This window comes from Bombus pyrosoma, linkage group LG2 (genome assembly GCF_014825855.1).
Source record: "Bombus pyrosoma isolate SC7728 linkage group LG2, ASM1482585v1, whole genome shotgun sequence".
In the NCBI taxonomy this organism is placed as follows: Eukaryota; Metazoa; Arthropoda; class Insecta; order Hymenoptera; family Apidae; genus Bombus; species Bombus pyrosoma.
In genome coordinates, this window is record NC_057771.1 from 14,649,795 (window position 1) to 14,721,883 (window position 72,089).

The 72,089-nt window shown below is 43.9% G+C and overlaps 1 protein-coding gene across 1 annotated transcript; it reads right to left on the reverse strand.

The window, feature by feature from the left end:
- Positions 1-30,966: 30,966 nt before the first annotated feature.
- On the reverse strand, positions 30,967-32,713 carry LOC122573934 (SAGA-associated factor 29). The gene is made up of 2 exons (XM_043740953.1): positions 32,558-32,713; positions 30,967-32,078 (listed from the first exon to the last, which is right to left on the reverse strand). Exon 2 carries the CDS (start codon positions 31,989-31,991, stop codon positions 31,116-31,118), a length of 876 nt encoding a protein of 291 aa, XP_043596888.1. The 5' UTR covers positions 31,992-32,078; positions 32,558-32,713; the 3' UTR covers positions 30,967-31,115.
- Positions 32,714-72,089: the final 39,376 nt, after the last annotated feature.

Here is a 72,089-nt window from a genome sequence, read left to right on the forward strand (position 1 = left end):
CTCGGTACGCTTTCGCAACCCCCTTGCTCGCAATCTCGAGGGTTGTACCCTCGAACGAGCACAGCTCGGGTCCCGTCTGGCCGCGACAGAGTAACAGCTCCAATTAATCCTTCGAACTGGAGTTACGAGCCAACGAAATGAGTCGTTATATAATACGGAGGTTTTAGCCGTGGCGCACTTCGTGCGTAGAAGCGGCTTTCGCGGCGTGTTTGCGCTCAGCGAAGCCACGCATTAGGCCTCACGGCCGGCATTGTTCGCGCTTCTGCGCTCCCGCCGATCGTAAAATCTCGACGAGGCCTCGCCAGAGCTTGGGATATCTCTCGGGGGTGATTTAATGGAATTTGCCGAAAACGATTGCCGGGACGTAAGAAGACTGACGCGAGGGCGAGCCGGTTAAACGGTCTCCCTCGTAAAATTTACCACCGCGCTGGGCATAAAGTGTATCGCGAGCGGTCGCAATTATTTGTCCAATAATTTATTTTCAGACAAAAAGGGGGTCGAGCGGTGCGGAGGCGAGCGCGACGTTTACACTGCCAGCAAAGTAATGCACGGTCGATGTAACGGTGATTTAGTGGTAAACGAGCAGGGTATAAAGAGAAGAAGTCGTCGTCGAGAAGAGAGAAGAGAAGGGGAGAGGGAGAGGACACACGACGAGAACGGAGTTTTGGCCGGTGCTCAAAGCGCGTATCACGTTCACTCGGGAAAGCAGCCTTTCTCTTGGAAAGGCTGCCCGGTCTGGCTGGCAAAAGTGCAACGAGCGTGTAATGCACCTCCTGCGGTTTCTACGGGATTAAGTATCCAGATGATTCGGTTTGCTTCGCTTTCGTCCGGCTGACGCGCCTCATCTTCGCCGCTCGTCGAGCAGAATTTAGGCGCACGAGCACGAAGTTGTTCGCAGTCACCGGCTACGTTCCACTGGCTTCGTTTGTTCCTCTGACCATGCCTCCGTTACTTGACGCTGTGTCCAAAAGTTCCTAATCGAATATAGCACGGTCCTCCGAGATATGATAATTAACGCTTCGATGTGAAATTAATTCAGCTTGAAATAAACGGGGTTAGTTTTAAGAGCAAGCCAAAATGTTTTGGCTGCGAACTATCCAACCAAATCCTTTTTCAAAGGAAACCCCATTTTCAGGAATCTCTAACTCCGTTCTATTTGAAAATTCGCGAATATTTCGATTCTAATTGCCCTCCGTATTCGGAACGCCAGCATGAATACGAAATGCAGAGAAAGGATCCCTTAAGCCAAGTACGATTCAGAACAACCGAAACACGTGGCTATATCGCGTTCAAAATCGCATGTACTATCGAGGGAAGAAAACCGGTAACGGGTATCAGGATTCGCGGACCAGGAACCTTGTAGACAAGCTGGTATTTCGACTCTCCTAGGTATGGACCACTCTATTGCATACTTTGAATTCAAACGTCTCGCCCATACATTCATGGATGCCGTATGCAAAACACCGATTCGACCGGCTAGGTCGGCTGCAAGGCGATAGAGGCAGGAAGTTTAAAGTAGGTACAGAGAGAGTCTCTGGTGCGGGATTTCGGGGGTTGGAGCGCGGCAGGGGGATGCATTTAGCGCTTAATTCAGGCCACGATGGTTGGTTTCCCGATGTGATTCAGTGGAACTGCGCCGCCCCTAGCCGACGCCTAATGAAGACACATGCTTCGAGCGGTGCAAGCCAAATGATACCTGCCCGTGCATACGTTCCGCATGTCGTTGCGTTCGGTTCCGTTCCATTGTACACGCTAATGGCGTTCCGCGTACAGCTCAGTTGCCTGAAAATTCAAGGGGTTTCAACGAACGAGTCGTTTTGGTGTACTAAGTGCACCATAAGAAATGACAAAAAAATTGCACGAATTTTTCATTCTGGGGTAGAATATAATATCGCGTACGTTCCTTTCGTACATTTACCTGCGAGCGTGAATATCTCCGAGAAAAATTTATTATATCATTAAATCTGTTTATAATACAAGGTCGTAGCGGAGAACGCTAATTTCCGGGAAGGAATACCTGAGTTCGAAGTTTTTTACGAACCTGTCTCTTTACGAAGCTACTTCTCTATTCTTAAGGTCGCATTAAGGATTAATCAGTAGCAATTGCGGATTTAAAGCAACGAAAGGTCTGTTTAGCTCTATTATACTTCTTAAGAGCGAATCTTTCGGTCGTGGTTCCAAGCAACCCCCGTGGAAGGATACGAACGACACGCAGTCAGACACACAATCGGAGGGTGGTTTAATTTACAGCGCGAGGGATCTGAGATTCTACGGGGAATTGCCACCAGGGAATTTCGCACTCTCAGAATATACGAATTGAGAGTATTGGGTATTAGATAAACGTTTCGGGACAGACCACATCGAGATTCCAAGGGGTTCATTTAGTTCGGACACGCTCGAGTCTACGAAACGGTAAATCCTGATTGCCAAATGAGAGACGAAGATACGAGAAACCTATAAATACCAGGGGTGATGTCTGACAAATTTTCTGTGTCTCTAGATCCCCAAAGCTTATCGGCCGTATTTACATCATTTGACCAGAGACCGTTTATCTGACTTTGTCAGACTTAATCTACTTTAACAGCTTTAATTTCTTCGAAGTTCCAGTTAAATTGGCTCGTCAGGAATTTTCAAAATATTATTTTCTATCTCTCGTAGGAAAAAATATCTCGAACATAGCGTCCAAGTACATATCCCCAAGTACATTCTCTTCCTCAATTTCGCAAGAACATCTTCTTCCCTAACTTCTGTATCGACAAATGATCCCAGAATGTTAACCCTTTCTTGTTAATATGTTGTATATACTTAAACCTATCTAAATGTACTTGTTTTTGGTAAAATCTTGTCTTCAATTCTAGTGCATTACATCATCTGTCTAAAAATACTAGAACGAATCTCAACTAATTTTCAATCAGTCAGGTTGCAATTGATCGATTGATATCGCGTACCATGAAAGAGATTAACGCTCATGGTGGAGGTAAATTAAAGATGCGGAGTAGTAGTATGTTTAGTTTATTTATTTATTTATTTGTACTCCTTAGTATATACGAAGAGAATCACTAGCAAGTTAAGATGCAGAATAATGTTATGTTTAGTTAATTTAATTGCACCGTTGAGTTACACGAAGAGTATGACGCTCTGATGAAGACTGTTTTAAGACTGCCTCAAGAAGCTTCGCCTGATACTTATATACTAACTTTCCGTCCCCGGGGTTTCCTTCTAAACTAAAAATGGTTTTTGTAGGACGAGAATCTATTACTTCAAATCTTGTAATTGTGTACTCTCGTGGGCGCATATCCTCTGATATTGTTCGGGGACTTAGGGTGTTTATTAGCCTCTTAATGAGGTCCGCATTGTAAGATTTACAACTTGGCAGGGAGGAAATTCGGACTTTCCCAAAGATGGCAGATGTGTTGTCCGAGTCATAAACGGACTGCCACTTCAAATCCCAAACAGTATTTCTTATCAATAAATAATAAAAGGATGTATCTTGAAACAAATTCAATGCTAAAACAGTTAAATTCATAATGAACTCTTCGATTCAATAATTGCCATTATATCACAATACCATGATCTATACTTTGAAATGCTTACTACGTTCATATCTATATGTATGTCCTGCAGTCTGTCATTGACCTCGCGCCTCGAAAGGTCACGCGAGATCAACGACAAGGAAGGAACGTAAACGTGACACGGGGGACTGTCCAGCGAACTGGACGAAGTCGCGACGCAAAGAGTTAATCGGATGCAACGGTCAGTTTCAATTTGGCGCAAGTGGCACCCGTGGGAGGCAGTCGCGGAACAGGTCTGCGACTTCATCGAGCGTCCCTTTCGCGATACAAACAACAACCAAGGTTCGACGATATATCGAGAGTGGTAGTTGGAATGATAGCACCCGCGAGACTTCAGGCTTCTCAGGAAATCACAATATTCAGCGGTCGGTGGGCACATCGTCGAACGCGGCACCGGAGGCAGCGTAGTCGGAGCCCGCATCCGGTAATATCTCACGATACGGAAGCGCGATAAGGTATCACGAGAAGCGTGCTGCTCGATGCACGATTCTCTCTTCCCGCAACGTTACGTGGCCTCCTTCGTCCTTCCGGATTTCCCGTATTTCTTTGTCGCCGGCTTTATAAAAATTTATAGGCCCGGCCAGATTCGCCTGGATTAAGCGATCGATTCGAGATCCAGGTCATCGAGTGACGTACAGTTCCAGTAAATTATAATACACCAGAAGAACCATGGCTTATCTTCGAAGTTGAGAATACGTGCATAAGAAGATTTCGATGGAAACTTTTTACTTTGTTTTCGATACCGAGGTAGATCATTCTTATCGAGCGAGTAGGGAATTATCATTTTGCGGGAAAGGAAATTGAACTTACGATCTTCCTGTTTTCAAAAAGAGATTCATTCTTCTGTAAGAATTTCCTATTTAGGTAATCCAATGATGCATGGTCTATAAATTATATTACACTGTTCAATTTTCTTGTATGCACGTCGGAAATTCAAGAGGATTTATATATGTACATTTGACGAAGTATATCCAGAAAAATGCCGTGCTTCTAAAGCTTGTCGAACACCGGTAAGCCGCACGAAGGATAGCATCGATCGTATTCCATAATGCGACACCCCGCTGCGCGTTATTTCGTCCATGACGTGCAGCCTTTCGCGCACCTTGACCTCTCATCCATCAAAGCACGTCTCCGTGCATCTACTTTTAACTTCATACATCACAATTACGCTGGCTTCCTTTCGGGTCGGCCATTTGCATGTCGAGTCGCCGCCCGTTCCACGGAATCGGCCCAGCGGAGAAATTATTGCCCTCCGTTGGAAACGCGGAAACGTAATTGAGAATCGGTCGAGATTCATCCTACGCTCCTAATGCACACCGCTCCGAATGCCAGTTATATGACGAGCTCGGTCAGTTGGATTTATTTATTGCCAAGAATAATTAAAATAATCTCTGCTAGCCAGGCGCCATTGATAAGGAACATTAATCGCGGTAGTGCGTTCTCGCGTGGTATGCCGAGCGGAGGTTCGCAAACGGCTGATGCACGGATTGCCCAGGTAGCCCCGTCCATTCGAATAAATCATCCTTGTCCGAAATCTGCGCAGGAGAAAGTGGAGGAGTCCATCTTGAAATACAGCTCCCTTGGGCGGCTCTGTCGGAGCTCGGAGAGCTTCTTCGTACTGCACGTACATTTTTATTCGAGCGTGGCTAACTGCGACGGTGCACACAGGAAAGAAACTACGAAAAAGAAAAGACGACTCGTCGTCGACTGGTAAATGAGAAAGAAACAAAGAGGAACGGGAAACGAGGTTACGTCCAGCGTAAAGAGAGAGGCAGTGGCTGCCACCGTTCTTTCTTCGTTTCTTTCTGAAGCATCTCGCGCGTGACGGAAGCTTCAAACGAAATTTACTTAACCCGTCTGCCTCGCGTCTGCTACAAAGAGCACGAGGACACGATTTAATCGAATCGGGACACGGTGCTCGAGCAGAGCCAGCAACGCCGGACAACTCGTCAGCTCGAGTGCTCTGGTGCTCCCTTTTGCCTATCACTTGGGAGAACGCGAGCGTACTTCTATTCGGGAAAAAGGGCCTCCACTCCGTTTCGCGAGGGCTCCCCTTCTCTCTTTCTCCCGCTACGATAACGACGTAATCAATCTTATTCTCGGAGAGATATATTCCGGCTGATACATTAAGCGCTCAAACTTCAAGTAGCAGAAGAAAAATTCACGACGTGCATTCAGATTCTTCCTCGTCCCGATCGTTAAGGTTGCCCGATTCAAACCGGTTTAATAGGATTTCTGGCGAACGCTGAAAAGAACATTTTAATACGGCTACTCTCTTCTTCTTTTTCGTTTATTTTCTTTTTCGCCTTCCACCGCGGAGGAGTACATCGCTCGTACGGCAAACATCTTCCTTTTAAAAAGGGAACCGTACGCGTGGCATCTATCGAGCTTTGTATGTTCGAGAATGGAAATCTTGGCACGTAATGTCGCCTTGTCTGGATATATATCGATATTCGATACTGTGTTTCTTACGAAAACGTTAAAAAACATTACAAGCCGTTTTTTCTGGGTATCGAAGGCCAAGGATGAATACGCTTAACGAGAACATGAAACGAACGTTTCGTATTCAGAAGCCACGATCATCGTGGAGCACAGAGTCAAGAGGATTTCGACGTGAAGTGACACAACGGAAGTGCGAATCGAAAGCTAGGGATGAATACATTTAAGGACGTTATCGTGACGGTTATACCTTCCAGGGAAATTCCTCCTAGCTTGCCAAGAAGCCAGATATATACGCATCCTATGTACATACCGTATACATATGAGGAATACGTCGAAGGACGGTGTATTATCGCTTTTCAGTGTTGATATATCGTGCATCGCGTGTCGAACGAACATAGAGCGCAACCTTTAGCATTGTACTATGATTACGAAGAATTTTCTATTAATTAAAAGTCGCGAAAAGATATTTGACCCTTACTTAGATATACACGGAGAAAATAATAAATTCTAAAGGGCGAGGAGGAAAATAATTAACCGCGGGGAAAATAGGTATTTTCTTAATTGTTCTCGATTACAAATATCGGATAGATCTACGTAAATTCTAGGTTCACTAAGTTCACGCGTACCGATCAATGTACCGATCATAGCGTAGATGGAAATTATGACGGAATACGTGTCTGCTTGAAACAGGTCAAAGGGACCTTTAATTGCACCTTATCCGATTCTCGATTCCTACCCAACCCTATTATTACGTAATACAGCCTTATTAGATAAGCTTTAGATCCATTACCAGCTAATATGTACAAGGACCTGCAGAGATCCCCTCCATCCGTTAGATTGAGGAGCCAGGAATGTCGATAATTGCGGTATGAACTGCCGATTACCGGCACTCGATGATGCCGCATGTCATGAATTTCACTTTGAAGTCCATTTGATCCGCCCTGTCTGTCAGTCTTTCGAGGCCGAATGTCCGTCGACGTCTCTTCCCGTGGTCAACACCTAGGAATCTAAACACTCGATCTCCCGATGAAAATTCGTCTCGCACAAAAGAAAAGACCCTGTCACCCCGTGCATTGAATTAAATCGCTTTTAAACAGATCTGTCCATCACAGCATGATTGGCCGTTCGTTCGTTCGTTCGTTCGTGCATTACTGGAGCCTGGCTCTAGCTAACTCTATTGAAACCCCTTTAAAAGGAACCAAAGATTTCCGACAATCTGCAGGCGCGCCTCTCTTTCTCTTTCTCTTCCCCTTCGTTCCTTTCCTCGTTTTCTGCTTCCGTTCTCTCGTCTTCCGGAATTTTTTTTCTTTCGTTCCTTTACCCTGCCTCACTACGGTTTTGCATTTGTAATTCTCTCTTTTATACCTACCTATTAGCTTTTTAATCGCTTCGCAGTCGAACTTTATTCGGTGTCTTCTTCCTCGTTCTCTCTTTCTCCCCACCCCTCCTCATTTTTTACTCGGATTCCGTCTGTTTTTTCATTACCGCCCATCCCTTACGTCACTTCTCGTCTTTTTTAAATTCTACCCTCTACTGGTTAAAATTCTCCACTGACTTTTCCTCATTCACGTCCTTCGTTCCCTCTTTTCTCCTTCATTCTTCGCTAGAAAAAGAAAAGAATTCCTTTCTTCTTCACGCTCTCATTCTTCCTTCCATTTGCATTCTGGCTCTTTAATCGTTCCACTGTCCAACTGGCTTCCTTCTCGATCAATCGGTACACCCTTTGCTCGTTCTTCGCTACGAAATTCATTCCACTGCTCGCTTCGTTCCTTTTCAACTCCCGCTCCCCTATTGGACTCTATTTTTATGCCCTCCGCCTCTCTCCTTCTTCCTTTATTCGCTTAGCCAATATTTATCGCTGTTTATTCTATTTTGCCCTTACGTATTAGCCCTTCGATCCTTTCGTTACCCATTTTGTACTTCCATCGTTCCTCGATCGTTCTTTACTTTAAATTCTATCCACCTCCCTCCACTCCCCCTCTCTTCTGACCACCGCTTCTTTTGAACTCAACCCCATCTCGTCGAGTTCCTCTCTTGTCCTTCCCTTTTTCACATTCTCCCCCCGCCCCCTCCTTGCTGTATCTGCTTCTGCTGCTGTCTCTGCGCCTCTTTGTCCGCCTCTCCCACGTTCGTACCTATTCGGCCGGCTTTACTTACTTAGTTACTTACTTGTTCGCTTCTATCGAGACTCGGTTTGCCGTACGTGCCGCCCGGTCGGTGACTGGCCTCCAAGAGTGGCGGCTTGTCTCCACCAAAGGAACACAAAACCGACCGACGACGGTCTGCCGCGCGACTAGTCGGTCCGGCTAATTGGAATTGCATTAATTCCTTTCTTCGCCGGTTGCTTGCGCGTTAGCCTAATAAGATTGTGCCTCTCAGTATGCGCGACAGGTATCCTTCGTGAAAATCTCTGTCGCTTCCGCGTCCCTGGCATTCCGCGGGTCTTTCTTTTTCGCCTCGATTGGTGAGAGTCGATCCAGTCTCCTCCAGTTACTTGAAGATCTTGCGATCTCAAATTAAAGGCCAGCGATCAATTTGCGTTTATCGAAGCTCGAGAAATAATCAGGTAGCTTTTGCCGGTGAGTAGAGCGCGGTAGAGAAGAAACAAGGGTGAAACGGGTTCACGGAAATTGACGTCGTTAATAAAGTTACGCAGAAAATTGGCTTCACGCGATTTCGTGCTTAACCGACTGCTGAGCATGCTAATATTTGTTGCTCCCTCGATTGATTAACGCTATCGATAAAGCATCCTCTTTGGCCTAGATCGTATCTATCGTTTCTCTGTTACGATTTTAATTAATTATCCAACGCAACGAAGATTAATAGCAAAGGATCAATATGTTAGATTTATTGAAAAATTATTTCGACGTTGAGGCAAGGATCAGAAAGTTCATCACACTGGCTTCCAACGAACGAAACTTCCGACGACTCTCGACGCTTGTGTATACACCGCGTCCCATTTCAAAGGGGCCGTATTCTCGGCCGCTTTATCCCGCAGAAACGTATTACGATTCCGAATGCTTTCGAAGAGGCTTTTGTCATCTCTTCAGGAACTTGCTCTTTCATTAAGATTTCTCGGAGCGTGTTTGCGATTCTCTTTCTTCCGATGAATTCTCTTCTCTCCCTTGAATACGTGCCATTTAACCGCCGCCTAAGAACGACGTACAATGTACATGGTGCCGCTCGTCCTTGTATTTTTCCCTGTTACATCGCTCCGTTTCTCATATGACCTGGTTTTAATGTTTCAATAAATTCTTCGAAATCTAAAGATAGGAATTTTCTTGGAGAATGGGCGTTTGCTTGAAAAGACAAACGTTGACGTTTTAAGGAACATATGCGAAATCTTTTTATTAATCGTTGTGACCTGATTGCACGTCGAATAATGTAGTTACAGAAATGTTACCTACTTTCCTCGTTCTGGAATCAGAGAAACGTAGTGGGCTTTGACGTTTTATTTAAACGAGACTTTGCAACAATGCGTCGTCTTTTACTCGAACAATATCTTAAAGCCAATGAATATTTTTAATTCCGTTTAAATTCCAATAATCCGTGCAGATAATGAAAGTGGAATTTATGCTTTGCTAGGTCACATTTTTTTGTATTATTTTTATCTCATATCAGGTAACATAATAAATGTTGTTAAATAATTATCAAATATACAACGCAATGATAAATTTGAATAGAATAGCTTGTAATAGAAAAATTGTTCGTTGCATATACCGTTTCATTCCATCGCTACCTGTCCCACACTCAGCCAATTCAAATGGGCTTTGAGGCTTCCCTGTGTCTCGCTGTTCTATTTTCCTCTCCATTTTCTCTAAACGAAGAAACATTGCACCTAGACCACGCACTTTAAAAATACAAGACCTCGATCACGGCAATTTAGCTTCTCGCCTCCACGACTATCCGTGCACGTTTAAAAAATTTACAGGACGCTCGATTCGCTGATCTATCTACAAAACCGAATCTTCAAAACTAATCGGAAACCATTTTTAACACCTTCAAGAGGCTTATAATTATATGTATGGTACTTTAATTTAACACAGATATAGCCCAAAGTAATACTTAAGAAGATTTATTCCCCGGCTGCTACTATCGGGCCGGTTGATCGGAGATTGTCATCCAAGTGCACCAGTTGCACGTACTGTAACATGATTTCCTTGCTCCTCGCACGGCATCCTCCTCGAATCGGCTGAAAATCGGTACCATTATCGCGATAAGATCGACCGCCTCAACGGACGATTTATTCGTCCCGCAATTGATTCACGCTCTGTACACCGTGAGGCGTAACCAAGTCCATTTTCATTGCAATTTAATCACTCGGTCAAACATAATAAATCCGCTCGGCCGGGTTAATAAATTCCCCGTCTAAAATCTCGCGCCTATAACCAATTATGCCGGCGATTAATTATTTATCGCGCTCTCCGGAACCGGAGATTCCCCGTAGGCTTTGCAAATATCGGCCGCGCACCAGATGCCCTGAACGCGAGACAGCCTCGCGGTATTTAATGCCTGGATCCATATTTAATTACGCGATATATTTGTACGAATTATTGCTACGGAATTAAAATTCCCACATCATTAGTGCGAGTACATTAATCGATGCTCGGACATTTGTTCGCGGCGTTTGCATTTCCTGCACGTGCTCGCTCGTGTCGACACTTTGATTCTATCATCGCTATTCGCGGAAGAAAAACGATTTGGAAAGAAAGTGGACTGCACCGTTCGTCTATCGCAATTTATTATAGAAGAATGTGGTAGATTCCACGCGATAATTCTTCAATGGCTACTTGTTATATGTCGCTTCACTGATGTGAGCTTCAATTCAATTTGACCGCGCGATACAAACCTTGAATTGGAAGATCATATTAATAGACAACAAACTACAATATACAGTTTATGATGCAAGGTATAAATGTGTGTGCAGGTTTATAAGCAATTGATGTGAATGTTGGATTAACCAACATACACACAGATCGTAACTACGCTATTAATGTTATTCTTTTAATATTACGTTTTTGATTAATATTATTTTAAATGCTGCTGCATCTATTGGTTTTGTACACAGACTCACGAAAGAATTTGAACACTTGTCGTAGAAAATTTTTCGTCTATATTATATGCACTTCGTATAAGAAACAATATATTCACATATATTCATAAACGGTATGTACAAGTGTTCGAATACTTTCGTAAGCCAGTGTATATTTCTCCAACTACGAAGATCGAACATGCTTCTACCTAGCAAATGATTCTTCGCTATTTTGGTACGGAAAATGAACATTAGCTGGAAGAAGATCTTTCCTTACTATTGTGTCATTAAGCACGCATTCGCATTAATTGTATAGATAATACGTACTAGCCACTAGGTTGAGAGACAGCTCAGCTAATGAATCGTCTCTCTCTTCTTCTCTCTCATCAACGACGGCTATTGTTGACTTCACGCGTCAGCCACCGTGACGGCACCTACGCGAATCGTACCATGCATGTCGTCAGCTTGTGTCCTCGCATTTCCCCTAGAATCGTCGCAAACTCTTGTTGGAAATTCCTTTTATTAACGTGGCCACATCGGCACCGACCTGACCGAGTCGAAACACTCTTCTGCTTGACTAGGGCGAGGAGAATATGTTGAATGGAATTGCGTAGATTACGAGGAATCAACTGATTGGAGAATTACATGTAAAGTGAATTACATGCTTGCAGACATTTCTGGTGCACATGAACCTTCTTCACTGTCTCGATGTCTAGAATCGTTCCTGTAAACAGTGTCCATATATTATTTAACAGCCTATACAACAGATTAGTATAACGTTTGATCATTAAAACGAAATTCAATATCTGTCGTATACGATAACACTGACATATGAGCTGTTCAGAAGTCACATTGATCAACGTCATTGATAGATTCATATTTGACAACCGTACCAAACAACCAAGGTTCGTCTAATTATCGTCCAACTATACATCCATTTCCTCGGCAATGACAACAATATCCTACAACAACGAATCAGTACGATGTAGTAGCTATCTTCTTGGACAAAGCCGAGTTTCTTGGTGCTGCTCTTTCACGACTGCTTCACCGTGCCCGCTAACACTCTAGATACGTTTGCATGGCCAACAATGGTATGTCAATTTACTCAAGCGAGAGGTCATTCACCTTGCAGCGGAAAGCCGTCTGTTTCCCCTAAAATCCGACTAAAATTACAAGCCATTGAATCGCGTTGGTCCCCGACTCGCGTAGCATCCTCGCCTTGCAATATCTCACTCCTTCGGTGACCTTTCCTCTTTTTCTCTCCACGTTTTGCTCTTCGTCTCTCCTTTCCGCCACGCCGGCAAACAGCAACGACGCTACGTGACGTGGCTACGTTTTAGAAAGGGAAAAAGATCGGTGTTGCAGCGTCGCGGCTGGAGATGCGTGAATATAATGATAGAGCGAGGGAGGGAGGGCTAGAGCCGTGCGGATGGCGCTCGAGGGTCGTGGAGGAAGGACGAGGGTGGAGAACACGGTAGACGAGGGGAAAAGAGTTGGACAGGCGGAGAGGCGGACGCGAGCGAGGGTAATGTACTGTTCTCACCTCCGACAGGCCCTGCGGGCTTCCTCGGCTATCCTTCGCTGGCATAGCGAACCGAGCTAGCGTGCACGCCCGTGTACTCTGCACCACCCCGTGCATGCATGCACTTGCACACATGCCCTAATCGACGGCGTACGTGGATGCACGGACGCATGCAACGCGTAGAATCGCGGTACGTGCGATTGAAACGCTTACCTTGGTATCTGTTCATCGGTGTTCCTACCATATCCAGGCGATAGAGCGAGAGAGCCACTTGCCGCCGCTTCTATGAAACACCCTTTCTCCTTCACGTTCGCGCAACTGGATTTTCTAATACCTAGAAAACTCGTGGTTCAAGTCTGATCTAAAAAAAATAAACAATGAAAATTCGTGAATATTCGTGTTATTTCGCCTGTTTGACAGACGTCTAATTTTTCCTCTTTCGAGTCACATAGGTTTTGGAATTACAACAATTTTGTAATTATCGATGCATATTGATTTGATCAATCGATCTGTATGACGACATATTTTCACTTATATTGAAGAATACAAGAAATTAGGTCGAAAAACGATTTTAGTACCCCGGTTAACGTACAGAGACACAGATACCGTGTCGTTAGTATGTTATATATATGGCTCACAAATTGGAAGGTTATTTTCGACCCAGATTGCTGGCGTTTTTATTCCACGTACTGCTCTGTTTCCAAAATATCCGAAGGAACGGTAGTTGCAGTCGATTGGATCATACATGCAATCTAGAACGAGTCAGGCGAGACACTCTGCTGCTTGCTAACTATTCGAAAACGTTGAGATATCGGGGAAAATTCTCTCGATTCCTCGTCAAGATACGGTTTATGTGTGGAGAGTTCGCTCTTGAAGAATACATTAGTGCACTTCGGCGAATACAATTTGATGGCACGAGAGTTTCGAGTCATTCCACTTAGACTTTATCTACATCGAAGTAGAACAAGTCAGGTAATAACTACACACAGGCAAATTCATGGTCTCTTCCACTTTTATTAGATTATAAAAATACTAATGTCGGATACTAAAACGTAATATTAAAATAATATTAAAATTGGTAGGTAACTACGTAACTTTCTAGACCCAATTTATTAACCCGCTGAAAGCGTAATCATCAGATTTAGTGCAGAGAAAAATTATGGATTATAAAATCAATCGGCATATTTTCAGGTTGCAAAATTCGCAGTATGATTCTCATACAAGACTTATAATACTGTATTACAATATTGTACGTAATACTATGTACAATAGATGTATGATAACGATACATATAATTTAATTAATAAATTTAAATCCTTCAACAAATGTCTGCTTCGTATATGTTATATTGTGTCGCAATTTTTCGCGAATACAAAATTCCGACTGATTACTCGTTTCTTTGGTATTTTAAATTAATCGTCACGTTGATGTCGTAATGCTTCTGAATGAGAGTAAATGTACGTATACATGTACATGAGTATTCGTGAATTATAGCAATCAAAATCATACATTCACCAGACAAAGTTGATGCGAAGGCGGAAGACGGAAAGAAAGAGACGAACAGATGCCAGTTCATCCGCAGCGGCAAACAAGGGGGATGAAGAAGAGAGAAAAGGGCTGCTGACAGACAGTGACGGGTACCACTTTATCCGCGACACGATTCTGCGCTTACCACAGCCCACCCATTCACCATCGGCGTCACCGATGCCACCCACGACCGATCTGATCTGATCTGAACCTACTCGATCCGATCCTTTACTCGCGCGCTCCGTATATCTGCCGCCTTCTTCTTCGATCTTCGTCCTCTCTTCTTTTCCCCCGTTACACAACACGAGTCTCTGTTTACGCAGCGCTCGTGTTGCTTATTTTTACTGAGAAGACAGACACGTTCACGTTCCAGCGAAAGAGAGGCACAACTACGATTTGGGAATAGAACACCGATCCGACCTCATTGTAGACCGATCGTACTTAAAAGATACACAACACCTATGGAAGTTTCCTGTAAATTCGGGGTTAATAGGAATCGATGGTACATCTATCGATGGGAGAAGTGTTTTACCACGAACGAGATAAAGCGATATAACACGCGATGCACTTTTGCGTTACTTCGATTCGTAGAAGAGCAACATAGCCTGCAACTAATCGAATTAAAGCTAATGCAAATGTGACGGAAGAACGTCACAATAGTTCCTTTGTATCTGAACAGTTAAATTACCGAAATAAATCATTTTCATCACTACCATTCGGACAGAAATAACAAAGCAAGTAATAAAAAAGCAGAAATTCAGAAACATGTGAATTTTAATTAAGAATTCACATTTTACGATATATATATATACAATAAAATAATTCGCATATTGTCTAAATTTTACTTAAAACCAACATCTCTAAACATTCGATGATGTATGATCCTGAATGAGAATATTGAAAAATTGAAATATTTATTTCATACCATATTTACGATTAATTCTCCACTCAATAGATTTATATCTCTCATTTATGAATTTTACGATATACATTTTTGATCAATTATTTTCAGCAATATTTCGAAAGAGTTTTGCCATCATTATTTATCATTATTATTTTTTTATTATCATTTCTAGCAGAAATAAGCACTGCAAATTCACGAAGGGTTCAATTTCGATTTTGCATATTTGTGTACGTTTCTCACCGGTGGAAATGCGTTGCATGAATTTTTGCCAGCAACTTTCGAGTCAATTTCCGCGCAAGAAGTAATCCGATGCATGGTAACATGTATCACGCGTGCCGCTCTATATCCTTCCACGAGGATTATGGATTTCTGAATCTCTCGGAGCGAACACACGTGCAATGTGTATACTATATGGTCCCTTGCATCCGTAAATGGTATGTGCATCACTGCTCCTTCTTGACGCATCGACGTGAATGGATAATAAGTGAGATACGAGCGAATCTATTCTCCGTGAATTTTAACGAAAAAAACCCATAAAATGTCGTCGATCTCTGTAACTCTAAATATTTCCACCTTATGATTTTTAATGCTTGTTTGATCAATGATTTACACAGATTATTGGATAATATAGAAATTTGTATTCTTGTCAGAGATCGAGTCAAGATTCATAAATGCCGCGTTTCCCTTGTATTCTGAATAAGCTCGAGCTTCTAGATTCGATGGATACTTCAGCCAAGATTGATGGTTCCAATTTGATTCATGCTCTTGATGAGTTGAAAAACTTTTTCTCGGCGTTCTTTCGCAATTGCGATTAACGTTGAGGCACTATCAGCAAAATGAAACGTCAAAGCTAATTCGAATCATGACGAGGTATTCGAGTGAAATCTACCGAGAGAAAAATGGTTTCGAGCTTACAGTCCAATATCTTGGCCCAGCCCGTTCGCCTGATTAAACTTCCCTGATTTTTACCTCTACTGCTTTTCATGTAGGCCGCGGCTTTCCATTTTATGATCCAACTTGAGAATTTGATTCACTGCATAATGTCCAGGACAGAGTATATTTTACTTATGTAAATGCGAACTATTCCATGAATCTTTGTCACCGATGGCAATTCACAGTGGAACTTTATAAATGTAATGATACTTTATAAAGAATCGTTTTATAATTTTTACTTAAAAATATTTCGTTTTACCTTCGCAGAAATAAATCAAGCGCAGCGTACCGCGATTTTACAGGAAAATACCGAAATGTTCACGGGTCACAGATTGATACCGTTCAAAAATAAAACCAATATAACATAGGCAACACAGCGTTCGCGATAATGAACGCCGTAGCTATTCATATCTTGCATTTATTCAGGAACTTCGTACCGAATACCAAGCTCCGTACGAAGCATCTGGTGAACCGCGATCTTATCTCTCATAAAATATTATCGAGGCACCATCTGCCAGTTACGCAAAATCTGTTGGGGAAACGTTGCATTTATCCATTTCGCGATGTTGCAGCCACGCGGAAGTAACGCATTCGTAGATTAAAGAAAGTAATCGCTTAGGAGTATGTATCTTCGAGCCGTTCCACCGTGACTCCACCCATTCCTCCCCTTTCAACAGCGGAAAATGACGGAGTTTGCTTTTTCTGGGGCAGAGTGAAAAATTTACGGATTAATATTCGTCCGATGCAAACGGTTCCACGGCCGAGAAAAGGAATAACGTGCGAATAACTGAGAGGCCGAGATCACGAAAACGATGAACTTGGTAACTTTTGAAATCCTACGACCATGCGAAAAGGAAAAGAAACAAAGATGCGATCGTCGTTATCCAATTTGCGATTGATTTTACTCCGCTCGAGATATCAAATTTCCGAAACACGTGTCTCCTAGGGCTCCTGTTTAGAAAACACCAACGTTAAAAGAAGAATCGAAAGAGAAAACGTGAGAAAAAAGAATAATTGATTAGTGAGTCTAAAAGGAGTATCACCATTTGTACGAGTGTTAAGGAGAAAAAAATGAAAAAGCTCAGAGAAGGATAAAAATTTCCACTTGGCAAGTGACGAGTCCCTAAATACTATCCTCGTAATAAATAAGAAACAATTTCATAGCCATTAATTCTAGGTATTTAATAACCCATCTCCTGAAGAAGAAAATCGATTCCAGATAGTGGAACACACCCCAGTGACTCGGTTCGGCGAACGAGCCCGAATCCTTTCTGGCCAGTCATTTTGGCTCGCGGCCACTCTTTTCCCCAGCGTCTTGCTTACTGCTGCTCGATGAACCTCCTAACGACCGGTCTGTGTCGACTAATTTCAGGGCTTTCTAATTAATACAAATAACCTTGGCGACCGGCAGCTCGTAGTCCACGCGGATCCAAGCTTTCTCCTCGCGAATTAACCCGTCGTCCCACTCTGCTTCATAGGCTCGTTCTCGAGGCTCGAGCCGGCGATGCACACTGCAAAAAGGACGGGGCCACCTCGAAGACCTCCAAATTACCGGCATTTATATCCCGCGCCGCTAATGTCGACTACGGAATAAACGTTTCGGAGAAGTCGCGGCTCTTAATTACCGGCGGCCCACCGTGAAACTTTGTCTTGCTAAAATAGTTATGAATATTTATAGTTTAATTGTGAAAGAGAAGCCGTGAGCGTGCTCGCGGCCCGCTGCAACCCCGGCTGTGCCTTTGCAACCCTTTAGCCGGTTTTGTTTCCTTTCGTTTGTGTTCCTCCTCCTCCATTACGATCTCCCTCGTCCTCCGCCTCTATTTCGTTGTATACTCTTCCACGAACGCGTAACTCGACCCGGAATTCGTGAAAATATATTTTGAGGGAGAGAAACCTTCCGACTGTTTTACTAGTCTTTCCTTGAAATTTCGTCTACACGTGCATATGTATATTACTTTCTCGCGTATCTATGTGGCAACAAACCTTCCGACGATCAAACCACCCGTCTACCCGCGCTTTCATCCTTCGCATCCGCATTATTAGTTTCAGGAACCTTCCGCGGGAAGGAGATCCGACAAAGAAGTTAATTAACTTCCACGTTTCTTCGTCGCTCAAATAACGAACCGAGAAACGCGCGAAGCGTAAACGGTGTGGACGATTTATAATTCATTCCGGCTCAAAGTAACGGGGGAATGATCCAGTGGTAGCGTTTCGAAGCAAGGAATGAGAAGAGAAGGAAGCAAGGGGATGATGATGCGGCTGTCGAAAAACGTTCAACGTCCGCGACCCTTTTCACGTCGTTTGAAACCCAAAGCGGAAAGCGGCATCGGGAAAAGCGTTTGCTCGTGCCTCTTCCTCTTCCTCTATGCTCGGCTCCTTTCGTGTAAACAATAATCCTGCCGTGTAAACAGTTTGATAACGAGAAGGGTGCAAGCCAGGTCCCTTTCTCGCGTTCGCTACCCCCACGAGAGTGAAGCTTGAGAGTTCGTCCGGTGGAAAGGATCCGGCGTACACGCGCTCAGACGTACGCACGCGCGTTTCCGCGCTGCGTTTATTTAAAAACATTGTTTATATAAAGCGATGCAAATGCCACGTTCTCGTATTTGACGTGTAAACAACCGTCGTGCCGCGTCTCCGTTGCGGCTAATGACGCTCGTCTATCGCTCTTTTCGGAGCCTGCCACTTCGACAACGATCCGCGAGCATGCATGCGATGTCCCCGCATGTTCTACACGGCCGGAAAAACCGCTGGGAACCGCGTTTCGATGTTGGAAACTCGGATAGCGCCGCCTGTAACCACACTTATCGGATTCACCACACTTCATCTCGATGGGATATTGGAATTTACGTCTCGCAGCGATACGAAAGAGATGGAATTCATTGCACTTTCCACATGTGGTAACGTAAAAAGAGAAAAGAAAAAAAAATATAGCAATTTCACGATACAAGAAAAAATTCGTAGAGAGGCAGCCATGATAGTAGCGAAAAAGATATGACGTTATATTAGAAGATCATAGAAGAAAAACATGATACGTCATATCTCGTTTCTCGTATGAGTACAATTTGAAAAGACACTTTTATTTTTTCCGCTGTAACTTTCATTTATTAGAATAGAAATATGTTAGGTTTAACTCGAACCTATAAATACGATTATGGTAATGAAAGCGTACTTGAATAATGGATATAAATCTATAATGAGACTGTTGTTACAGGCGAATGATACGTAATTAATGATTTTAGAAATCTTTCGACCATAATTTCTTTGAAGGCAAGATAGAATTTAATATAATCGCAATGATTGGGTTCTGTGTTGTTCTCGATGAATCCAATTATCAAAATTCAATATTATTCCTTTTGATCCTGCGCCGAGCGTTTTAATAAAGTTATTACGGCATCTTGAGATTGTTATGGAAACGATAATTAATTAAAATTCAATTTAGATGAGGTTAAAACGCGCGGAAAAATCAATATTTAAATTCACAAGTATCAGAATTGTTCGCGTGACTCAGGAATGCTGGCCGATGTTAATATAATTGGAATGATTTAGGAAAGCCAACGTAGAATAATATAAACTGCATGGAATAGATCACAATTTCAAGAACAAACATCGATGACGGGGATAATTAATCGAACGTCAACAAGGAAATAGATATGAATCGTCTAATGCCACGATTAATTTCTGGTTAACATCGTAGATACAGTACAGTCTTCAAAATTGGCTGGCTCATTTAATTAGGTAATCCTCTGATCACTCGGAGCAGTATATTTCAATGATACAATCTGTACACGACGTTCCCTGCATTTATTTCCTCATCGTCCCCTGATTTCATCGCAGTGCGCCCCTCTCAACAGCCAAGTTACAGGATGTTGAAATCCACCACCATGACGATGCTCCCCTATTCGTTACACCTACCCTCGCGTAGCTTCCACCCTCGCAAAGGTGTTGAAATTATCGATCCACGGTGACTTTCATTTAAATGACAATTACCAGCGAGCGAATAGTTCCGCCATTTCGTTCAATAAATCTAAAAGAAATCGCCACTTTTGGCCCAATAGAATAGGAAATGAAAGTTACTTCGTAGTTGCAAAGTAGGAATTAACTCGTCGAAACAGCGAGAGAGTCTGATTGTGGTACAAAGCAGATGAACGGCTGCAGAAAATCATCGCATTGAAACACTTTGAAAATCCGGAATGCGGAAAGAAAAATAGCGACGAGTGGAAGAAGAGAGCAACAGGAAGCTGGTGTAACAAAGAGTAAACAAGCGGGTCAAGCTTTTAATCTGAAAATTCGAAGCGCGAGTTATTTCAATTTGTAGCTTCAACGAGTCGGACGAGCACGGGAAAATACTTTCTTAAATAACATCACCGCGCGTTTCCTCGGTATCGTGCACATTCGCGATTCTAGCGTAGAAAAAGACGAGAAAACACTGGCTTATGCAGCATTAAGCTTAGATCTCTCGGTTTTCATTCGAAAGATTCCATGGATTCCAAGATTTACATTGCTCGGATGCACTTAATCTTATTCGCGTGTCGCCTCGTTGGCTGGACATCAAGAATCGCCCGGGGTCGCATTTAGCAAATAAACATTTCAAGCTTAATTGCACCTTGAATTCACTATTAAAAGAGACACAAACGTTTTATTTCCACTTCCTATGATCTTATTGTATTTTATACGGTTTTCTTGAAAACACAATATTTATTAATGTTCTGTTTAAAGATCGAGCTCTGATAATGTGTAACAAATATCTGTAGTGTGTACGAGAAGTTAATTTATTAATTTCCATTTGCAAGTTAATAAACTGCTCATAGAGCAATGTAAATTCTTCTTGTTAACATAGTATTCCAGTATGCAAATTAGGATTTGAAATTAATAAAAACGATCCACTTTATTAAAACATAATCTCACAGCTAATCTGGCTAATTTTAGATGTTTTCCTAACGTGATTACGCGTTTTTCACGAAGGTTCTATTTAATTTCTACATCTTCTCTTCCTACAAGTATCGAACAAGAAATGTGTGAAACTAAAATCGCTTCTACAGACCATCTGACTATTGTGCAAGTTTCTAGGCAGTTTCTTCCAGTTCTAACAATTTACTTTTATGGACAGCGTCCAAGCTGGAACAGAAGAGACAATAGGAAAATAGGAACGAGCTTTCCTTTGACAATATCTTCCCAAGACTACTGTGACGAATGTAACATTGCAAAAAATTCCCACATTCGCGGAGAGCCCCTGCTATAAGGTGGAATTCATAAAGAGAATCCTAGCAACGTGACGATCCTACATTTTAAGCGTAGAGAGATTTCAGTGGCAAAAAATAGTAGAGTGAAGACACCAAGGAAATGTTTCCGCGATAGAAGACACTGCAAGGACACCATAAAGAATATCAAAAGCAGGAGAAATAAACGAAATCACCACAAAATGAAATGCGCGGCAGAATACACAAGATAACTCCAACACGGAACAAGAAGTAAAATTTTAGGTAAATAAGAGATTTTTCAATTGTAAAGTCGTTTGAAAAATATCCTACTTCGGAAACTCGAGCTTTCCTCCGTAATAACACGAGAATGGACTTACTTGTTCCACAACGACAGATTCATCGACATCTTTGGACTGGATCTGTGACATTAAGACAGTCAACATCTCGGACTGATTCAACGACTACAGAACAGTCACCACATCTCTAGACTGATTCTCCAACTTTCGAACAGTCAACATATCTGCACTGATTCTCCAACTTTGGAACAGTCAACATATCCTTACCAGGTTCACCCGTCGATCATTCATCTACTTCATTCATCTCTACGCACCAGCGTAACTAGCTTTTATATAAAGTTGTTGGAAATATATAATATCTTTGAACTGTTAATCAAGTGCTACTCATTAAAACCACCTCTATTATCCTAATCGAAATAGGGGATCGATCTGTTCGTAGTGTCGATTATTCTAAACGTAACGGGAATTTACGACTCCCGTTAACGCGCTTCCTCGCGTCACATCTTCCCGCGTCTGATCGACGAAACAATAAGAAATTGCTGATGTGGAAATCTAGCACGATATACTTATACTATACCTGAATGTTCCTTGTGGACTACGTCGTCCAAGAAATCCGTCTTATTTTCGTTTACGTTTACAACCGATGAACGTCGTATTCCGAGGCAATCGAGAATCTACCACATCGAGCTTAAGATTATCTCGATCGCCGTTGCGACACGAGCAGTCTCGGTATACGGTAGAGCGTCCGGAATTTCCTGGATAATTTGGCCAGGGCGAACCGCCAGCCTGTGATTTGCGAGCTCCCGATGGATAAAGACGATCCGCCATGGATAAGACGTCCAAGCCAGACAGTTGCAAAGAGCGAGGCGATGGCGAGGCAGTACGAGAGACAAAGAGGGGTTGGTAAGAGAGAAACGGATATCAAGAAAGGGGTAGGAAGAGGGCAGAGGTAAGGAAGAGGGTAGGCAAGACTCGACAATTTGCCATCGAGTTTGCGAGCGACTTCCTGGCAGCCTGAAGCTTCGTCTCCTAGACGAAGCGGAACAGAAACTACCTGGGTTAATCTATGTGAGAACCTAAGCAGCTGCCTTTGGTAGAAGGAAGCCTGTCCTTCCCTTATTTCCTTCAAGTTGACGGCGAGGAGAAACAACGGGCTTACGAAGCCAGGTTTCTTAGCCCTGCCGCCGGCCTCTCGATTACAGTTTACGCGGAATGTCAGGTGTTTGTGTATTATTACTGCAAGCAATTTACCTGGAAATCGATACCTCTGTCTCGCGGATCCCGCGAAGACAAGCGTACCATAGATAAGAGGCACGTGGAGTTTGCTTATTTACGCACCTCTGGCTAATGCATGCGGCGACAGCAACCAGTAATAGCTTCGTATTAATTGAATAATCAACGTTAATTATGCAGTTGTTGATTCTCAAACAGAACAACCGAACGATGTATCAGGAAATATTTTTCTTTCCCACAACGATAAAGAGAAATGAGTTGGCACGATATTAAGACTTATTTCCGAAGTAACAGAGTTGGAAAATTGGGATATGCATCTTATTTTGAAGAAAGAATCAGCGTGTTCAAGAGACATGGTTGTTCTCCCCTGCATTTTTTTCATTATCAAGCCAGTACTTTTAAAAAATTCATAAGCTCCCAATGCAGCAAAGTCAGACTTTTCTACAGAGTGATAGAACTTCCTAGCAAGGTGTATATATATTATGCACAGACGCTCGCAACAAATTATGGCTCAGAAAATGACTTCTTCGTGTACTCCTGCAAACGAACCACACAGAATAATGGTTGCGGTGGTTATTATCTTCGTTAAATATGTCTGACATGTCTGATACCACGTCCAACTTGCACAAACGTATCAAAACACATTCTAAACCAACACAGTCTAACAAAAAGTATTTAAAAAAAAAACATTCCCATATCTATAAAATATTACAACAAGTACTGTATCCAAAATGTCTCATACGTTTATGCATTTTATTCTCATTCTGTGTACTTCTGTGCCTTTAAGTTACTCAAAATTCTTAAATATCCGTAGTTTATAATAGTAAGCAACCTCATAATTAACACGTCGTACGTCTTATTATAAATAATAAAAATATACCAGTCCAATAAAATTGACCAAAAACTTTTCTTTCTGTTCTAGGTAAGTGTCCTCGCGGCTCCCTTTCATCGATAAAATTTCGGGTGTCCAGCAGTGCGAACGCTGCGTGACAGCCCGGCCAGACGCCGATGAAGAACGCGGTAGTCGAAAGAGAATGGCATGACTCGCGGCCAAATTGGACGCCGGAATGACGAATCGTCGCGGTGCTCGTATGCGAAATTCAATTAGGCCGGGTTCAACGGTTAGCCCCGCGGCCTGCCTTCGAACGAGACCCGCGAGACTACGAGACGAGGAATGGCCAGTCAATTTCAACCGGCCGCGATCTCGAACACGATCGATGTCGCGGCTGATCGAGACCCGGCCCTCTCGGTCCACTCATTTTTCCTCCGTTTCTCGATACTCCGCACGGCCCTTGAAATATTGACAATCACGCTCCTACGGCGTGTAAAGGATTAAGCGGATGATGCACGACGAGCTGGATCGTTCTGAGGGCGTTTCACGGGCTCCGTGGAAAAAATTGCGCTCGCAAGCTGGAACGTCGCCGCTTTTTCAGGCCCGCGTTATCGACGAACGCCGTCAGAAAACGCTCCAGTAAAATTAAGCGTCAGGATTTCTCGGGAGATTCATGCTAATTCTTTGTTTGTTTTTTGCTTGGTGATTGATCGCCGACACTCTCGACTGTGTTGAAAAATAGAGGTGGGGAGTAGAGGTGGAACGGATGAAATACTGGTTTCTAGCCGTATAGTGCATGCACGCATTATCTCAGTGTAATCGTGAAGTCCCGAATTCGTTTCGGCGAAGTCTATTGTACTTCAGCTTTGTACTTCAGCTTTGTACGTCGGTTAGTAATGGCTCAAAGAATTTTTGTAGATTTATGAGAAGGCATGGCCAGTTTGCATTATCGTATACTGCTCTTCATATCGATGAAGATGTACTTCATGACAAGAAAGGTATATCGTTTTTGTCCGTCGTTGTAAGAAAGAGGAGGTACGTAACTCGTTACATTGTGACTTCAGGAAGTTACACGTAGCTTGACAAATTAAAATGAGTTGACCATTCAAAGTAAATATGTGGAGAAGTTCGAACATGGGGTTAGATGATACCTGGAACTTGGTCGCTTTGGGAAATTTGCCGAAGAAGTTTAGGTATTTGGGGACCTGTTCGTACAGACGAAATTAGTTTGCCAGGCAATTTACAGAACATGGTCAAATGAAGAAATATTATTTTAGAAAACCATATAATTTTGAATACACTTCTGGGAATAATGGAGTACAGAAATCAATAACAAGGAACAATTTATATTAGAAACCACACTCTAAACGTAACTTCTCATGTTATATTTCTGGAAGTTCGTTTCACGTGATTTGTCTGTTAAAAATTATTTTCCAATTGATTTGGAAGATAGCGAGAACTATGATTAACTGCTTTCCCAACTTTTACGATATATCTATATAGTTGCAAATTCGCGTAAACGTGGGTTGCAGCTAACAGTTCCTCGAGAGCAAATAGGATTATAGTATAGCGATGGACGACACGGCTGGGACGTCGTCGCGTCCTACAGGCAGCTGGTTCGCGCGGCTCCGAGCTAATTATTATAATTCCCACGACAACGATGGCGCATTAAAAACTAATATCCCTGATGGGAGGTCAGAATTAATCATCGCCGGAACTGGACGTATCCAGTGACCCACTGAGACCGTGGACACGGTCCAGAAATAAGTAACTTCTCGAAAGGCCATCGGTCTCAACTCGACCTGCGTGTCCGGTGAAAATGGCCAACTTGCGAATCGAAACGGACCGAGTTTGTTGACCTGTAAAAGGAATGCGCTCGTCGGTGATTAATGGCGAACCCCCACGATATTATCATTAAAGGATTGTTATTTATTTCCGGTGCAGCCGACGCATTTTTAAATCGAGACACTCCTTCCTCAGGTAATCGCCTGTTCGTGATACTTTCAATGGCACGATCGGTGAAATTGGTCGTCTTGGAACGTTTGTCGCGAGGTAAAATGAATGTAAAATGAATTTCCATGGAATTTATACTTCAAGCGTTCACATCTTCGAAATTGCTTTTATGTCGCAGAAGTTTCAGTTAAAATTGTTGTATCAAACTTTCGATTTTGGAAATTTCATATTTCGTTCGTTTGTTCAAAGGAACTCGAGGGGTTTAAAATTGGCTCTCGCAACAAAAATCACTTTTCGTTCGGATTTAATAACTATTAATATTTTTTACCTTGTACTGTGGCACGGTTACGATCAGCGCCGATAGTTAAACCAGCAGTCCTTGTTTAAGCGACAACGGAAACGTGTCACAGAGGCGACAGCTCCGACGAAATTAAAATTCTTTCGGCGGGAAAGTCGTAAAAGTGTACGCTAATTTCCGGGACGATCGCGCCGTAACGCGAGATAACGACCGCGATAACCGATTATAGGTCTGAATTATGATGGAAGTTTTAAACTGCCCCGCCTTCAATGGTAAATGCAATTAATTAACGAGAAACCGCCCGCTTATGAATTATTCGCCCGCCCTCTTTGCCTCCTTTCACCATCGCGTGGCTCGTGTTCGTAACATCAACGTTGAACAAGAGGCTGACGAATCCGTATGAGAACCCACGTGCCATGAAAAGACAAATGTCCCCTGGAAATACGTCGAGAAAAAGAAAACCGTTTCGCCTAATGTGGCTCGTCTGTTCCTTCAATGCACACTTCCGGTATGAGAAAACATAATAAATTGTCACGTCGAAAGCAATCCCTGACAAAAGAATAGCTCGTACAATTGACATTTGATGAGCTCGTATTTCTGACAGATCGTTATGACATTGCATTCAATTACCCTAGATTCTGGCAGAACGCCCCTTTCGATTAGACGAAGCAATCAAATTATCAACTTTGAATTGGATCTACTAGCTTCCTATTAAAACTAGTTCGTTCCCTTAACTACGAAATTTAAAAGAAAAATTCGCTGAGTTATCGATCGATCACGAGTAACGTCGTTAGTGTTTATAACTGTTATAGAACTGTTTATAACATGCTATATTCCTGCTTTCTGGTATTCGATAGAAAACTGTCCAGTCCAATGCGAGCCAATGATCGTACTAGGGCAAAGAGCAATTAGATCGATACTTCCAGATGCCTCGTGACCCTTATTTATTCAAGGAAGCTTGCTTGGACTTGACCAGCGTTTCGTGGAGGTCAAACACCTGATTCTCGTGGCGATACCGTGTTCGAGGCTTAAGCGTGCAACGAAGTGGGACTCGTTGGGACGCTTTAAAAATGACTGCGCCACTCGAACCGCCTACGTTCACTGACTCGCTATCGTTTCGTCTAAAGTGTCGTTGCTATCAAGGAGGAAAAGAGTAGTGGTACACGAACTGCTAGCATTGTGCTCTCAAGACCGGGAATTGCAACCGCGCGAGACTAGATAGCTTTAGATCCGATCAAAGCCTAAGGTAGAAATTTATTCCACGCTTAAAATCCAGAGTAAAGGTGTCCACGAGAAGCGAAAGGCAGGCAACGAGGTGTTTTTTACTCTGTAGTCGATCAACGGTCGTCGACAATCGCACAGAATGGCAATATTTCACGCGGTCGTTTGCGCGTTCGAAGGCTGAAAGTTAACACCGGCACTTTCCTTGATCGCAACTCGTATTATTCTACAAGCGTATATTAACGCGTTGACTGCCATGGGGGTCACCGGTGACCGACACTCGATTTGGCTATAGCGCCGTGGGGGCCACCGGTGACCGGCGACGCAGCAAATATTAAAAGTACATAGCACGATTGTTTGAAAAAAGGACAATCGTAATAATTGTCTACAACGCCGTGGGGGTCACCGGTGGCCCTCACCACGAAAAATGCTTCAAACATGATTTTATAACTCATTTTATTTGCTGCAAATAATATTTCAGCATAATATGCATCGCATAGTGAAAAATTTACGTCGGCGCCTTGGGTAAACCATGGAAAATTCGTCTGGCAGTCAACGTGTTAATTTAAAAAAATAGAAATCCGCGGTCTGTTCGGCGTACTGATCGAGTATGTAATCTCTTTTGCGCGCTCTTCTTTCCTGGATAGGAAAATGCACGATCGAGCTCATTGGTTTCCGATTTTCTCATCGATACCCGGCTATTCAACCGAATCAGGCTCGTTCTTAAAAATAAAATTTCCTCCAGTGCAAAGCGCGCACAGCGTGGAAATTAACGTTGGACCAGCGTTTCGTGTTATTCCATTTGAGCTGCCCTATAAAATACATCGTTAACGAGTTTTCACTTAAACGAACATTTAATAGAAAAACAAGTTTGCTCGATGTCGAAAGCTTTCGAACCTTTCATTTCCAGAAATAATTGAATTAAAACATAAACTCCACTTATTTCCTTGACCGAGAAAATATCAGAGGCAATGAAGATGACACCTCCTCGACGTTCGCATATTTATCGAAAGGAAGACTAATGATCGCCGGGGGAAGAGGCGAATGGCAATAGCTCGGCCGAGCCTCGGTGACAGATACCAGCGTCGGTGGATCGATCGACTCGGAACGAAATAAAATATGCTCGCGGGAGCACGGTCGTAATTACGAGCGGCGAAGAAAAATACCGCGTGTCATTACCGGAGGGTTAAGCGAAACTGGTCCGATTGGTTTGTGCCACGAGAACAGCAGGTTGGAACGAAGCAGCATGGAGAGAGGGTGGAGAGAAGAAGAAGTTGGAAGAAAGACACGAAGAGGTAAGAGGAACGAAAGAAAGAAGGGCGAAACGATCGAGAAGAGGAATTACTCAGATAACTGAGAACGTGGAACGAATGAACGTAGGGAACGAAGCGAAACGAGCAAAGCTGTTTGGGAAGGGGCAAAGATGGAGGCTGCACTGAAAGCTAGGGCGAAAGGAACGGCTTGCGTGCCCGAGCACGAGTTCGGTTTAGCTTCCGGTGGCTTGCATGCTACGAATCCACTTGTATTAGCCTGGCCGTACGAACTCGAGGCTCGTGGAGCTTCGATTACGTCGACTTTACGCCGCGATAGCAACAGAAACGTGTGTCTATAAGGGTATGCCTAGTACACGTGGTTGCGATAGAAGCCGTTCCAACCAGAATTCACCCACGTCGCGAAAGCTAATCGCGTCAGTTGAATTAATTCCGCGGCTGAAAATGGTTTCTACCGACACGTTGGTGCTCGCTATTTCGAGGAGGATGGCTATCGCTTCGAAACGGCTAGTCGCCTTTTCCTCGATATACATTTGGGATAGGTAGTACGTGGTCGCTCAGATTTCGATTATTGGCCCCCAGAGCAATAGTGCGAATCGTTGATGAGCAATTCGGTTTATCGAGCGTTATCGGGAGTATGCTTGGAGAACAAGTTGATTTTGATTGTATAGGGAAGTGCTTCATTAGCAATACAAGATTAGCTAAATCCGTTTCTGGAATGTTCTATTTGTAAAATTTCTTAGAGCTAGATCTACTTAACACATTAGTATTAAGACTCGAGGAAAATAAACTAATTGCACTCTATAGGATTAATATTATTACTGAATTTTTTAAATCAGAAATTACAAGTTACTTTTTCGGTAACAATGACAGGTCGGTAATGAGAAAAAAGTCTACGAGTGAATTTTGTTAAAAAGTAAATTACAAGTCAGCTAACTGTTCTATTCAAGATGAAATTATAAACTCGTAAAAGTAAGCTACTTAAGACAACTTGTCTCTCGTCAATTCACTAATGTTATTGATTATTAAACTGGCTTGGAAGACCTGCTTATTCCTCGTGATAGATCAAATGTTTGTTTAGGATTGACTGGCGTTTACACGTAGTGTACCGACTAACAAAAACTAACTACCGCCTATTACTGTGGGAAATAACTATTGGAACGATTGCTAAGAACTAGAGATGACAAGTGACGACTACGTATGACGAGTACCGACTTGTTGATGAGTAACGACTGACAATGACGACTAGCAACTACAGAACATGATTAACTACGGCTTATTTCTAAAAGGCGATTAATTCGCACTCACTCCCTTCCAATACGTCCGTAAATACGTCCGCGATATTACCCTTGAACAGGTAAAGAAGTTGGTTCCTGGTGGATAGCGAATCCCGCCAGTTCAAGACTTGTCATTACAAAATACCGAGAACCGATGAGACCGGTAACTTAACAATTTATCGACCGATAGCCGATTAATCGCTTTTTGTTGCCGACAATTTTTCTCATTATTTGAGCAGTAATTTGTTATTCAGTACTAAGATACCTTGCTCCGTTACGTCAGTTGCGTTGCTTTGTAAGCTCCCACAGTTTTATACCAATTTGAAAATCTTACCGTTCGCGATGAACGAAAGGGATGATATTGAAGAGTCTAAACCGAAACAGAGCCGGCGCCAGGGAGAATCTGCGCCTGAGCTGCCGGTCGGACGTGCGTATGCTGTTGAACCGCTAGTGGTCGGTAAAGTGCTAATTACAGAAAATCTTTTGGAAAATCCTTTATGACAGCTTGCTAGGAAATGAACAATGACATCTAACAAACGAATATTCGCTAAGTGCGGCATATGGGCTGCAGGCCGGCCTGTTAAGAAAATTTGTTGAATAGCGAACGAACAATATCTATTGTGTAGTCTGGTACGATATTTTTATTCTTATAATTTAACGAGCAAAACGCTGTTCATTGAAAAGGATCGCCGAAGCAATTCGGACAATTTCGAGGAAGAAACACGGACGAAGTACGTGTCGACGCGACGAAAACGGGTCTGCTTTTTTATGATACTTCGAGCAGGGCTAGTTAAGTTAAATAATAAATGAAGATTGGCCCGAACAGTCTGTGCCGAGGGTTGGAACCGAGCCACTTTGATGTCTGGCGGCAGCCACCGATTATGGAATCAATTATTGCACGCCACTCTCTTTCGTTCTACGTCCCTTTTTCGCTGGAGTACCGACGCGGCTCGCCTTTCAGCCCGCCTCGCGTCGAATTCAGCCCCTTCCCTTTCCCCAGTCCAAAAGGCCAACAAGTCCTATCTCTGTCTGCTACATGTCAGCGTGAAAGAAGAAGATTTATTCCGTACAGGAAGAAATTGCCCTGTCGAACGGAGTCACGGAGATTCGATTCCACGAAAGGTCAGACCAGTGCAGGTTAAGGTCCACCCGCGTGTACAAGGATGCCGCTATTATCGTCGTATAATCTACGCCAATTACCTTCAGCGTACGAGAGTATCGCGGAAACAGGTCCCTAACTGTCAGTACGTGCTTATTTCTTTCGGTCGTGAACCGATCGATCAAGTTCCAGCTTAACGACAAACCATATGATTTTGATAAAAACGCCGATATAAGCAACGAAGAAGTAATTATATCGAAAACAAAGTCTAAAGTGCTCGAATATTTTGCTGTTCAAACGTCGGGTAATAGAAAAGAATGAAGAGATGAAGACGATTATTGTTCGCATGAACGCAATGATGGGGTATTTATCAAAAAACATATACTTTATTACAGCTGATGAGCGTCTATAATACAAAAGCGCATGGTTGTACTCTATCAATAATGTACAAACGCGAGAACAATATCGGAAATAATATTGGCGCTATTTTATAATAAATCGTCCGTCAACACTGACTTTTATTCTTCTTGCTCTCTTTGATAGAGATCACGTAACGTTGAGCGACTTTTAAAGGTGGCGAATAACCATTTGCGTAATTCGCGTCCTCAAATAAGACTTCGTATTCCTCGGTGGCTGTAGTGGGTGGTTGGTTCACGACTGCCTTATAGAAACAAGTCGTTTGAGGGTACAATGCCATCACGATGGATCCTTTGGGGAAAAGAGCATGAGGATCTGTTTCAGGATTAGCCCTCATCAATGGAAGAGGCACCACTCTTCGTCTCGACAAGGTATGCCTGTCCTTTTGCTCCTCGTCGATATCGTCCACCTCGTATTTGTTCGTCGTAGGATTGAATTGAACCACTTCTGCCAAGATCCAATCCTCTTCTTCGGACCCCTTTACTAGGGCAGCCACCATGTCTCCCATTTTCGCGATATACGTAGGCTCTGCTGGGATTGCTCCACAAAGAGGAGGTGGTTTAGCCCCTGGTGTCTTGCCTACGTACAAAGGGAGCGTTTGCGCGGTGCTCAACACCATCTTCATCAGAGCACCTCGACGGATAGTTTCTTTATTTCCTGCATTCCGAGCCTGTATCCGTCGTTCGTTTCTAATTGCTCGAATTTCGTTGATTTTTCCCAATGCTTTACGCAAAATCTCCTCTTCCTGCTGAGAGTCGCCGATCGCTGCATTGAGATTCTTCAGCTTCTGTTGATAATACGGGGATACCTTGTCCTCTGGTGTTACTTTCTCGTAAGTTTTTATAATATTGTTCAGATTATGCTCTGAACGAATCCTTTGTGTTTCGATCTCGTGCACCAAGTGATACAGGTTCTTCAGCCGTTCCTGTATTTGGGTAGCTGCTGCATCAGCTGTGAATGGCATTTTGGATCGTTGAAATAAACGTAAAAAGAACTCGTGCAACCAGGTGTTTATCTTTCCATCTTCCGCCTGTGCATCTGAATACGCGCTCTGTGGATAGAAATAATAATTCTGCTTTGTTGATAAAAATATTCCAGTATAACTTAAGAGTTTATAATTATACATTACATCATACGCATCTAAATATTACAAAATACGTAAGATACTGGAAGGCTAATTAAATTAATTGAAAAAAAAAGAAATACCAGGAAATCTCCCATCGCGGAAGATTTGAACATGCGACCTCTACAACTAAAACTTCACACGCTATACGCCACGCCACAACATTTCACTTTTTGTCAATTAAATTTCAACGACATCTATAGTACATAACGAATTATCTTATTAATATATATTAATTTCAGTAAATATCGCTACGCAGTTGTGATTCAACGATAAAATCTTATAAAAACAAATTAATTTCTTCTCGAGTAATTTATAGGAAACCGGTTAGACAGCCAAGTTGATGAATCAACACAAACATAAAATGGCAGACGGTCGTAATAAAACGTATGGAGATATAAACGTACCTCATTCTGCGGAAGAAAAATCAGCGTCCGATTCTTTGTAGTAAACTGTTAAATATTCACCTTTCTAACACGAAGTTACAGACAGCACTAAACCGTTTCAACGTCCTACAATCGACTGTCGGTTCGCTTCTGCGCCATACTACTTCCCCCACCATTCTCAATTCTCTCTAGCACACGAAGCTTGGCTAAGGTAGTGCTGCCAGCTCGGGGCAAATGCTTCAACCAACCAAGCCGCAATAATTTTGTCCGTTGCAATATATATACGTTTACAGTTGAATTTCTCGTTAATGATTTATATGAAATGTATTGTAAAACCCGCACATGCAAGGTGCCAGTTATAAAATGAAATGTAACGTAAATAACGTGGGATTAACAATACGATTTCACGAATCGACAACAGAAATAACGGTTATTTCAATGCACGAAACGAGGCGCTCGAAACAAATGTGACGTTATTGCAGCTTTCGGTGCAACAGACGGAACCAAGAGATTGCAACATTTCCCGAATATTTCAGTGTATGCACACTTTGACAGAAATCTGCACAAAGCGCGTACGGCGTCGACTATTCCAATTTCGTCTTTCTTGTCAATGTTATATATTGGTTCCTCCCTCAAGAAAATGAAACAATCTCGCAGTATTTTCAAACGAGAGGATTTCTCGGTAGTATAGTGAATAGGAATTTCTGTAGAAAACACAACTGCCACAAGAATGAGGCGATCTTTATATGTATATATTTTAGATTTCTTTATATGTCTAATAATCTATATTAATTTCACAGTGAAACTGCACTCTATAATGCATTTTTTAATAAAGGTAATCGCGAATTACACAAAATCAATGACGGAGTACTCGTGATAATCAAGTAAAGACTTCGATAAACGACCTGAAGAATAATCAATTCGTTGGTAAATTACACGGCCAGCGATGGTCGCGACAACTCGCATAAATCACCTAGCGCGGAAAAGCTCTCTATCGTTCTTGTTAGGTGGCGGATGATGTAGCGCCTCGACTCCGGTCTGATCGTGCATCAGAGGCGGTGTGCATCATCGCTAACGGCCGATAGCGATGCGAAACGCTTATAGTGGCTTCTCCGCGAAGAATCCCATGAACATCGCTGGGAGAAACTGCGTTCCAGCGTGAGCGCACCATAAACGTACATAAGTGCAAGGCGGCCAGGTTCTTACGAACTTCGTGACCTATTCGCAATGAGATGCGTGTCACGCGTGCCACTGGCGCGTACGTGGCTCTTACACACACATAAGCTTGAAATCACAGCCGATTCAACCTGTTCCCAAGCGGTGTGAACAATGAGCCCGCAGAACGCGTGGGTTGAAATGTTATTTTGTTATTTTGGGAAATTTCCATTGATATGCCTGCGTGGGTTGGTTAGCAGCTAGGTAAAAGGAATATAATTTGTTTGAACACAGAAATGCAATTTCTTTGTTAGTCTCTTTCGTCTTTGATATAGGCGAACATAATTGATCGATACTTTAAGCATATGATTTCGCAATATAACTACCTTTTCTAGGTACTTGCAATAATCATTAAGTGACATGGCACTATAACCGGACAAAAGGGCTATACATAAAAGCAGTAAATTATTTGTACCTGAGCTATTTCTATAGAACAGAAGGCATTGTTCGCTCCGATTCTAAAATAGCCAACAACTTTACATACGCGTCATTAAAACTATTTTCAACGGATGATAAAAGTGAGTATGAAAAAAGAAGTCTAATCGTCTGGTAGAAAAAAAGTCATTTGTGACGATGACTTTGACGCATGGAGTACGTTAACTCTCCAAACATCGTAGTCACACGTGCTTCAGTCTTGAGAAACTCTCTCTTACTCTCTCTCTCTCTTTCCCTTACCACTTTGTAATTATTACTCCTTTTGATTTATCCCTCTACCACGTCCATTTGTAACGAAGCCCCGGGAACAAATTATTTGCTCGTAAACGAAGAAAACAATAAATGATCCGACTTTATTATTACTGGATATTAAACTCTAATAGATTATCCCGGATTCGGTTGATCGATAGCGTCTGTCTTTTAACTCTCGCGTAGTATTAATTCCATTTTATTGCTGGTACCACTTTCCCACATACCAGCATGACGATCACGTTTCACCGAGCTTACGTGTACAGATAATATCCGCGTGCAGAGACCACGAGTCTGTCTCACACGCAACGATCCTAATGATCGAAGGACGTCGAAATTCAGCGGGACTCGTCAAACGCGCATTTGCACGGTCGTCGTGGTTCTCGTAGCCTGTAGCATTAACGTTACAATGTTTATTGCAACACCGTGCGCGCGCGTGTTATGCAAGACAGATACAACGCTTGAAATCAGCAGGATATTGCGGGAGGGATCGTCTAATCTTATGGAGAGTTCGTCGTATATATCTCCGTTGCTGCTCGTGCAATTAGTGTACATTCGTACATACACGATGTATTATCAACGACCATCGTCCCTGTCATTTTGTTTCTAAGCATTGATTTATTGCCGGCGCGGTTGGCAAGGTAATTATTGACTACCATACTGGCGTGCTCTGCGTACTTTTCCTTGGCAAAATCGCGAACTGATAAGCGTTCGAGCGCTCGCTCGCGTCCCGCGTGTTTTGCATATAATGCTGAGAAATTCATTTGTCTTTAAATATGATTCATGGGTTCCTCTATGCCTCGATGCCATTGAATCGTTCTGTACATGATAATTAGACATCAATGGGCCGGCGTTGTACGCCGATTAACAATTCAAATCAGCAGACGTTCTTACGACTTACTTTGCATCAATTAGGCATAAAATATTGTTCTAATGGCCGGGCCAGTACTGGCTACGTTTCAACGAGTACGATTTCTTCGTTGGAACAATTTCCTTCGGAATCCCCGTCGTTTTCTTAATTACCCAGACTCCCATCGACTTTTCACGGAATTCTGTTCGTGTAAATATTTTACAGACTTCATTAAGCTACTCACTAAGTGTACGGCAAATGCCTAGTAAAGTAGGAAGGTTAAAATGTAATCCTATTCTTAGAAATTCGTCGCATTAATAACTACGCATCTACCGGAAAACGATATTCGGTGTTAGTTACTCATTCGTGGACTTCATCGTCGAAATTCGCTCGTTTCTTCGTTGAGTGTTCGCAGGACACGGACGTGAAAATCAATTCCTTTTTGCTCGACAGCCACTGGGCGAGGCCCAGAATGGGCCATTAAAACCAGTATTATGAAAGGCGACGAGCTTACCACTCACAATCCGCGATATTACACCGTATACTCGTACGTGCGTTTTCGAAGCGCGAAACAAGGCGTCTAACGAGGCGTAAGGAGATGTCGGGCCCCGGGGTACAGTCGCGCACAATGCTATTCACTTTGCCACCCTGTCTGCTAGCTGATACTCATTCGAGCTCACGGGTCGACCAACGAATGTGGATTTCTGGATCGTTGCGTGTTTTTGAACGTTCAATCTATTCAATGACGTTCTAGAATCAAAATATCCACGATCAACTTGATTTTATAAAAGTTTCTTAATTTTTAGATTTTCTTAATTTTTTAATTAGCTTCTTAATCTTTTTACTAGTCCCTGCGATTAGCGTGTAATTTCCAGAAATAAAACAATTGACTTCCATGTAGTTGATAAATTGAGTTTCCGTGTAATTCAACTGTTCAAGTTTCATATCGAAAGATATTCCGCTTCGTTTATCTAAAAAATTCTATCTGCTACCATTTTTTTCGAGAGATATAAATAAACAATAGTATCGTTCGATACGATACATTTATAGACAGCAGCATCAAAAAGCAAGAATGACGCGGGAAGGCGCACGCGCGAAATTTATCATTGCACCCGTGACATTTATGCGCGGAGTACACGAACGAGAACAGTCAGAAAACACGAAGGAAAACAAAGAATCGCGTGGCAAAGGACAGAGGGATGCCGCATAAATCGAGGACGTTCGTCGAACGGTTCGATCGAACGATGCACGGATCGCGTATAGATCGACTTTCGATTTTCATCTAATATCGACGCTTTACAACGGCTGACTTAACGACCTGTTGCAGCCGTTAATCCGGCTACGATGCCGGATAGCAACCGGCATAAACGATATTTCAAACAAATCCTCGGCGCGGCTCGGAATGGAAATGTCAAACGCAGTGAACGTTGTTGCCGGTCGTTTCGACGTCGAGTGCGAGGCCTACGAGAGCAGGAAGAACGAAATCACGAGGAATTCAGCTCGTAAATCGAATCTCTGTTCGATGGCAGAAGGGAAATCGGTTCTTCGTGACTGGCATCTGTTTTCTCTCTTTTGTTTTGCGATCGGCTCGTTTGTCAAACGATGTAGCCGAGGAAACGAATTCGCGATCGAGCGGCTTTTCACGCGGCTAACTACTATACGTGCGAAAGGTGAAGAAAATTAGCATTCGAAACCTCACGATTTCTTCTTATCCTTCAATCACTGTGAAACTATTTTCTGGCGCTTGTTTATACACAGGATAGAACGTCCTTTCTCAGGATTAATAAAGTTCGTTACAGAGTATCAAAGGCGAATACATTTGTTTCGGAAAGATAAGAACAGACAACCGTATTAAGAAGTCATAGGGAAATTAAATTCGCGTACAGAAATTGTCTTAAAGAAGAAACCGCGTCATCTGTTTTCCTAGCGCGGTATTATCGTCCTTCTAATCGGTTAATCGCCAGAAAACAGCGCCTAATGTTGACACAACTCGCGTCTGAAATCCAGAAAATTACCATTCTCTATGTCGAGCCACATTATCGACCATCTGGAATATCTTATTCGCGATTTTGTAGCGTAATAACCGTGCGAGGTGTGATGAAAATGAATCGACTGCGGCGTCGAACGGATTTACATTTTCTTTCGCGAGATTGTAAAACACGAGGAGAACTCGTGGAGATCATTTAAACAGAAACGGCCCGAGTCGTTTGAAAACACCAGTGTCTGGTTTACCCTTCGCTATCATGTTCGTCCTATCAAGTCCTACTAAACGGGAAAAAGGAAGAAAAACAAATATGGAAATGAATAAAATTAAAATGATTTTTTACTCGATACATATGAAACAAGTAGATTAGCATAAGCGTGGCTTTAATTTGCACCCTTTATCTGGATTATCTCGTTTCCGGCCTGCAACGAGCGCGAGGAACACGTTCCAAATGAAACGTTTCCCTTTACGTAATCCTGTGCACGTGCCCTGATAAGATAAACGGTAACGTTTATCATATCTCGTGGAGATTTCATGTTATAGTACAACGTTGATAGGGAAAAGACCAAAAGATCGAATCGCTGATTCTATAAACGAGTTCCGCAGGATCTTGGTGACGTTTGATTTACGACAACGTCCGGTCGAAGGTGCCAGAATTCTAGATACGTTTCTTTTATTCCTGTGGAGACAGGATATGTCCCTCGGACTTTGTATAATTCAAGAACACGGGCATTAACGCGATTGAATCGATGCTGTCTCCACGTCGATCCCTTCGCCGTCCTTCGTCAGTCGAAATCGATTTCCCCGCGTTATACGCGTTTTCCAGCGCAAGCAATTGGTCGTACGGGATTGGTTAGTTCAGTATTTATACACGAGAATTTCTACGAAAGGTATTATTGAATTTCCAAGATAGCTCGACAATATTCGTATGTACAGCAGATGAGTCACGTTGCAAATCGACGCTGCTTTTATCTCTGGATGTGATAAATTACTTATGCGAATCCCTTCGAAACTTATAAATATTGAGGCGACGTATCTCGGATCAGAAAGCAGGCTGTGTATAAACAAGAATTTTATCCTTCGATTAGCATGGGCATGTTATTCTCTTTGTTCACCATGATACGTGCAATTTAATGTATAGAAGTTTTTATTGATCTTGTTTTAATTTAACTTTGATTAGATCGTTCATTTTCAAACTTTGAACGAAAATGCGATCGCGTATATGCCACAAGGTGAACGAACGGGAAGAACTCCAAGGGTCGTATTATTTTAAGCGGTGCGGTGCGATAGCTGCACTTGAATAATTAAAACGACCTTTCCCACTTTTCTCCATGTTACTTTTTTTTTGGTGGATTGACACCGGCAAAGGCGAAAGAAGGGAAAGAGTAAGCATACGTGTCCGTCCGAAAAGTTGGGAGGCAGCGACAAGAGAAGAGGGTCTGAAAGAGGGGTTGAAACTGCGCCTGACTGACACGTTCGCCCCAGTGACAGGTCGACGAGCGTATTAATAATAAATGCAAACGGCTAACATCAATTTCTCTCTGACTTCCTCCAACCTAGCCTCACCCTCGGCGACTACCTCAAACCACCCTTTCTGAAATTTGCCTCCTCGAACCGAAGAGAGCCCATCCACCCCTTTATCTAGTCGCTCGTTTTGCTTACTTACACGCCAACCTCGACCAGACGCTTGTCAACCAGTCGACCCTACCGAGACCCGGAGAAAGAGCTCGAGACACCGGACAAACTGCAAATTGGTACGAGCCTTGTCTTTCTTCTCTGTCTATCTGTCTCTCTCCCTCTCTCTTTCTCTCTCTCTGTTTCTGTCTGTCTGTATTTCTCTCTCTCTCTCTCTCTCTCTCTTTCTGCGTCTCTCTTTACGCCATCGTGTAAGCTTTTCCATGGTTTAGGAGCGGTATTAAACTTTGGTTAGGTTGACAATCAGCCCCGGCCCGCGATACTTTCCCCTTCGAGTTTGCTGATAATTCAGACTACCTTGTTAAAAGCCTTGCCGCTTATAACAGAGCGTACTCGTGAAGTTGACGTTTTAAACGATTTTCAAAATTTAATACGCAAGTTCAGAAGCTGATAAACACGCAGTTTGAAATTTTGTTTGGTTTATGGTGTTTTTTTAAAAGAACGTCGGCGTAAAAGCGTCTGTTCGAGTACGTCACAGCCATTTTCAAGGGAATTTTGTGGCCGACAATAAGATTTGTCGTAGAAGCCACGGAGTATTCTCCATCCGAGTTGCAAAACGAGGAACAATCTTCTAGGTTTGCGCGATCGGGGAAAGAGGAACGACACACGAGAAGAAAGCGACTGCAGATGGTACGTCAAAGGAAACACGGTAGAGATTTCCCTCGTTAAATGGCTCTTTCGAATACGATGAATGGGGCGGAGTACACTGGAAAAGAGGAGCCTAGTTGCGACATGGCAAGCCACCTTTATCGGTGGCCAGATGCACTTCCTTCATGGACAACCTCCTTTCCCTTCTTCTGCTGTTTTCCCTTTTTTCTTTCTTTTTCTTTTTTCTTTTTTTTTCCTAGTCAGACCTTAACAGCGTTCGATGTAGCGAATCTTCGTTTCGCATACTCCTGGATAAGAGCCAGGATTGTCGGTTGAGACCGATTCTTTATCTCTCCTTGGTGTAAATGGCGGTACGGATAGCATAGTACGGATAGGAAAATGGCGTGTTTCATCGATTAAACAAGACGAAGGGGTCCGAAACTGTTGGAAAAAAGTTTTCGAATACACGGAGACCCGGTCGATAACCGGGGCTTCTCATCTCCCTAACTAAAATCACGGTTCTCCACTTAGCGGGGGATTTATACGAGCCAAGTTGAAATCGAATCCTGTACGGATGGAATTTTAAATTCGCCGCGTCGGTTATAAATGGTCTCCCTGCTGCTTACCGCGTCGAAACTTACGTGCACTTCCCGTACGGAGTTAGAGAAGAACTGGAGCGTACGATCGATGAAAGTAGTTACCACAGAGATACTGTTCGACGAAACAAAGCCACACCGAGGACGGGAAACCGAATCGAAACGGCTCGGTCGAGAACGAGTTAACGATGTTCATCAAAGTTGCGGAAACAGGGCCGAGCACGAACGAAAAGACGAGACGAAGCCGCGGGATACGGGGGAACGAATTAACAGCGAACGAGATTTATGATAATTCCCGATCGGATCGCAACCACGACGAAGTTGGGCCGCGGTCTTAAGCCGACCAGTTTCACCGCGAAGTATTCAATTACATCATTTCAATAAACCCGACAAAGTTGTAGTTAATCGTTTTGAGAGTCTACACCGTGTAAACGCCGATGGAAAACTGGTCTACTTTATGCGTTTCCGGCTCATAGATAATTTATAAGAGAACTTTTTTGCCACGACTAGAGACAACTGGGAGCGTGAATGGGTGAGAAAAGGAAGGAATAATAAGATCGTGGTAATTTCGTTGTCAATACTACGCGCGCAATTACCAGTCTCGTAGCGGATGAGTCGAGTTGACGGTAATGTATGGGAGCAATAGGAGAACTAGAGGATCGTTTCGCAAGCAAGGAGGACGGGATACAACCAGCGCGGGACGAGAAATACGTATAACTAAAAACATGAAAGCGTAGCGTGGACGCAGAGTTCCCGGTGAACACCGAGATAAATAGCATTGTAAACCGGCCAGGGATACGAGTACGTTGCTCGTTTACAGGAATTCCTCAAGTCATATATACCTTAACGCTGCCTTCTAAGCGACGTGCCGATCGTCGATCGAGAGTATCGATAAGTCGATCGATGCCGAATACCATCCCGGAGAAAAGCAGGAACGCGAAGTAGAAATAAGATGAGGGAGGAGGAAGCGAGCGAAGGTCTGAGACGAAGAAGAAAAAATGCGTAGAAGGGGACAAAGATATGGAGGAGATACGGAAGGTGGAAAAAGAAGCGACGATGAGAAAGAGGGGTAGAATTAGAAGGAAAAAGTGTGGAGGAAACGTACGCTGGAAGAAGAAGAGAGAAAGGAAGCACTGGCTGGTATTGAGATGCCTGTATGCAAAGCGGAGGCACTCGTTCTTCTGTAACGAGCCACGACACGGTAATAAGAAAGCGAAAGGATCCCGTATGCGCTGCGAGCGCATGTTAATTACCGACAATTACAAACCCAATAAATACCGTATTTATGACTCCCCACGTATAAGCCGGCCGGCCGTGGGACGCACACCTACCAATATATCGTACGCACGGGTCGCACGCACCTACGACGCGTTGCTCCGGCTCTTATGGTTACAGGGCCGCATCGTCTTCCAATGAAATTTTCACTGAAATATCTTTTTAACAGTTGTACAGATAATATGCGATTTTTTGATACTATAAGTATGTTGATTTTGCCTGTCGCTATAGTTGCAGCTAATTAATCCTCCAAGGAACGAGATATATTACACTATATATGCAGTTTGCAGTATGTGAAAGTTGGGCGGGTTGTACAGAAGTTATAGGAATCTCTCGTATGTGTGTGCAACGTTTTGTAACTATTTTGTTTGGTAGATAATAATATTTATTGAAATAAATTGCTCTGAATACAATCTGCTTATTGTTTGCTTCGAATAAAACTGATGGAAAATGAAAGTTAATGGATATATTGATGGAAGAGGTATAATGTGATATTTCAACTTCGTTATGGTTTAAGATTCTAGATAACCTTTAAAGTCGTATAATTCCATCAAATTACTTGTATCCAGTGATGCGACCTTTCCTCGAAGCGTAATAAGTTAACGCTTAAAGATCTGTCGAGATAGTTCCAGTTATTCGTTAAACGAAAGTACGCAGGTTAATTGGGCAAAGTAAAATGAAGACCGCATGATATTTTTCAGCCTAGAAAGTCAAATATAATGGTGGGTCACTAATTTCAAATGAATTAAATCTCGAACGATCCGTGATACGTCCCTGGTCGACTCGCGTGTATTACTCACAATCAGAAGCTGATGCTTTTGCGCCCGCTTTATGTTATGTAAATGCAAAGTGTCGTTGGATGTAGCCAGCGCGGCGCGTCAGAGCTATCGGCCAATGACGTTCGCGCTTTTCTTCGGGCAACCGAGGGCCTGATTTTCCTGTGACTTACAAGCACGACTCATTCTCTGTACGCCGGTACCGATCGTACCACCCCGATATCTCCGCGACTCTCGCATTAAACCAGGACCAGCACGTTTCTTTTTGCGCGGCGGACGCACCCGCAGGCGAGTCCACCGTGAAAACGAACAACAACGATCGGAGGCGCTAACGATCACCGAGATACGGTATGATTTGCGCTCGATCGATTCGCTGCGCTCGCAAAAACCGCCTTCCCGTAAGTGCCGTAAGTCGATTATTACTGCCACACCCCGTCGTTACGTATACAGTGTGTGTCCTGTGGCTGGATTTTCAGCAGCACGTGTGTCGTGCACGCCTAACAGGGTCGGAAGAATGCGGTAGAAGAAGGTTGTGGCATACGCGGAAGTATTCGTCGGTAGTGTCTATCGTTAGCACGAATTGCATACGCGCCGGTTCGTGATGAGGCCACGATGAGATCGTAATCAACGAATAACGCGCGGATGCGCGGCAAGCGTAGTATTGGAAATTAATTTCCGGTCCGAACATCTCGTACCTCTTCTCTCTCTTAGAGATCCAAGAACAGACGTCTTCCTTTTAAGATCGTTTCTACGCACGCTGCACGAGCCTCTGTGGCTGCTGTTACGTAATGGCCTCTGGAACTACGATTGGTTTTGAACAAATATATGGCTGGTATTATACGTACGAAAAGATTTGTCCGCGAAAATTTATTGAAAGGTGGAAACACCTCTTGGTATATTCGTATCGTGGTTTGTAGCGTATAAAGAGAGGATCATTTGTTGACGCTGTTCGCGTTCCGATTAATAATTAGCGCGTCAGTGACACGAGGCGAAATTCGTTACGCTGTCGATGGATTATACGACCGTACCGTATTGTATTCAACTTAATTATACGCCAATAAACTCGTTGCCTGAAACAATGAATGGAATAATAGGCGGATTGAGGATCCTATCGTTAACATCGACGAAACATGATCGGGAGGAATGATTGTATAAATTTTGTTATGCGATAAAAAATGCAAATTTCCAAGAGGAACAAAAGATTGAAAAAATACAAAGACATGCATTGTTCGTGGCTTATCGATCAAAACGTCTAAAACGTTCCTCTGCATGGACAAATCGGAGTTGAATGTCCTAGTTTCGGGTCTGGATCCATATAACGATGGATCGACCACGGTGCGGGACAGAGATCGGTCGTGTCGATGGAACAAAATGCTGGAACGCACACAGAGTGTACATATTTCGACGGGAGAATCGAGCTGGCGACACAACTGGTTATGTATATGAAAGACATCGCGCGTGGTATGGGCAACACATGTCACATATTAACAGGTTGTCCCATTAAACGATTTGGCACCTCATCGCCCGACCCCCTTCTTCGTCACCGAGGACAGCCGCGATTCGCTTTATCTTGCGAATTTGAATATACCCGAAAAATAAAGGAGTCAAGGTGCATTCAATTATAATTGAGAGGTTGTCGACGCTACGATAATGTCGACTACTCGTTTCCTGTGCGTCGACACGTGTGAATCCCGTTCGACATGCGTACCAGTGGCATCGCGCACCGCTTCATTGATTAAAAAGAAAAGGAAAGAGACGAATAAAATACGGACGCGCTGGCCGAGAAAGGAAACCGAAAACGCGACCGTTTTATTGTTAATACGCACTCTGACAGTACGCACACTCCACGAGACATTCACGAAAAAGGGCAACGGCTGGTTGGTCGGTGCACCAAAAGGAAACGTGTCGCGTCAAGAAAGTGCAATTAATCGTTACACCTTGTTATTGGACGTCGATGTGTACCTGGGGAGATGCGTGTTTATTTCGTAAGAGTAATTATCTCCCGCGTCTGTGCATCGTTAGGCGACTCGTAGAGATCGAAGATAAATATATTAAACGGTGAGAAGGTATCGCGAATGGGTTACGCCTAAATACGTTCTTCTTGTGGTCGCTGTTTCGTTGGCGCGGTTATAATTCGGCGATTATTAAATGGATAAATTCAATGGGAACGGAAAAAGGACGGGGAGACGCCAATCGGTTTCGTACTGAATTTCATTTCGCTTAAGCTTGATCGTCGGTTGTCGAGCCACCCTGTAGATGGTAATATCGTGACCGCAATATAAGAGTCCGAACAACACGCGTGGCTATCTCGAGGTATCTTAAGACTCGAGTACCAAAACGTGTTCCTACCCAAATAAAGGCCACGGAGCCAACGGGACGAGATATGATAAAAATAACGAATGTTATTGCTAACTGCTAACGAGTCAAAGCACCGAGCGTGGGTATCGTCCTCGATAAAAACCTCCTGGCCCACGGAATTCATTTATTGTTTCTCCTTTTTCTCGGGGCGTTCCTCATTCCTCCGCATCGAGTCGCGTCGCGGCCCGGCCATTATCGCAAATTTCCGTTTCGCTGACGCCACTTGTCAATTAAGGCGTCCCCGCTACCTCCACGCTGTGCACCTGCGACGTTTATTCGGTCGAAGGCGATCCGATTTATCGGCTAGCTCCTCTGAAATTCCTTCGTCGCGCTTCGATTACCGTCGAGCAACCGCTCGATAAACATCGGCTAGAACATACATAGCGAACAGGACCCCGGGTAACTACTATCACGATACAGCGTGTTGCTCATGCTGTGGTATTATAGGATTCAGCCGCGTTATTAAATTTATCGTAATCAAGTTATCTATCAGGGTAGTCGATTTATGACAAGTATCAATTAATCCTCGTGCTGCACACAATTATCGAACTTGTCGTGCTGGAAATCAGCACATCGTTTACGGTAACCGAGATATACTTCGGAAACATTTCCTGCCCATTACAGGATAATTAATATGCAACACGGCCGCTTTGTAGGATATCGACTGCGTAGAGCATTAAATTACTTCGACGCTTTCCCAGCTTCACAGGATACATGTCTAAATTACCAGGGAACACACAGACATTCCTTCCGAATTAAATCGGGGTAACTCCGACGCGAGGCTGTACACCATCCAACTATAACTCTCTTCACCGAACCGTATACCGTTTCTCTCTCGTAACGAACACATGCCGCTACGACTCGAATCGAAACCCTTCTCTGCCCGGCGTCAATTATCGCCTCGTTAATACATAGTATTAACTATGTTGCACACGTGTCAAGTCGTGCGCGGCACGTGTTTCCACGTCGCGATACAGGTGTTCGTCACGGTACGCTCTCAGGGGGTCGGAGTCACTTCATGAATTTGGGAATAATAACCGGCTAGGACGCGGGTTTACGGTTGAACCGCAGAACAAACAGTCGCGGAATACTCTGCATAGCGGCTTTGTTTGCACACCGTCAGCGCCCTCGTTCTCTCGCTCATGCCACCCTCGCGTTAATGTAACACACGAATCTCGTAGCGAGTTGTATACACGAAGGTTCCTTCTGTCTCAACGTCGCAAACTGCTGGCTTCGAGCGTCGAGTGTAAATTAAACACACTTTTCCTATCGAATCCTGACTATCACAGAGTCGATACGAAACCTTATACCAAAGTTATCGATTAAGTATTTCATTAGCTAAAATCAAAGTAACTTCGATAATTGACTTATCGATAACTTTTCTTCAAGTTTCAGGGACAATGTAGAACTATAAGAAATAGTTGATGCGAAATATTAACTTTTGTGAAATACTCGAGGCTGAACGAAGCAGAATGTAAAAGCTGTTTCTGTTTTGAAACCCAGTTCGAAGCGAACTGAAAGCATAGTTCTACGCTCGCTGTTATTGCGATTGTCTCGGGCACAGTAGCATCCGTCGATGTCTCTGTTTTGCATTTGCATGCAGTTCGATTGCAAGCCGGCGGGTGCATTCGCGCGGAAAGGTTATTGGTTTTCTCGTGGCTCGCGCGGCGAACGAGCCTCTGAAAATGATTACCAATCTCAGACGGTGGCGGGTAGACATTAGTAACCGATAGATCGGATGAAGAAGGTACCGGGGTTAAATTAACTCCCTGGCGAAGGTAGCGGCGACACACAGGGGCGAACGAGACCTGGAAACCGAAACGACTGAGGGGCGTGCAGAGGTAGCAAGTAGGTATTAGCGGAGATTAATCGAACAGCATGCCCGTACTCTACATCTACAGGTGCACGTAAGCCGATGGGTTGGGTATCTTCGGACCTGGAACGAGGCTCCGCAGTTTCAAATAGAGGAAGAAGGAAAGAAGGAAAGAAGGAAGGGAGGAAAGGATGGAGGAAAGCGACTGGAACTTAAGTGGTGAGAAATAGAGAAGGATAGAACACAGGGTGCTCGTGATTAGTTACATACCTAGTTACTCTGTAGAGGTACCAAAGTGGAAGATTTCGTCCTTTCCGGTAGGAAATCTTGGGAAGGAGACATCGCCGAGGGACCACTATCTTCGGTCTATCTAGACGCATCGGTCTCTTTTCCCTTCTTCCTCTTCTGACTCGCAGGAAACGCAATCGTCGTTCGTTTCTCGAACCGTTACTCGAAATTAGATGTTTCTCAGCGAACGATACGTTATCTGAAAACGAGTTTATGATCACTCTCGCGAGGTTGAGTTTATGAACTGTAAAATGGAGTAGGTATAGGGATCGAATGCGTCGATAATGGAAATCGTTGAGGTTTTATTCGATTTTATTAACGCGTCGATGGAATAACCGGCGTAAGTGGGTATATAATAGGAGGATGAAGACGAGGATACTCATTGCGTAAAATATAGCGTTTATAATCTCGTACACGCCGGGAAATTTACGAGCGGCGAATCAAGGTATCCCTTGTTCTCGCGTTCCTCGCACACGGAACGACCATTGTTGCGGCCATCGAGCTAATCTGTTATCCCCCTATTTTATACGCCTTTCGCGAAACTATAGGATTACCGATCGCGAACGTCTCTGCGCGTGGCAAGAAGAGACATCGTTAAACCTGCTGACTCGGCGACTTTATATTCTTCGAGCGTTTTTGCGCGTCCATACGCCGCGCTGGTGAAATTACCTCGCGAAGAAGTTCATCCGACCAGAACAAAGTCCGCTCATGCGTTTATAGTTCACCCATGTCAGTTACTGATGAGATACGTACCGTTTTTCATTGAGCAGGCACGCATAGCCGACGAAGGGAAACCCGAGGAACCGACGAGTCTGACAAACGTATGCTCCTATACGAGGAAACGTACGAGCCGAAACGGCATGGCGCGGCGGTCCCATGCGCCAACCAATAGCCCAGACGTAATATTTCAAGGTTTGCGCGTAACCGTAACGACGCAGTCTGTATCGACGAGTCTTAATTGTCACGATTGGTCTCAGGGCTCCTTTGCAATTTTCGAAACGAGCCGTGGGGCGAATTTATGTTCCGCGTTCCAATCTGGCTGGAAATGAGATCGTTGCACAGGCGTCCGAAATCACTTTCGTGCAGACTCGATCACTTGAAATCAATCGGATGTCGTCGATTAAATTAGACATGTTCGAATTATTCTGTGATGGTTTCCAAAATATTATTTTCTTCTATTTGAAAGCTACACTGTACGTGTTAATTAAACCTTTGAATTGCTACAGGGTCGCGTTCGAAAATAATATTAGACAGTGTGTGTAATACCGTAAAGATCATAAAATATAGTGAATATTTATACTAGTTATAATATTATAGCAATAATTCCTTTCACGATGATGAATTTCACGATCCGAGTTGGGGAAAATGAATTATCCCAATGGAATCGTTCTTTAATAAATAAAAATGAAGGAAAATCGTCTCATAATTTTTCCGTGGTCCTCGTAAATAAATAAAACGGTTATACTTGTAACGTCCGTATAGCACCCTAATGAAAAGAATTAGTGAGAGAAGGCAAGATGTGGAAATTCTAAGATCGTCCGTTGTTATGGGGTTCTTTAAGTTATTGTATGTTGTCCATTCTACTTGTAGCTGATATCTCCACGTTCTTTCGTTCGGACGCCAGGGTTCTTCCAGCTTCCCGTACACCCGGATAATCTGCTTTTTATGCGACGCGTAAACGAGTCGATAGAGGCGGAGGTAACCAGTCGTTTTCTTGTCCCGTGAAAAATGTCCCACTCGTAAAACGTTCGCTGTTTTCTCAGTGTTTACACGTTGCCCGGTGAATTTCGGACTTCTTAACCCATAATGTCAGAATGGTATTTTATTAAGATTCAGGATAAATGTAACGAGGCTCGTTTAGATTCTCTACAATCGCCTGGGCGTTCTTATCGTGCACGAAAGGTCCTCAAGGAAATTACCGGTATCCGTGACGATTATTTGTAAGATATTGCTCGGCCAGATCGAAGTTTGTAATTTCGACTTAGGAAGATACCGGTTGAAATATATCACGAGTTTTCCCCGAAGCGAGAAGGTATCTAAGGCGCCTAATCAAAGAAATATCAGGTCTCTGTCGTAATTCTCGGCTGTGAGGAGAGGCCAGATTAAAATATGTAATATTCTTTGGTGCGATAGTTCAGCAAAGATGTATATTACCGCGTGTACGTTCGGAAGGTCCGCGTTAAAATCAATTTTTCATTGTGCCATCATGAAATCGTAATTTTATTAGCCGCGCGTAAATTCGTACCCGCTTAAAACTCTCCCTTATGGCCAAGTTACGGACGGCCAAGTACCGAGCGTACCTACTACGCTCGACGGGGTGAAAGAGATAGGAGGGAAACGATTCATAGCTTTTTAATGTCGTGCCGCGCGTCGAGATAACGTTGGTTGGAGAAAGACACCGAGCATCGAGCTCGATGGAAAGAGAACGGTCCATAAAAGAGGTGGAGAGACATTCATGAAGGGTGTGTGGCCCAGAATGCTTTCGGGGAGGGACAACCGTGAATTCCATGCATTTAAAATGTTTCATTAGAAACCGTCTAATAAATATTGACCCCCTCTTTAACTGGGTTTAAAAGATCATTCGGCAAGTAGATGCTCCTGAACGCGGTGTTCCCGAAGGTGAACAGAGGAAGGAGAGCCCCGGGACCACGTTGCGGTGCAACTCGTTGACGGTACCTGTGCTTGTAACAAGATCTGATTTATATAGACACCGTCGAAAATTGGTTTCATCCCCGGACCATCTCCTGGGTGGCATTCTGGGAGCCTCAGCGACGACATGCTCGTTTGGTATACCATAAATACTCTTCTCCCTCGTGACTCGTCTCGGGACTTACGTTTCAACCACGAAGGTACGAAGTTCCGCGGAAATTGATTGCCGTAACTCTTGCATGCGTATAAAGCACAGTCCGACAATAACGAAAATCCTAACGTTACCGGTTAGCTTTGTAGCCATGGAACGAACTTGTCTTGCGCGTCGGACAAGTTCATACGGATGAGCACCGAGGGCCGTTTATGCAGTTCGTGAAAACTGTTTCTCTGATCGTTGCGAGACGTCTTAAAGTTTCCACGTGGTCTTTTTGCGAAAGGTTAAACCATTCTCCGTGATAAATTCCATAAATTTAGGTAATAAGATATTGGAATTTCTCGTTGAACTAGAAAATATTTAATATGAATTATTTTGCAAAGAAGGTATAATCAACGATTATAACGTGTTCGAAATTGATTTCCTCTTTGTACATGCAACATCATCCCTTACGATAGTGACGTCGATAGCCCCCGAGGCAACTATTTCCCAAGCAGCTCGGCAAGACGCGTACTCGTACAGAAGCTGTCTGTCTTGCCCGGAAATTCGAATGAGCTATATCGACCTGGTGATCCGCCGATCCGAGGGAATTACCCTGTTACCTCTCCCGGATGTCACAGAAGGGATATTAAGTGCCATATTCGTAGTTAACCTAAAAGATACATAGCATGGTTGAAACAACACGAAAATGTTGCTCCTCGAACCAGACCTCTCGTGTTTTGCGCTTATAAACTGATGTGACTGTTCTCGTGGAAGTAGTTTTAGGTACGTAGAGGAGTTTTAATTAGCGTGTCACCGTTACGTCGTGTGCCACTCTTACGTGGTTACGACTTCATTATTACGTTCTGGTTCGTTGCTGTATGAAGTGTTGTTTACCTTGTACGAACCACGCCGTAGAATTACGAGCATGTTAGGCAGTAAATATTGAAATTTGAAGCACATGTAGCTATCATGTGTGCTTGTAATTACTTATACCCGTAAATGACAGATGCCATCCTTTCTACGTTCGCCGTGTATTCAGACAATTTTATCGAATAAGAATAATAGAATTTTAGACTTCGATTAAGTTGGAAATGTGCCGAAGTCTAATCTCCGCCAAGTTCCTAATGGATCCGTGATAATGCATGGTACGAACGTCCAATATACTGCAACTGACTTTCGAATTATCCAAAAGGAGAATTGGATATATCGACAATAGGAAACACATGCCAAAGAAGTTTTATGGCAATGAAATTGTAAGCCTTTCACGAGCCTATATCCCAGGCGCCTGTTCCTCGATCGAGAAGAACGAATTAACGGGAACATTCGTCATGGATCCCTTATATACACGATCGAACGATGCGGTCGGAGCGTTTCACGAACACCCCATACGTGGCAGAGCCAATAATTTTCAAGGAAGGAATATGATCGAAGGAGATGCGTCTGCAGGCGGTTATACGCACATATTCCCGGATTGGTGGACCCTTCGTTGTTACGTGTGGGTGAATACGTGTACGGGTCGCTTACTCGTAAACGCGAGGGTATTACAGAGCCCCGAAGATGGTAGATGACTGTGGTGCGGACGAGAAGAAAGAAGAAAGAAGGGAAAGAGAGAGTATGCAGCCCGAAGGGTTTTAAAGCGGCGGCCGGTTTGCGTGGGTCGTACAGCACCTCCGTTCGCCATACCGACTCCACTTGGCCCCTCTCTGAACACCCTTCTCCACACCAACTTCTTCCGTCTTTCTCCTTCTTCTTCCATCTTTCTTCATCGAAATTCTTCCCTCCTTGTTTCTCCTCGAACAACTACATAGACGTGTTCGCGTACTTTGTCCTTCCTTTTCGAGTTCCTCGCGTCTTCCCCTTCATCCCTCGGCTCGGTTCCTCTCATTCATCACGTTCCCTTCGAAACCTCTTGCTCTCTTTCCGCGTGTACCATTTCTCTCTGGTCATCCTTGTTATTGCGGCTCGGTCTTTCTCTTGCCACGTATACGCTACTTACCGTCATAAACTCATGCTCGGTCAATATTTCAAGTTGGCCGCGGTGATTTCGTGGACGCGTACTCCGTACGTGTACGTGCGTGTAAGTACACGAGCTCGCTCACTCGCGAGTCTCAACGGGAAACACTGCGTTGTTCGCCTTCTTTCCTCGAGAAAGGTGCGTTCCAATTTTATTACCCACCGTGGTACGATCTCGATAATGAAATACTTCGGGGAACATTTCGGCCCCCGAGTGAACTCCATTCGACTATAATCGAGATAAGAGTGGTGCACGTACCCCCGAAACGGATACGCGTTCACGTAAGCATGCACGGTCGAGGAACGTTGGCAAACCCCCCGGTTACAAGGAGAGACTCCTCTTCGCTTTTTTTTCCATTCTCGTTTTCTACGTTTCCTTTCTTTTCTTTTGTATGAGGAAACGAGGTAGTACTCGACGGTTTCCAGTAGTTTATAATTCATCCGTTGTAGACGAAAATTTCAATAAACTTGGCCGAATGACGTACGAAGTTGCGAACGATAGCAGACGGAAGCCAGTCAGGAATTCTCTTCTAGCAGTTTCGCTTTTGTATCTTACGGACAATGTATGAATATTTAATGCTCTGCGTCGGGTAGAACTCTCCTCCGAAATTAGAGGAACATCTAGACCATGAAACGAGAGGGACGGTATAAATCGCGAAACGTCGAGGAACGTCTGCGCCAACCGGAAGAAACAATGAACGGGCGTTTACGGGCCTGTGGACTCGATGCGTGTTGCATTTCGGAGCGTAGTCGTTAAAAGCTCGTCGAAACTCGTTTAATTATTTTCACGCTGCTTCGGCCAGCGCCTTGTTAGATCCACGGCTAGGATAACGGATGATGCCCAGGGAAAAATTCATTATAGGTTTGCAGTTCTGAAAAGTGCCGACCTGTTAGCGATTAAAAAACGTCGGTAGTCGACGAACGAGCACCTGAGTGCATTGGGACAGATAATAAACCACCGGCAGCTTTGCGCGTTGTTGGAAGTTCGTTAATGTCTCGTTATTACCCGGCGAGTTTATTTTTAACGGGCGTATCGATTGTATGACGCTGACACGGCTGTTTTGCATACTTTGAACTCTATCTCGTGAAGTCGATACGCAACGTCTGCGACTCGGTACGCGACGCCCGTCTCCGGAGACCAACCAATCAAACTTTATAATTACATTTCCATAATAGGTGTCGCGAGTCAACAATGGCCACCGTCGTACTTTTTATTTTCTAAGCAATATGTGTATACGCTTGCTACGTTTCATTTTACGCGATTCGTTTGTACTTTGCCTATGTGTGTACGCTAGGTATCTGGAGAAATCAGGGTACCGTGAAATCGAGAGAAATTAGTTTTATTTGTTCCGCACTACATTGCTTACTTAATCTTTGTCCTGTGATATTTTCGAAAATATTAGAGCACGTGTCAGAAATTTTACAAATCGATACATATCCTTTCTTTAAGATTTTCCATAAAATTACCAATTTTACTTACGTTTCATCTTCTTACATACAAATCTCGTTCTACAAGCAAAAATGTTACACATGTATCAACGTATAACCATGATAATCTCGTTGCTACTTGTGCGAAATTGCACAACGTGGGCCACGTCACGAGTTACGAAGGTTCTTTGAGCACAATAAAGACTGGCTGTCACAAGATATACGCGATTTATTCTCTGTCGAGGCGAGCGCCGTGTTAACTAGCCCTTTAAGAACACCTTGGCCGCGTGATCACGTCGGTTACGGGTGTTCATTGAAAATAACCAGGTCACAAATTGGCGGAAGGTGCGTCTTCCTCCCTGCCTGAACGTTCCCTTCTCGTTTTCAGCCCCCGCTTGAAACGAGTCGACTCGAAGCAAAGGCAGCCGGCTAAATTATTGATCGCCAACGAACGAGTTAATTCCTCGAAACGGAACAAATCGAGCGGACAAAACATTCCAGTCCCAACGAGGTATCGCTGGTTTCTTATTGACGATTCAAGATCGTTGCTCCAGTTGTCCGCAGTTAGAGCCTCGTCGGACAATAATTCCACGGGCATCATGCCTGACCGTATTCCGGTCTCCGAGCGTCCCTCGTTACACGGTGTAAAGATCTCCCCATATTTGATGTCATAATTATAATATTTACGAGCTGACACTCGCTACGTTTAAATCGTTTACGCGTGATGAACGACGCGAGTGAACCCACCGGCTCCGAGTTTCTACGCTCTATATGTTACGCGCCAGCATTTCTAACAACAGCGAAGACAGGGTGATTACGTTTCAGATATCGACTATTTCCTATAAATATTCAAGGAAGATATTCAGAAGCACAGAAAAGCGTCGAAGCGACTACGAAATGTCACTACGGTGAAATCTCCATACAGACAATAGTAGGAGGCTTGAATTTGTCGGCAGAGGTGAAAAATACCGTTTACAAAGTTGCATAACTTTCACCGTCGCTTTCGCTCCCCTTTCTCTAACATTAAAATAATTCCTTTCGACAGGGATAATATAACTTATGAACACGTTCGACGAGACTGTAGGGGGATAAATGGTTCGGCTGTTCCCCTGAGAGAAATTATAGTAGCAGTGTCAGTGGAAGCTGAGCTTGAGAAAGTTTCGTGTTCGTCGCTTCAACCTGTTTGATGAACGTCCAGTTGTCCGTCACCTGTTTCCACTAGATTTTTGCGAAGCTATGTGCAATCGCGAGGTCGTGAGATTCGACAGGTTCTGACATTCCGTTATAAGCAATGCGGCGAGGGTGAATACGGTTTAGTACGAAATGATAGGATGCCCGTCGAAAGTGCGGCCGGCCACGAGAGAGCTTCTCTTTACCGGCTATCTCGAATAACTATGGAAATCACTACGAGCCTCGGTTCTCACACCGACTCGTCGTGTTTCTTCCTCTGCTGGCCATTTCGTTGAGGTGTCGGTGCCCCTTTCCTCCATCCTACTCCTTACTTCCCCTTTCGTATTCGTATATACGTACGAAGTACGCGGCGTAAACGCGTTCACGTGAGAAAGCATACACGAAACGATCCTACGGTTTCGTTTCATCGCACTGTTGCTCTGACCACTGCGCTCCAATCGGTCTTATCCTTTGGCCACTTTTCTCGCCGTGAAATTATCACTTCCTCGTTTACGTTTTGCACGCGTGAACATCGTCTGTAAACAAGCTCGTTCGCAATTCCAGGTTCCAGCTTCGAGTTCGAAGGATATCGATGATCGAGAGCCAATGCAGGCTCGCCGTTCGCTTCAGACAAGATTCATATCACTGTAGAGGATTGTGTTGGATTAAGACCGCGGCGGCGTAGTTCCAGATGATTACGAGGCTTTTTTTTCTTCTTATGATCAACCTCATTTCGTGCTTTGACTCACGACTGCCGGTGAAGCTGATTCAGGAAGTCGAGTTCACCGATCGATTTAAAGAATCGTATGGAATATTGAAGAGGAGCGTCGAAGACTGAAAGTAGCTGTTGGCTAAATTACGCGCTTCGAGGATGATTTCTACGATGTAGTTTCTTCGAGTTCAACATAATGAAAGTTTCCAAGTTGGAAAGAAAGCTACTACTGTTAGAATGATGAACATCGATCATCGATGTTCGAAGTAGACGAAGGTGGAAATCTTAACCATATTACAGCCGAGCCTGCAAAGTAGGACTACGGTTATAAAATTATCTCTGGAGATTTATAAGGTAGTCGAATGGCCATAAGCCGATACGCTTTATAACAATTTGTCACGATACGGTAATCGCGTCATATACCTCCCACTGTCGAGCCAACAATTGCAATAACCGTGTATTGGTTCTAAATGGAATGGAAACGCGTAAATGTTTAGAGTTTCTCCGATCGGTGGCTAATGATTGATGATGCAGTTTCGCGAAAGCGATAAGTCCTTCAATAGCCATACGGCTGTTGTATATTCCGTAACAAAGATACTGTTTTATTACACGACGATATCAGAGATACGGGATACGGAGATCGATAAACGAATCGGCATCTTGTCCAACACGTATTATTCTCCGTGTTTCGTACGCAATGTATATATATATAAACATATATCGATACGTGTCCACGAAAACATGATATTGTTGTTACGTTCCGCATCGATTCATTCGACATGTTGCTGCTGCTGCATCGGCTAAATACAACCGTGGCGGAAACAATTTGCGATCGTCAGCGTGATTTGTCACCGTGACTCTCGCGAATGAAGTTCTAACCAGAGAGGAGTGTCTTAATGATTCACTTGAAATCTAGTATTCGAAGTATCCGCGTTCTCTGAGACACGATGATTTAACGTTACAATGACGATTACATTGGCGACCGTCTGTTCGCGACGGGCATCGGTACACTTCGAATCGCCGATGAAAAGATTTTCTTAATAGACCGTTCGAAACGGTTCGGCTGATGTATGTTCTACTTATGTCCGGAGAAAACCGCGGTGTACGAGATTAATCGTCGACGTGTAGCCACGGCAATCGTTCGATCGCATTTAATCCCACATTAGAGGAGTTTTTCAATCGAAAGGTAAGATGCAGGCCTTATCTGATACATTTCTTGCAGCTTCTATTTTCTTCTCTCGCGAGGTTTGCTCGCATCCCGCGATGATCACAGAGGGGAGAGAAACTGCACAAGAAATATCGCGCTGGAAAAGGTTACCGTTTATTTCGTAACGTTCCTTTTTGCGGCGTTCCCGCGCGAAATTCCGACCGATAGATATCGATTTATACGGATCGATCTCTCGTTTGTTCTTATCGTTGCCCGAACACGTTTCATCGGCTCGTTCAATCCTCTACGCTACTCCTACCGTGGGATTTACTTTCCAAACGAAATTCGTTACGTACACTGTACGGGACGACGGACGCAGTGCAGTTGATTGCGCTCGAACCACTTTAAAACCAGGGAAATTTTATAATTTACGCCGCGGCGCGCAACTTTGTTTGTCCTGTGAAATTAACGAGCACGACTGCATAATTAAAACGTGACCGCGCTTTCGGTAATTACTCCGACTTCGAGGCGTTCGATCGATAAATTGTTAAACCGTGTAATTGAAAAAAGTTACAAATGGCTTAGTGGTACGATCGAAACTGTTTTCGTTCCTGCATCTATAGTAGACTATTAAAACGATATACACAGACCGCCGCTTAAAAATATTTCAAGCTTGCCTGTATTGTCTAAATCGGTCTCACAGAAACACAAAGTATCATTAGTCATAAAACGCAACGGCCTATTCAGAGAAATCAGATACGCTTATGCTTAAGGGTGATTTCAATTATAGCTTACATAGATCGTATAGGTATATACTCGTAAAACTAGTCATAAAGTGGCAGGATTTACGAGCGTTACTTTCCATGTCAATAAAAATATCTCAAATATCGTGTACCTAACTAGTTTCATAAGATAGAAACCCTCACGAAGTGTTAAGCAAGTAGATAGTGCGTATAGTGTACGGAGAAATCTAACGAAAAACCATGATATTTGCCGAAGCAACCGCTGGTTTAATATTTACGAATTTCTTTTTAGTATATTAATTACACAAACGTCACTGCTGTTGCTACATAAAATAACAATTCAAATAAGTGAACGGTAAGAAACAAGAATTAATCAGGAAACTTACTCCTTTCGAAACTACATAGATGACCAACATAACACACGTTTCTTCGACGAGAACTCACAACACTCTAAAACACATACGCCAAAGTGAATTTCTCATCAAGGAACAGAGTACAACTACGAGACTGGAGATTATAAATTATTTCCACGCTCCATTCTGGGTTACTGCGAACAGGCGGCGTTCCAAGTCAATCGACAACCCTTGTTGCAAAGTTGACACAGAACTGTCCCCGCCATCTGTGTCCGTCAGCACAACGTATTTATTGCTGTCCTCGCGGCGACTCGCGGCGACGGCGCCGCGCGAGTAAACGAGTAATGCGCTAGCAACCTGGTCTCGAAACAGCGGTGGGACTTAATGAGATCACGTGTGTACGGACACGGTGGTCTACGCGTAGTTGTGTGTCGTGGCAAGCCTTTACGAGGCTCGCAGACCGTTCGATCAGTACGAGATATCATTCACGGCAGAGCAAAGCGCTCACGGAAGCTTCGAAGTCGATTCGATCCTGGCAAATTAATGCCGCTCGTGATATCTCATTCAGACGTACTTACACTATGCATTCTTACCGGGACACGCTGTCTGCGCGCATGCCCCGAGTACGCGCAATAACTGGCCGCGAGCCGACTTCGAACTGGTATCGTGAGTCATCTATCAAGCCGCGTCCGTATATGCCAATTTATGACGGGAATTTCTATTATGACGATATTACCATTGAAGACTTTCAACGATCGCGAACGCGGATAGAATTTCCCTTTCCTCGCCGATATTCGCCACGATGTCTTCCAGCGGCCACGTTAATGGAAATTATGTTCCTCCGTTCGTTCGATTCGATTCGACGTCCGGCTTTGGAATTTTATGCACGGCCGTAAAATTCCGATTCCATCCGCTCGACTCGGTATTTCTCATCCGCGCCGAGGCCTGCGAATACCACACGGCGAAAGAGAATCCAGGCTCGATGGATCGACGTCTCGGCGGGGCTAACGATCTTTCTAGAGTTGCGCGGGGCGCAAACACGAGCCGCAACCCCGGCGAGAAACTCGGAGAGCCGATATCAAACGGGTAATTATCGCTTCGAGAGCGGCAATCACCCGGTGTTTCGTGCAAACGGAAGGCGCGACACAGACGCCTCCACGACGACATATAGACACCAGAAGCGATGCGCGTATACTCGGTTACCTGCACACGGGTATACGTGACCCGGCTCTCTCAGGTAGAGAGTCTCGCACTCAAACGTTTCGACGTGTAAACGCGCAGCTCCTCCGATTCGGGAGAAGTGAAAACGGTCACGAGGACAGCGACCGTCACGAGCTGCACTCTGTGTACACTAATTTCCGGCCTGTTTGATAGATCTTGGGTGATTGTTAATTATGTTTAGAGAACCGAATGGAGAATCTCGAGGACGGTTGCTCGTGACGCGGTGACTCGATACGATACGCTTCAAAGCGGTATTAAATCTACGGTCACCAGTTTGCTATCTCTCTTCCTTCGTCTCTCTCTGTCTCTCTCTTTCTCTTCACCCTTCCTCGTCCGTTTCGAGCTGCCTTTACGTTGGAGTAAATTAGACAAATACCATTTAGACGCAAACGATGGGACGGTAAATGTTAAACCGTCCTTGCCTGTTTGCCGAGCCACCTCTCGGATTCGGCACACGTACATCGAGAATGCCGGAGGTAACTTTGATACATGGGTCCCGAGCGCGCAACTACGGATTCGTTTCTGGGCTACGGAGCACGCCGTTGCTACGATTAACTGGATACGTTTGTTGGTTCAGTAACGCGATTCTCTTGGCCTGGTTTAAGGAAAATTCGAACTCGGTCGCGATTTACTTCGACGACGCGTTTTACCGTCGCAGCATTCCCGTTTGTTGCCGGAACGATTCGTTAAGGTAAATTGCAGCAACAGATTTTGCTAACATCCGCTTGTACGCAGAGATCTTGACTTGATATCATTACTAACAGACGAGTCTCACTAATTTTGAAATTATTACAAATACTAATTTTGCGACGAAGGAGATTAATTTGCAGAAAACAGCAAGTATTGAAGCGCATTCTCGATAATGCAAGAAATCCTATTAGAATTACATTTTCGCACAATACGTAGCATAAATGAATAAATAGACTAAATCTTCAACAATAATTTAATCGGACTAACATGACTTCTTCGTGTATACGGGTATTTTTATAGAACCGTTGTTTCAAAGCACTATCTACGAAACGGAAGTTTATGATATCGAATTATTGTCGGAGCAGCCAGTATATTATCGAGAAAAGATTAGACTGCTGCCATGAGTCTACTTCTTAATAGCTGGAGACCGATACGTTAACGTCCGTCTACCTCTCGCATTATTTTACTTTCTAACTTCGCACCGTTTATTATTCGCTGATATGCCTTGTGAAAATTCAATGATAGGGCCTCCGCGAGAACCAGTCGCCGTATCAACTGACGCGGTATAAACGGTTCGTGAAACTTTGATCTCGCTACTTCAATCTCGCAAAGAGTGTTATTACCACGTGGGCAGACGAAAAGAGCTGGAAGAATGCGGCGAGAGGCGAATGCGGTATTACATTTAAACGTGGGTGCTACTTCGCTGTAATTTTCCCGACAGTTAAACCGCTGATGGCAGGCCACAAGTGGCTAAATAATTATGAAACAAAGATATCGTCACGGGTTTCGTAAACTTCTCGCGGCAAGTCAACCATCGTACAATTGCAATATTCTTTGTCGAAAGAATAATTCAACGAATAGCTAATTCGAAACGAATGGAAATCGTTCAAATGGGAGAGTAAATCCCATCAGGAGGTAATGGTAACGATTGGTTCTAGAATGTAGAAGAAAATCAATTTATCCTAACACTCGTGATTTACGATTCTCTCGATGTCTAATTACGCGTGAAATTAAAAACCTAGAAACGTAAGGAATTGTCTACCAGCGATGATACACTGTTGGGACGATGAACCAGCGATAGAGAAAAGTTCGATGATTCGATCCACCTGGTTATACCTTGATCTCGTAAAATTTCGCGGAGAAGATGGTGGTCGAGTCTGTTCGTGAAGGAATTACTATCACCGGGTGGGTAGGCGAAACGTACCTGAAAAAAAGAACGCGAAGATGCGACGAGGCCGTGTTACTGCTCGAACGTAGGTGCTATTCCGACGATGGTTTACATTCCCCATGCTGGAGCCGGTTTTATGATCAGCGAACTTGTACGGCATAGGGGATTTTTTTAGCGATCTGTTCGCAGGAAATGGCGAGATCGAGGAAAAACGGACGCGAATAGATATCTCGAAGTTGAGGGAAGAACGTCGCGATTGCTGCGTGGAATTTTGCGTTTAGAACGACAGCTCGAAATATTCGCGAAAGTATCCACGATGAGAGAAGCACTCTGCGATTCATTGAATTTCGCGGGGGCGTTATCGTGGGTGAAAAAAAGAGAACGCCACGGAGATGAGAAACTGGAATAAAATATTTTGACGCGGCGCTATTCATTCCGTAGTCGTTGGAATATTTTACTAGCGAGGAAACGCGGAGATCGCGGGTCCGCGAACTGGAGTTGATCTGAATATTTCATCATCGTAATATTACCCACTACTGCAATCTTCTTACTACGTTTAAGAACATTCTGTTTTAACGAGATGCTTCTTTCCCTATTGTATCACTCAGTTTCTTCGAACGCGTGCGTCTTAACTTTTCCTCTCCACTTCGTTTCCATAATTCAGGTTGCACTATCACAATGCTATTTTCACTCCGAGTTTCCCCTCGGATCAAAAGTAGGAAGAATAGCTAGAGAAATACGAAGCTATGCTCATCATCATAGTAACCGAGTTTTGAGTCGAGTTTCACGTTGGCCCAAATATTCGAAGGCTTCGACTATGAAATTACAGAGAAACGAAAAGTTCGTTGTTCCAGTAGATCCAGTAGATATCGCGGCGATTCTGAGAGTATCGCAGAGGCGGATAGAGAAAACGAGAAATAGGGAAAGGAGAAGCGAGTATTATAGTAGCTTAGAGGCAAATAGGGAGATTAGGAGTTCCCTGCTAATTTCGCCCAATAAATCGCACGTTCGCTCTGTGCCGATGCAGCACGCATGCGAAATTAACCGGGGGATGCGGAAATTACGGGGGCGGAGAACTTTATCGGGTAACCAACGTCGACTGGCTTTAATTTATCTCCTGTCCTGGCCTCTCGTTCTCTCTCCGTAAAGCGGCACGCATAATCTCGGTTTCGCGGAGCCTGGACGTTATCGGTTGCACCTGAAGATCGGGTTGTCTTTCTACGATATTCGAGATTTATCGTCTCAATTTCAATGGGCATGCTCGGTCGAACCTATTAAGTTATCGCTTGTTCTCCGGTACACATACCCTTTCCTGCTCCGACCTCTTTCTTTCCAGAATTCATTTACATTGAATCTTGTGTTAAGCGTTAATATCTGATTATCTACAATCACGACGTCTTGTAACACGCTTGTAACGCAACCGCGCAGTACCACGGCAAGAATTTCCTTGAAAATAGTGAGAGGAAAAGGTGGTGCGCGTCAACAGTAGCGATCCAGGTGGATTCCAGCATGTTCTCTGGCCCATTCTCTCGGGGAATCATAATTGGGCTACTCGAACGGGGGTATACCTACGGCTGGATCACGATCCGACCCGGTGAGAATGGCAGCCATTGTCTATGAAACGTGTACGGGATGTTTATCGGTCCACGAGATCGCTTTATTGATTTTGGCCGTTGCCATCAAGATAGGTACCCATTGCTCGTACAGTTAACAATGGCCACTGTTAATGATCGACTGCAGCCAGAAGTTACGGGTTTCCGTGATTCATGATTGGCCAACGTTAGCATCTCTCGATCCTCCTCGAAAGTGATGCAGCTAGTTCAAAATCTGCACAGTACTCAAACATCTTGCCGCTTGTGTTTAATGACCAACGTTCTGTAGCCGAGCCAACTTCGTGAAGTTTTAATTACCGATTCGGATGAAACTTCATAGACACCAGTGGCATCGTGATTTACAATATAGTAGTTTATGGCGCCAACAAATTTATCCTGATGTACTAGTTGGAACGCTTTCTTTTGTTTATTCATGTTCTACACGTTTATTGCTTTGTATTTGATTATACAAATTTATATTTGCATTTATACCATGAAATACATACTGACACCTGGCCTAAACTAAACTAAAACTTATCTAGTAATCTATGAATGAACAATAATAATGAAATGCGTAATTACGTCATTAATATTTAATGTTGCTAATAATAATAACCATTAATATTTAACGAATTAATAATTCAACGATGAAATACGAATCTGAGATACTTTTAAATGCTGAATTTTAAACCGAGATTTCCCTTCAAATTTCACAAATACTTGAAAAAATAGTTGTTATTATTAATCTCTTGTCTAAATTTCTGCAACATTATCTCTGAAACTGAATGTTCCACGCGATCGATCAGCGATCGCTTTCGCTTGTCTGTTCTTTCCTCGTCTCACACCGAAGTAATCTCGTGATGCATCTGTTTGCGCACCGGTACCACTCGCGTGCACATGGTGTTTTACACTACCATGTGTAATCCCTCCGAATTCCGTGATCCAAGGCCGAGAATAACACCGCGGCTACTCGTAATCGGCGTAACTCATTATTACAGCGCCGACGACTTGCGGTCAGCGCTATCCTGACCTTTGCGTTCGAGTCTCTCTTGCTTCCTTATTGCACTTCTCTCACCCTTCGGATACATTCCACGCCACGACGTATAATGACGAAACTAACTCGAATCGAAATTGAACTGTACAGTGAGGAAACGATCATCTATCGACCGCGGATGAAGTTCAACTTTCAACGCAACTTTTGTTTCTTCATGGAAAACTGTAGACGACGTTTATTGCAGTTTACACTAGCATTTATTGTGGCTCGCTGTCCTAACAAAGCGTCGATATTTTGGCTTTGCAGGGAAAAGTTTACGTCTACCAGAGTTACTGCAGCTTCGTGGAAACTTTTATCCGCCAGCAGCTTTTTCCGGAGCCAAAAGCGTCACATAGAATCGTCGAAGGGCCGTGTTGCGGCTGCAGTTAGCCTCGAAGCGCTTAACCGAAGTTGAAGTGTCGTTTTCTCGTGTCACTGCTTTTTGTTGAATTCTGCTATCGTTCCGCAGAAAAGAAAAAAGCAGGGACTTCTCCTTTAAGAAAAGAAACGGTGATTAAAGTTCGCCAGAAATTGACTAGTTCGCTCACGTATCGCCTTACGAGAACCGTACAGGTTTAAAGCGCTGTAGGAATGTTACTAGAAATGTAAAATAAGACAATAAAAACTACATTGAGTAACAAAGGAATAATGGAAATACAGCAATGATCTATCTCCAAACTGATTCTCCATTATCATGAATCGATTTTATCCAATTCTATCTCGCACGTGTATCTCAACTCTTCGCTAATATATGCAGATTCCTCTCGTTTCTCAATTATACCATTCTTAAAAATCTCACACGAACAATACGCATTCTCACTACTTATAGTCAAATCTCCATATAACATGCATGCCAGATTTCCTGGTACATTCTTCGAATCATTCCATACTCTCTGTCAATAGCATATTCTATATTCAATAGCGTACTGTAGCATAGGTCGCTCGCCATCTACACGAATCTATTACTCCCACACACCCGGAAATTTGATCTCAATTAACAAACAATCAGCTCCGAGGAGTCGTAATAGATCAGAACGATCATGCTAAATGACGAAAAATAACGTACCTAATTCCGCGGATAAACGGTGCACGCGCGTAACGGAGGATATGAACGAAATGTACAAGGGCGAAGTTTATAATTTCTCTTTAAGCTCGTTGAAGCGCACTTCAAGCTCTCTGACCGGTAGTTCAATGGGATGCCATTGTCACCTTCTAGAATGACCATAAATATTCCACACCTCATCTCTCTGCAGGCCGCAAGCACGACCACGAGCAAGGGCCTCGAGCCTGCGTTACGATGTAAAGAGCCGCAAAAGATATTCCCCACCGCGCTCGCGTTAACTCGCCGCGTACGGACAGAAGCGGATCGGCGCAGCAGGTGCAAACCCGATATCTTTTCATCATAATCGTCGCTGATAATGGGCTTTAGAAGTTTTAAATTACCGAAAGAACGGGCTGGAATCTTTCAAAGTCAGCTGCATTCGCACCGGCCGCCGGATATGCGGCTCCTGATATGTCCGGCGCAGTAGAAAAAATCGTTTTGCGCCGCGAAAAGAGTAACCGGCCGATTAGTCGTTGTCAAAACGGTGAATGTGTATCTGGCGGCAGTGATCTCGCTATAGTTCTACGGACCGGTGACCAAGGGTGGTCGATTTCGTGGTCGGATTGTTTCGATCAGCTGCAGCGTTAGAACGCTGGTCGAACTTAATGACGTACCAGGTAAAGTTCGTTACGAAGGGGCGATCAACAAATTTCTCGTTCATTATCAGCCGCAGGTGAAAGTATATCAAACTTGTTTAAACGCGAAAACAACGTACAGTGTCTTAAAACGGGAGATCGTGAAAAACGATTTCTCTCGTAAAGCCCACCGAAAATCAACAAATTACCGGACTCCCCTGGGGGGACGAATACAATGCTGTAGAACGGGCACGATAATCATAAAATATTCGCCGGTTTCGAGCGAAAGAGAAAGAGTAAGCGAAAAGAAGGCAGGGTTCATGCCGTTGCTCTCCGAGTCATTATTTCGTTTAAGACGAAAACGATGTTTCGTGCGGCCGCGGAGACCGTGAAAATTGCCTGGAGCTGGATCCTCTTATCAAATAAAAAGACGGCCGCGTTTGTTGGCACGATGGTGCGAGGCAGAGCGACGGGCCGAGCCCAGAGTGAAGAGAAGAAAAGAGGTGGTGCTCGGGCTTACGGACGTGCGAACTGACAGGAGTCCATCCCAGATATCCAGCAAGAAGGTTCTCGTTTTGCGGCCGGTGCCCACCTTTTTTCCTCTCTTTGCGCCATCACCGGGGCTATACTTACGCCGGCCGTACTCATTATTTCCCATCCGTTCCTCTCTGTGAGACCTTCTTTCATATTTAACCCGTCCGTCGCTTCGAAGCTTTCGGCATGTTTAATTTAATCGGTATCGACGCCCTCGACCGACTGAACCGTGCGAGAGGGCTGAGAAGAAAAGGGAGGGGGTCCAGTTCCTGAATATAACCACCAAGTATTCGGCTTGCAAAACGCCTCTTCCATTCGTACGTGGATTTCACGTGGCGTGCCGTCGCATGTTCCTCAGTCTCTTTACACGTGCAAGAAGGTACACGATCGTGTCGCTAGGCCACATGAAACGATTGCATTTCCACCGTCGACCATAGGGGACGTGTTAATAAAACACAACTTTTATCGTACTTTCGTACCATTGAAATTATTTAGAAGCTTAGCCGATAAGGTTTTCCATGAGTTGTTTCATAGATAAGTATCGTAACAGAACGATTCTATCGAACATATTACAAATGGATCATTCACGAATTTTCTCAGATTGCGTAATCACAGGCAGGAAAAGCTATAGCGTCGTTTCTGCACCAAAGGATTAATCAGCGGAAAGCTGGCACGTTGTTAATTAGTGATTCTGATTTCCGCATTGTAGCATTTTGAAATTTCATTTCATTAAAATTATCATCTATACGCGACGTATATCGCATCGAAATTTAATTATCGTAACATGATATCGCGAGCCTTATTGATTTCAGCTTGTTGCCAGGGGCTTCCCCTGTATACGCAGCAGTTTTTCACGCAACACCGCCGACGGATAGAAGGGAAAAGCCTGCGCGTTCTTCTGTACGTGTGTATGTTTTCCGATTTTAATACCCCGGAGACTGCCTGTCCTCCGTGGAAATGGAAGAGATGAAATCTTTTATCTCAACTTCTGCATAAAGCGGCGACTTTATGACTGTCACTTTAAGGCCGAAGCTTTACGGCCCCGGCTGCTTGCATATTTTACTCTGATCCAACGTAGCGGCGCGAGATCAGGCGAAATTGAAGAGTCGTATATTATAACGAGAGCCACTTTTGACGTTCTCTTTGTCCGCTTCCGGAAATTGCATCGCCGCTCTTTTAACTATCTAGTAGTCCTTTTATTCGGCTGAAAATCAAAGGATGCATCCGTGATCGATACCTTCTGTGTCGTTTAATTAAACTAGTTCATTAAGGACGCTTCATAGTCTCTTCGCTATCCGTGTCAGTGAAACAGACGCTTCGAAACAACACCGATTACCCCAGAAATGGAAAATCTTGCGACAGACCCGGCGGAAACGTTTTCCTTCGTTCGCCGCTCGGGGATCGTATTTTCCGATAAAACGTGGATACCCGAAGGTACAAACGGAGAGAATAAAAAATTGCGTGAAACACGGATGAACCTGTAACTTGAGAAATAAACTTTGCTTTTAAACGGTACTTCCACTATGGTTGTGCTGGAACAGCATAGAGGTTCATCGGTTTACAGCAAAATCTCCCACGAAAATTCGCTGCGGTACTATGGTTTTCTAGCGAGTTGCAGATGTTGATAAGAGGGTAAAAGGAATTCTGCCGACTTCTTACAGACCGTTCGGTCCATAAAGATGTCCCATCGAATGGAATGGAAGTAAAAGAGGGACCTTTCTCGCCCGTAATATTATTATCTCGATTCTCTTCGTAATATTCACGAGCTATCCGGCGAGTTACCGTGGCTGCCGCGAAATGGAACGGAGCGAATTCACCGGGTAGTCGGTGGATTTGAAAAACGTTCCGACAGTTATTACCGGAAGAGAATTCCGCCGGAGTACGTTACGTCTGTCCCGGTCTAGGGGTCATTGCGATTAATGAGCTTGGACGGCTGCCATCTCAGGAATCATATAAGAAACACGTCGCTTAAACGGCAATTCCGCGCTGCGCCGTTTGTTATCGGACGTGGAAGGAGGGCAAATGAAAGAACGAATAGGAGAGAGAGGAAGCAAAGTCACATAAGCGGCTTCTGTCTCTTCTTTCTGTAGACTGTACAGCTGTACACTGTACACGCTCGTTGGTACACGTCCCGACGAGTACCGAAAGAAACACAGCAAGTTGTCGCGTGTTCTTTTCCGCTTGCAACGATAAGGGTTTGAGTGACTTAGTTGTATCCGATATCCCGCGTTGCGAGGAAGAAACGCGGTCTTAAGAAACGTCGAAATTTGTGCTCTTCTCTTTGCAGTCGTAATACGACGCGCAATTTTGGCCAGAAAAATATCGGGACACGCGATATGTACTCTCACGTACATAAAATGTATAGCAAACATAAAATTCTAGAAATTCGTATACTGTAAGATATTCTTCTCCATAATATATTTATATATGGCCTATATGGAAAATAATATTGGAAAGGGTTGCGTTTAAATCTTCGTACAAACATAAAGTAAATAAGAATACGCGAATTCTAATATAATAAACGTTATTGTGTATTATATACGTGATAAAGTCTCTTTAACTTTATTTTCGACGCGCGTGTTTTGAAAGACGCGTCTGGGGAAGATGTAAGAGAACGTTTCCAGGTTTTTAATGGAAACTGAGAATTCTTTTTCGACGCTGGCACCTCGCCAAAGTACACGCGAACGAGTAGCGGAGGACGTTTCGTAGGCAACGTTGCGTGTAACGCATCGTGACAAACTCAAATATACCGATCGTACTTGAAGCAAGCGCCGAGAACGTACGGCTAAACCGTTTCTGGAACTGTTCGGTCTCCGTTTCCGGAACCGCTGCAACTACTATCGCGCGACTATGGCGTAGTTTCATGGAGGTCCATAGACGCTCCCAACACGGTTTTGAACGTAGTTGCCAACCAAGTTCGCCCGTCTTATCCAGGAGATATAACTTTCGGCTCGATGTAAATTATCCAGCGGAATTGAAACTCGAATTTGCGTAATACCGCGTGCTACGACCTCCGCCTTGTCGTTCTGGTTCAATTGAAAATGGATCAGGTGTGGAATCGGACGAACTTCCATAGAAACAAAAGGAGACCCGAATAATCTTTGAATAGTCGTAGAAAGTAACAGCCATACAATTTGAAGCTAATCTAGATCGATAGTTTTGCAGATGTCCGAACTTTTTTAGGCGAAAATGCAATTGCAATCTGATAACTTGTGAAACGAGACTATTCCTCCTTATGCGTCTTTTGCAATTTCATGGTACTTGGGCTACTTTATGTTTTTTAAGAAAACAATTAACGTTTTCATTGAAACTTGAAGTTTCAATTGGTGACATGAAAGGAAGTTTGTGTGGGGAAAATCTGTGACTTGTTCTTTTTAAGGTAGAAACGTAAATAATTATTATAAAGATCCAAGTTGCAAGTTACGAATCTGTTTAATCATGATTTATATTGATATATTCGGTAGATTGGTCAAGACAAACATATTAGAATTGTACTAGGTGATATATTTATGATATTAAACTGCAAACCACATTTGTAATTGGGACTTTAATACATAACAAGAATTACGAGACATACTAAACCGATCATTTATGTCTACATTTTCCTCGGTTGACATTTGGTTCACTGTTTTATTAGATTAAACCCGGTGACATTGTGCGCCTATGTAATCACGATGGCACTAATTGCCCGAAGGCGTCACGCGTAATTAGAATTCATTTTGCCACCGCCTCCCGTGTCTCAGAGAAAATTACCTCCCCTTCCTTCGATTTATACGTCCATCCGTGAAGCCGTAACAAAGCGTTTCTCAGAAGATCCGTCCTTTGTACCGACGTCATGTGACCCGTAATGAACTTTCCGAATAATCGATCTGGAACGGATAACGCGATCGACTGTCGGTCGATCGTAAATTACGTGGCTTTAATCAAATATCATTGCACAAGCGGACAGTTATGAATAAATTGAACGAATTCCTGACGTAACGAACTAGATACCATGACCATGTTTCGCAATGCTGCTACTCGACTGGAGCACTGTATTTTTCATCCATCATACGGCGACAGCATGTTATTTTCTAGCGAATAGAAAATTAGGAGGGTATCTAGGTCCGTTGTCTATGAAATAATATCAATAATACGTTTTGAAATGTAATTATGACGTATGAAATATGTACCGTCGGCGTTGCAACACGATGATAAGCCTCGTTAATATACCATCAATGATTTGCTATATCGTTAAACATTGCCAAATTACTACGAGTCGATTTAAACGATGAAAGTATTACACAAATGGCGACTATACGAAATTCGTAACTATTCGCCATTCGAAGAAATCCAGTCATTCGTATTTCTCATTAATTCGATCGATTGTCAGCCAGGTATAAAGCGAACACAGATAGTACAATGGCCGTTTTGAAAGTTGTTCTCCGCTTTGGATATCCGTGTCTTTTGTGATATCAGCATGGTTGGACAATCTTAGTCGCAACTGCCGCTACAGCGGTCAGTGGCCATACATGCCGGCCCCGTTCACGTTCGAAAGATGTTTTGGTCGAAGCCAATATCTTCGCCATGCATCATTGCCGTCGTCGTGTTTCGTACGGAGCTCGTATAACAAATGGTGGCTAAGGTGTGGAGAGAGGAAGGGGAACCCCTTGTCTCATGGTGTCTTGTTCCATTTTCGCGCGCACTAATCATCTGCATTGACAGGGCCTCGTTCGAGGCAAAAACTTGCTTAAATTCTGCTGCCACTGGCTCGTCCGCTTTCTTCTCTCTCTACGGTACCGCGGCAGGCACGTTGTCCCATCCCTTTGCATGGGATCGAAGGATGCAAACGACAGGCGACTGATTTACTCGTGCGTGATTTTTACCTCGCTCTCGATACCATCGTCGTCGAAGCCTGCGCGCGGTATGAAGACCGGTGCCATCTTCGATAGCGACCGCGCCGCGTTTCAGACTCTCAGGATGCAGAAAACATTTTCGGCGAAAGACTTCGGCTGAACGAGCTGCCGCCTCGACCCATGGAATTCGCCTTTCGAACGTTTTACATGCGACTTGTATCGTGTTTCGAAACATTCGGCCGTTCTTGTTACAGAAACGAGTGTTTTCCGATACCTTGTTTTGATCGACTCGCGCTCCTTGTCCTCCAGATTGGTTCCATAGCGCGCGAACCAATGTCGGAATATAAAAGCAAGGAATTTTAACGTTATATACTACTCGCAATACGGATATATCTATGATAGCGTCGAGCTGGTAAGGTTGTTCGAACAATTTTCGAGGAATCTCGTGTATTCGTCATCCTTCGTGGCACGATTCTCGCGTGTACCATATCATCCTCCCTTTAAAAGAATCGCGATCCGAGTTGGATCAGGATGGGTTCCACGGTGCCGGACATGGTTCATGCACACGCGTGCACACGCGTGATCGTGAATCATACGTGTTAGAGCCATGAGTCTTGCCTCGTAGCTCGTTAGATTTATCACCTTTCGGGTTCGCGAGGGATCTAGTTTTCCCCGCGCTTTCGACGATAAGACGATACTCGACCGGTCGGTTCGTACACGCTCGACGGTATATGCACGCCGGTATTTACCACCGGCCGTTCTTCTCCTTCTGCCACCAATGTTCCTTGTGTACAGACGGTCGAACCTTTTGTTACGCCCGTTGTGTCTCGATCTGCTTCGTAGGATCTTTGCAACCAGGTAGCGGGCAGTCGAACAGAAGAAGAAGAGGAAGGAGGAGGTGTACCGGCGCGGTGTGCCTCCTATCGAAAGTATCTCGAAGGGCACAAAGTATACACCAACGAACCCGCCAGCGAGCAAACACCGTGACTCTCGTTCCACGGCTTCCATCGACGCTTCTCTCCTCGGTGAGACCGTTCTACACCTTCGTCCGGCCTCCCTTGACCGCTCCGTCTTGTAACGCTCGAGCAATACTTCTACCCAGCTTCTTGTCCAAGGTGTAAACGCATCCCGGGCATTGCTGGCCTTTCATCGGCGATCTGACTGATTCCCGATAGTTGTACAAAGTTCTGTGGACGGTGGAATGCTCGCGCAAAAACACACAACGCCGTGAAGGAACAAGCAGGAAGAGGGAAGAGAGATGATGGGTGTACAATCGAGATGCCGGTGCGAAGAAGAGCAACCTACGTTGCACATATCGCGCACGGAGGGTGGAAAAGGCAAGTTGAATTAATAATCGGCAGATCGGTCCGGATAGGGGCCTCTCTTCCCACCCTCGACGAACACGTCATCGAAGGGAAGGGGAAGAGGGATAAAAGGCAAAGGAAGGCAGGCAATGTGGACTTAGGGGAGGGCGAAGCTCTCTAAGGTCGAGCATTGAGTTGATTTATGCCAGATGGTAGATAGCGCGGTGGCCGTGGCTGCTTTGCCTCGGTACGGTCTCTCTCGTTGAAACACCACGCGAGTAACCACCTTCAGGCTCGGGATATATCTGAGGTCTCGGATGCGCATCGGCTCCCTCCGTAATACCAGGGACAGAGAGGATACGGCTGTTGCGGGGAGGAGATGAAACAGCGTAGAAGAAGAAGAAACGGCCGTGAACGATAGAGCGAAGTCGAAAGGGGGGAAAGGATGGCGGCCCCGAGGACTATACTTGGCTCGAACAACTACTGATGCTAGGTGAATCCGTAGAGGTCACTCGGCCCGTGACTTCCTACCTCGATACATTTTCATTAGCACCAACCCCTTTCCTCTTGTTCGTCTTCCTTCCTCCCTTCTACGTGTACTTGTTGCCACTCCACGCTTAGTAGTCATGGAGGTACACCTTCGAGCGAGTATCAAAGGAAATCCAGTCCGTTTCTTCGTCTCTGTCTTAGCATCGTGTGTCTGGTCTTTCGCCGAGCCACGACCTCCGTCTCCTCTTTCCTTCACCTTCTCCTCGTTGCCTGTTTTTCTTCGCCCCGAGCTTTTCTCGACGCGGATTTCTTCGGCTTCCTGTCGGCGGGGGACCCTTCCATCATCGTTGCCCTCGCGCGAGAAACCGCTTCGATATGCATTTAACGTTCAACTCCTTCATCCACAGCTCCCCTCCGCCCTGCCTCGTAACTCGACGAAAAAGAAAAACGCTCGACGAATTCAGACAACTTCGAACGATGTTGCATTGTTGTCGACCGTTCCTGCTGGTGTAACGACGGTCCCCGGGGACAGATATA

Bases quoted from the DNA above. Each gene is read 5' to 3' on its own strand.
- LOC122573934 (XM_043740953.1), bottom strand. From the start codon at position 31,991: ATGCCATTCACAGCTGATGCAGCAGCTACCCAAATACAGGAACGGCTG.